The 72,089-nt window shown below is 39.7% G+C and overlaps 5 protein-coding genes and 1 pseudogene across 5 annotated transcripts; all 6 read left to right on the top strand.

The window, feature by feature from the left end:
• On the top strand, window positions 22,716-23,225 carry LOC110255449 (annotated as a pseudogene).
• IFN-ALPHA-1 (interferon-alpha-1) lies at window positions 24,435-24,980 on the top strand. The gene has a single exon (NM_001166311.1). The coding sequence runs from the start codon at window positions 24,435-24,437 to the stop codon at window positions 24,978-24,980; it is 546 nt and encodes a 181-aa protein (NP_001159783.1).
• On the top strand, window positions 36,817-37,320 carry IFN-DELTA-8 (interferon-delta-8). Its single transcript, NM_001164847.1, has one exon. The coding sequence runs from the start codon at window positions 36,817-36,819 to the stop codon at window positions 37,318-37,320; it is 504 nt and encodes a 167-aa protein (NP_001158319.1).
• On the top strand, window positions 42,004-42,549 carry LOC100153325 (interferon alpha-2). The gene has a single exon (NM_001130219.1). It carries the CDS (start codon window positions 42,004-42,006, stop codon window positions 42,547-42,549), a length of 546 nt encoding a protein of 181 aa, NP_001123691.1.
• LOC100737904 (interferon alpha-1-like) lies at window positions 52,968-54,101 on the top strand. The gene has a single exon (XM_021062981.1). The coding sequence runs from the start codon at window positions 52,968-52,970 to the stop codon at window positions 53,511-53,513; it is 546 nt and encodes a 181-aa protein (XP_020918640.1). The 3' UTR covers window positions 53,514-54,101.
• Window positions 68,507-69,046, top strand: LOC100155760 (interferon omega 1). The gene has a single exon (NM_001130238.1). It carries the CDS (start codon window positions 68,507-68,509, stop codon window positions 69,044-69,046), a length of 540 nt encoding a protein of 179 aa, NP_001123710.1.

Genomic DNA, 72,089 nt, shown 5'->3' with positions numbered 1-72,089 from the left:
AGCTTGCCCTGTGGAACCCTAGGCTCCCAGCCCAGCATGAGACTGAAGTGAGGGAGTCCCAGGGGGAACAGAATATGAAGGGAAGACTTGGGTTGAGGCATCTTCTGAAAAGGATGGTCTCTGTTTCTCAAAAACAGCAAAATTCATTCTTCATAAATTTATTTCTTCTCAAAAAAGAGGGTTTTCTTTTGTCTCTGCTGCATTTAGGTAAAGAATGGAGTATCCCAAGGAGTGGGCTTAGAGAAGAGAAGGTGCTCACCCAGCTCTGACTGAGAGCTGACTGTGATGTTGGAGCAGGAGGCAGGTTAGGGAGGGAGTCTGACAGTAGTATTGCATACCCACTACCCTCTCAACCTCCTTAATTATTGTCATGCTGAATACAGCCCTTCCAAAAGCTAATACAAAGGTCTAACAACTTGACAAATGTTGAGAGGTTTTAAAAATTGAGAAAATCCATCAGAGAACAGGCTCAGGATAGCACATCCCAATCCTTCCCCTGATCCATCATCACACAGATCTTAACCATGGGTTGGATGCTCAGGTGACACGGGTATAGAGAACCCCAAACATCTCAGTCAGGCTCTAGAAGCAGAAAGAGACAAGAAACTTCACATATGCCCCAAAGAGCACTGAACTTTGGCAGTCTTGAGGTCCCAAGTTCAGAAAAGAAAGGAACAATGCACATGACCTCAAATATGTGGCTAGATAAGACCTTTCATCTGATTCAGAGGCCCTCTTTCATGCTGATCCACACTGGATGGAGCAGCTCAGTTCCCCAAGTCTTCCTTTAGCCTTAATTAGAGTGTGCATTGACCACTTACCCCCATTATTTTCCTCTGGGGTCAGGCTTTGCAGCAGCAGGAATGCAGCACTCCTGGCCATGCGTATGGCTGACAGGCAGGGACAGGAGGAGGCCCAAGTGCAGCAGAGCAGGTATAAGGTCATAGAAAAGCTGAGAGGAGAAGAGCACAGCCTTAGGAGGCTTGGGAAATAAATCTCCATCAGCATTAGTAGCACTCAGCTCACCATCCAGCTACTGGAAGAGAGCTGAGTTCTCAGCTAAGTATATGAAAACTGACTAATATATTCTAAATAATCTAATGATGCTTATTACTCATTTCAATATAAATTCTTTGATAACTCAATAGAAGCTTCTGAACAGAGATCTGATGGGAAATCTCAGAATATTATTATTTCAAAGTTAAATTGTGGAAATCGGTCCTCAACTGCCTCTGACAGCTGGTATCTACTAGGCATCTCAAGTTTAGGTTATTCAAGATGAAATCCTTTTTTAAAAAAACCCCACAAAACCAAATAAAAACAACCAAAAAGAAGCTGTCCTTTCTCTCTGTTCCCTATTCAGTTAATGGCAACTCTGTATTTCCAGATTCTCAGGTTAAAGTACATGACATCATTCTCCACTCCTCTCTGTCACAGCCTGCATCCAGCCCGAAAATAATCGAAGTTTTACACCACTGAGGGTTCTCTTGCAAGAACTTGGTAAAGCCTTGCAATTTGCACACAACACTTCTATAATCTACTGAGTTATATTAAGAATAGTCATGCTGTACGTATCCTTGAATTACTGAGTAAATTCTATTCATATGATTTATTAATGATTAACATGCCTCTTGATATTTTACATTCTATGCATGCATAGTTTTTTTTAAAAAACCTGAACTTCTCTTCTTAAACGATTTAAGAGACCCACCTCAGTTCTAGGGGGACATATAAATTGAAAGTGAGAAAATAAAAAAAAAATATTCCATGCAAATGGAAATCAAAAGAAACCTGGAGTAGCAATACTCATATCAGACAAAATAGACCTTAAAATAAAGAATATTCTAAGAGAAAAAGAAGGATATTACATAATGATCAAAGATAAAGCCAAGAAAAAGATATAACAATTGTAAATATATGAACCCAACATAGGATCACCTCAATGTATAAGGCAATGGCTAACAACCTTAAAAGGAGAAATGGACAATAATACAATGACAGCAGGGAACTTACAGCAATGGGCAGATCATCCAGACAGAAAATCAACAAGTAAATACAGGCCTTAAATGACTCTTTAGACCAGATGGAGTTAATAGATATTTACATAATATTCCACCCCAAAGCAGCAGAATACACATTCTTCTCAAGTGCACATGGCACATTCTCGAGGATAGGTCACATTTGGGGCCACAAATCAGGCCTCAGTAAATTTAAGAAAATTGAAATCATATCAAGCCTCTTTTCTGACCACAATGCTATAAGACTACAAAGCAACAACAAGAAAACAAATGCAAAAATCCCAAACACATAGAGACTAAACAACCAATGGACCACAGGAGAAATTAAAGAGGAAACTGAACATTTACAAGCAAATGACAACAAAGACACTAAAATCCAAAACCCATGGACTGCAGCAAAAGAGGTTCTAAGAGGGAAGGCTATACCAATACAAGTTTATCTCAGGAAACAAGAAAATCTCAAATAAACAACCTAACTTTACACCTAAAGCAACTAGAGAGAGAAGAACAGACAAAACCCAAAGTTAGCAGAAGGAAAGAAATCATAAAGATTGGAACAGATATCAACAAAACAGAATAGAAGAAAACCATAAAAAGATCAAGGAAACTAAAACTGGTTCTTTGAAGACATCAAAAAAATTGATAAACCCTTAGCCAGACTCATCAAGAAAAAAAGAGAGAGAATTCAAATCAATACAATTAGAAATGAAAAAGGAGAAGTTACAACAGACACTTCAGAAATACAAAGGATCATAATAGACTACTACAAGCAATTATATGTTGATAAAATGGAAAACTTAGAAGAAATGGACAAATTCTTAGAAAAGTACAATCTTCCAAGACTAAGACAAAATGAAATAGAAAGGATGAACAGACCAATCATAAGTACTGAAATTGAAACTGATTTAAAAAATTCCAACAAAGAAAAGTCCGAGAACAGACAGTTTCACAGTTGAATTCTATAAAAAATTTAGAGAAGAGTTAACACCTATCCTTCTGAAACTATTCCAAAACATTTCAGAGGAAGGAACATTCCCAACCTCATTCTACAAAGCCACCATGACCCTGATACCAAAACCAAATATACCACACACATACACACACACAAAGAAAATTACAAGCCTATATCAATGATGAAAATAGTTGCAAAAATCCTCAACAAAATACTTTAAAAGTGAATCCAGCAATACATTAAAGGATCATACAGATGATGAAGTGGGACTTACCCCAGGGATGCAAGGATTTTTTAGCTTCTTCATCTTGCTTGTTGTTTCCTTTTTCCTGAGGGAGTTGTACTCTCCGTTATCAGGCAGTGTTTGCCTTGTCACTGCCATGGAATATTTCCTGAGGGCTGGCGTTGTTGGTCAATCTTTTTTGAGGCAGTGTGGCTTTTTTGGAGTGTTGATGGGGCTAACAGTGTTTCTTTGAAGCAAAGGAGGACTTCCTGAGGGCAGACAGGACTGGGAGGTCCACACCACGATGGTAGCAGATTTCACTTGGTCATGCAGAGCTTGCTCTGGTGTTTTTAGGCTGTGGGGTTCTTGCAGGGGTTTGGCGGTGTTGGGCAACTGTTCCTCAGGAGTGTAGCACCCCTTGGGGGCTGGAGAAGCTATCTGGGTCACTGAGAACCTAAGAGGCTCTTTCCTAGGGCAGCCCAACTCAGAAGGATGGCCTGCGAATGTAGGCGGATCTTTTCACAGTCTGGCCAAGCTTGTTGCAGCTTTTCTGGGCTGCAGGGGCTCTTCTAGGGGGCTGGTGGTGCTGAGCAGTTATTTCACGGGAGTGGGGCACCCCCTAGGGGCTTTGGAGGGTAGCAGGGCCACTGGAAACCCAAGAGGCTCCTCTCCAGGGCAGCCCAACTCAGAAGAACCGGCTGAGATATTTTCCTGACTCGGCCAGGCTTGTTGCAGCTTTTCTGGGCTGCAGGGGGTCCTGCCTGGAGCTGGCAGTCCTATGCAGCTGATCCACTAGGGCACCCCCTGGGGGCTTGGGCGGGTAGCAGGGTCGTTGGAAACCCAAGAGGCTCCTCCCCGGGGCAGCCCGACTCAGAAAAACCGTCCAAGAATTAGGCAGATCTATTCACTGCCTGGCTAGGCTTGTTCTAGCTTTTCTGGGCTGCAGGCCTTTTCTCGGGGGCTGGTGGTGTTTGGTGCTGCTCTGCAGAAGTGTAGCCCATCCAAAGGGCAAGCAGGCCTGTGCAGGGACAGCCCCTGTGGTGGTAGGCTTCAGGCAATTGTTGAGGCCAGCCCTCCTGGATGGCAGGCAGCCCCAGGTTCAGCGAGAGCGTAGGGGGTGGTGGGAGTGGGGGGAGGGGATGCATTGGGAAGCACTGCTTTCAGCTAGCTAGCGGGCCTGTAAGCTTGCTGTGGTGTGGGGGGTATTCTATGGGGACCCACCCCTTCTTCTCTCCCCACCCCAGCACGGGCGCAGACCAGGCTCTTCTCCCAGGTTCCCTCTGATGCGGCTTTCCACTTCCCAGCCCCTAGAGTATTGCTCCCTTCCTCTGGAACAGCTTTGTTTTCTAGTCTCCCAGGCAGTCTCCGCCCGTCAAATGGTTTCTAGACCTCCCAAGCAGTTTCCGCTCTGCCCCGCACCCCCAGCCCGGGGACTAACCTCTGGAGCCGAGGTCTCAGTGCCCAGCCCCCACCCAGGCGTCTCAATTTTTGGTGACTGTGCCCGTAGTTCAGACGGTCCGTTGGGTTCTTGATCGGCTTTTCCGTACTCCAACTTACTACTACACTCTTCTCTGCATCTGGAGATTGCTCCACTTCGTTTGATCTTTCCCCCGTGTAGGTGACTTTCCAAGGTGCGGGATCCCTTTCTCCTCCGCAGTTCCCTTTTGGGGGCACCCGTCCCGCTCGGATTCACCTTCTCTCACTCTCCCCTTTTCTCCCGTTCTGCCCAGTAATGTCACGAACTTCTTGCCGTTATTGGAGTTTAGGTTCTTCTGCCAGCAATTGGTTGCTGTTCTGTGCGAGTCATTTCTTCTGTAGATGTGCTTTTTTTGTTGTGTTTGTGGGAGAGGGCGAGCGTGTCCCCCTACTCCTCCACCATCTTGTCCTCTCTCCTCAGGATTTTTTAATATCCTCAAATCAATCTGTGTGATATACCACATTAACAAATCAAAGAATAAAAAGCATATGATCCTCTCAATAGATGCGGAAAAAGCCTTTGACAAAATCCAACACCCAATTCTGAGAAAAACCCTTCAGAAAGTGGGCATAGAGGAAACCTACCTCAACATAATAAAAGCCATATATGACAAACCCATAGCTAGTCATCATTCTCAATGGTGAGAAGCTGAAAAAATTTCCACTAAAATCAGGAATAAGTCAAGGATGTCCACTCTTGCCACTACTATTCAACACAGTGTTGGGAGTCCTAGCCACAGCAATCAGAGAAGAAAAAGAAGTAAAAGGAATCCAAATTGGAAAGGAAGAAGTAAATTTATCACTGTTTGCAGATGACATGATACTACACCTGGAAAATCCTAAAGATGTTACCAGAAAACAGTTAGAGCTCATCAATGAATTTGGTAAATTTGCAGGATACAAAATTAATACACAGAAATTGATTGCATTTCTATATACTAATAATGAAAGGTCAGAAGGAGAAATTAGGGAAACAATTCCATTTACCATCACATCAAAAAGCAAAAAATAAAAAAATAACTAGGAATAAATTTACCTAAAGAGATATAATCCCATACTCTGAAAACTATAACATGCCAATGAACGAAATCAAAGATGACACAAACAGATGGAGAGATACACCATGCTCTTGGATTAATCAATATTGTCAAAATGACTATACTACCCCAGGCAATCTACAGATTCAATGCAATCCCTATCAAAGTACCAATGGCATTTTTCACAGAACTAGAACAAAATATTTTAAAGTTTGTTTGGAAGCACAACAGATCCAGAATAGCCAAAGCCATCCTAAGAAAGAAAAATGGAGCTGGAGGAATCAGGATCCCTGACTTCAGACTATACTACAAAGCAACAGTCATCAAACAGTATGGTGCTGGCATAAAAACAGAAATACATATCAGTGGAACAGGCTAGAAAGCCCAGGATTAAATCCCTGCACCTACAGTCAACTAATCTATGACAAATGAGGCAAGAAAATATAATGGAGAAAACACAGTCCCTTCAATAAGTGATGCTAGGATTTCAGTCTGTCCTTTTTTCAGATTCCACATGTCAGTGAAAAGTTTGGGGAAGGGGGGATATGCTTGGGTTATGGGATGGAAATCCTGTGAAATTGGATTGTGATGATCATTATACAACTACAGATGTGATAAATTCATTTGAGTAATAAAAATAAAAGAAAAAAGAATGCTCTCAGATTGAGGGCTAAACTAGATACTTGCAGTTTTAAAAAAATAATAATGATGAATCATTGCTGCTCTTCTTCCGTGTGCAAATTTAGACATTAAAAGTCAGGTATGTTTTTAGAAGGAATTGTCATCTACAAAGACTAATTTATTAGGACTGGAATGATATTTACATGAAAAATGTGGAGGTCTTTATATTAAAATGTACCTGGAGATGTGAGTTAGAATGTATGTAATTCTCACATACTAAATTAAATAAAAGAAAATTTTTCCTAAAAAAAAAAAAATAAGTGATGCTAGGAAAACTGGACAGCTTACATGTAAAAGAATGAAAATACATCGTTCCCTTATACCATAAACAAAGTAAACACAAAATGGGTTAAACACCTAAACATAAGACAGAATACCATGAAACTCTTATAGGAAACATAGGCCAAACATTCTCTGACATAAACCACAATAATATCTTCTCAGATACACCTAGAGAAGACCCCTAGAGTAATGACAATAAAAACAAAAATAAACAAATGGGACCTAATTAAACTTAAAAGTTTTTGCACAGCAAAGGAAACCCTCAATAAAACAAAAAGACAACACACAGAATGGGACAAAATATTTGCAAATGAATTGAACGAAAAGGGATTCATCTTCAAAATATATAAAAACCTCTTGCCACTCAATACCAAAAAAACAAAAAGAAAAGAAATCCCATCAAAAAATGTGCAGAAGATCTAAACAGGCAATTCTCCAAAGAAGACATGCAGATGGCCAGAAAACACATGAAAAGATGTTCAACATCACTAATTATTGAGAAATGCAAATCAAAATTATTACAAGGTACCACCTTACTCCAGCCAGAATGGCCATCATCAAAAGTCTACAAACAGTAAATGCTGGAGAGGGTGTGGAGAAAAGGGAACCTTCTTAGACTATTGGTCGGAATTTAAATTGGTGCAACCACTATGGAAAACAGTATGGAGATTGCTCAAAAAAACTAAAAATAGCGTAACCACATGATCCAGCAATCCCAAGCCTGGGCTTCTACCCAGAGAGAACCATGAATCGAAAAGATACCATGTACCCCAATATTCATTGCAGCACTCTATACAATAGCCAAGATATAGAAGCAACCTAAATGTCCATCAACAGAGGCATGGAGAAAGAAGATGTGACACATATACATAATGAAATATTACTCAGCCATAAAAAGGAATGAAATAATGGTTTCTGCAGCAACATGGATAGGCCTAAAAACTATCATGCTAAGTAAGGTTAGACAGACACAAACATCATATACTAGCACTTATATCTGGAATCTAAAAAAAATGATACAATGAACTTATTTGCAGAATAGAAACTGACTCCCAGACTTTGAAATACTTGTGGTTACCAAAGGAGACAGAGTGGGGGGTGGGCTGGTGGTTTGGGAGAGAAATTTTGTAAAATTTTGGTGTGATGATAGTTTCAAAACTATAAATATAATAAAATTCATCAAATAAAAAAGAAAAGATGCTCACATTGCTAATTATTAGAGAAATGCAAATCAAAACTACTATGAGGTATAACCTCATACAAGTCAGAATGCCCATCATTAATAAGTTTACCAACAAAAAATGCTAGAGAGGGTGTGGAAAAAAAGGAACTCTCCTACATTGTTGATGAGAATTTAAATTGGTGCAACCATGATGGAAAACACTATGGAAGTTCCTTAAAAACTGAATATAGAACTGCCATAATATGATCCAGCAATACCACTCCTGGATATACATGACAAAAGCATCATTCAAAAAGATACATGTACCACAATGTTTATTGCAGCACTATTTACAACAGCCAAGAAATGGAAACAACCTAAATGTCCAGTGACAGAGGACTGAATAAAGAAGATGTAGTGCACATATTTGATGGACTATTACTCAGCAATAAAAAAGAATGAAATCATGCCATCTGCAGTAACATGGATAGACCTAAAGATTATCATACTAAGTGAAGTAAGTCAAAGACAAACATCATATGAAATCATTTACATGTGGAATCTTTAAAAAAGGATACAAATGAACTTATTTACAAAATAGAGACTCACAGACTTCAAAAACAAACTTATAGTTACCAAAGGGGACAGATGGGGGCAGGGAGGAAGGGATTGGGGTTTGGGATCGGCATGTGCCCACTACTGTATATGGAATGGATAGTCAGTGGTAACCTGGTCTATAGCACAGGGCACTCTACCCAATATTTCCTGATGTCCTATATAAGAAAAGAATCTGAAAAAAGAATGGAAATGTGTACATGTATAACTAAATCACTTTGCTGTACAGCAGAAATTATCACACACTGTAAATCAGCTATACTTCCAGAAAACCTGAAAACAAAAGATCCTTCCCTGAAAAATTTGCCTGTTTATTCTAAAAGCAACATGGTGAAAATCACCTTAAGAAAGAGTGGGAGGCCCTGTGAAAACTCTTTCTTCTACATGCATTTTCAGGTTATCTACATAAATTTTACCCTTAAATCCAGCCTGCGTTCCTCTGTTGCCTTTGCCTATCAGGATACTCATATGGATGACCCCCCAAAACTTTACAAATCAAACATAACAAATGAAATGTCAAAATGTGGATATAAGCCAAAACCCTGATATTTACCTTTTGAAATATGTGAAAGCATCTCATCTAATCCCAGAACATCATTTATTCATCACCATGGACTGAGGTTTCTCTGAGATGTGAACATGGGGTTAATAACCTTACAGTAATCAGAGAGGCTTAATTAATTAAAATTGAAGCCCCCCGCCAGCCAGTCCTACCAAGGCTTATACATCTCATTTAAGACATTTTAACTTTTATTATTCTAATAATTTCCTATGGTCCTACACTTTTCAAGGACAAGGTCTTGCCCTTTACTTTTGACCTCTCATTCCATCCTTCCCCACATGTACTCACCCAGGGCCTTATAACTGAGGTCCTTACAACTTAAAGGTCTGTGATTAATTGACTTCCCAGAGCAGGGAGATTTCTATACTTCTTACTCCCTCCCAGTATCCTGCACAATGTTAGGGGTATTACTGATCTTCAGGATTGTTAATAAAAATGATAAATGTAGTAAGTTTAAAATAGTTGTGCCAGGAAAACTGTTTGCAAACTACAGTCTGGCTGCATTTTCTCTTGTGAGTTATTCTTGTCTTCTCAGGTGACCAGTAAATTAAACTGGGCACCTCCTTAGTCTTTTCTCAACTGCCTGCATGATTTAGGGCGATTGTTTTCTTTTTCCTAAAGGGTGGTTTGGTCAGCTTTAAAACAGGGAAAACGAGAATTCTATATTCCATTCAATACACCATCTCCTGTGACATTCTCTGTATGAGATCATTCTTGAATAGATTATATAAAGCATAATGGACATATCAAGCCTAGCTATGACAGCTTTTACTGTGACAGGTATACACAAAGGTGTAAAAGCCATCGTTTCATATCTACCCAAAAGACCATGCCACATGTGTGCCTTGATCAGCTTGTGATTTTTCAATGGAAAAATTCTACCTCTGAGAATTAAAATAGAATAATATCTTTTATTATTGTACAAAGTATAAATACAAAATTTTTAAATTCTTCTAGCAGATGAAATATTTTCATGGCTATATCAAACACTACATTAAAAATACCTCTGGATATCTGGAGGGCATCAAAATAAAACGCAATCAGTGCACTGGCACCTAGGTTATTTACTAAGTAGAAAATGATATATTAAGTTTAAACCTACAATATGCAGAAAGTGAAAGCATCCAATGCAAACAAATTTTGAATCTTTGTGCATCTTATCCAGATGAGATGACATTCTGAATAAGTTAATAAAATTCTCCCATGAAAAACCTGAGTGTAAACACAGCTGAATGCTTCATAGAAGACCTCTGCTTAAAACAAATGAGAGGCACCATATCTATGTAATGCTGACAAATAATATTTTAATGCAGTATTTAAAAATGAAAATTCAAAAACATACATGATGAACAAAATATCAAAATTCTAAATAACTGACTGTGCCCTTGCAAGTCTCTGAGAATCTTACAAAGGGGCACTTCAAGTTGCTATGAAATTTGGGCAGACTCCATTTATTCTATGACATTTCTTACCAAATAAAATGAAAAGATCAGACTTGGTAAATGTCCTCAACCGCTTATACAAAACACAAACTCTTCTTTCTAACAATCTAGTCAAGGTGGGTCCTGTGAAAGGTATTTCAGTAACCTGAGTTGAGTAAGTTATTTAATACCATCACAGAGTCAGGAGAAATTATTAAACATAATTCTCTCAATTAAAAACAAATAAAGAAATAATTTGGAAAATAGTAATGAGTTTGATTCCATTAAAGCCAGGAATTAGGAGTTCTGGTCTGTCGTGGTGCAGTGGAAACGAATCCAACTAGGAACCATGAGTTTACGGGTTCGATTACTGGCCTCACTCAGTGGGTTAAGTTTCTGGCCTTGCCATGAGCTGTGATGTAGGTCGCAGATGAGGCTCAGATCTGGCATTGCTGTGACTGTGGTGCAGGCCAGCAGCAACAGCTCCGATTAGACCCCTAGTCTGGGAACCTCCATATGCTGAAGGTGTGGCTCTAAAAAGACCAAAAAAAAAAAAAAAAAAAAAAAAATTAAAAAAAGCCAGGAATTACATTACATTAAATTACATTACATAATGTTTTTAGTACACAGAAAGTAAAGTTTAAATAACGTCTGATAAAATACTGTCACTTCGTTAATATTTAAATTATTTTCAGAAAACGATTTTATTATTATTTTTGGCCCTGCCCCAGCATGTTCCCAGGCCAGGGATTGAACTAGTACCACAGAAGGGAACCCTGAACCTCAGCAGTGACAATGCTGGATCCTTAACCACTAGGCCACCAGGGAACTTGCCATAAAACTATTTTTCAAATACAAAAAAATTTTTAAATCCTTAATTTAAAATAAATAAGAATTAATTTTAAAAGAAATTACATTTTAATATATAAAAAATAAAATGCTGTTGAGTTTTTAAACATTCTTACTTTTTAGTTCTTCAGTATTTTCTCCTCCACTTTCGTGTCGTAGCCTTTGATGACGTCAGGGAAGTCACAGAGCAACATCTAGGGGCACAGCTTCCCCATCCTCTGGCCTCAACCATGGCTGCTCCCCTACTCACCCTCAGGGGTTCCCCATCAGGGCCCAGTCGTCCTGTCGCCCCCGCTTCCCCCTTTCTCTGAGCTGTTCTGGCAACTCGCCAGGAACAAGTGTGGATCTGTGAAACTGGCTACAACTAGCTCTGATTCCAAGCCTCACACCCTTCAGAAAACGAAATCTTTACTAAAAAGGTCCAGTTTCTGGGTGAAAATAACGCACAAAACACAAAGGAAAGCTCAGAAAACGCAAGGTTCCATTCTCCCTACCAGGAAAATATGTCGCTGAGGAGGCCGCCGAAAGGCTCCCTCCTCAGCATTCAGCACCGTGAAAAAGAAGCCTTCCCCTGCTCCGCGCACTATTCAATCACCACAAAATTGCTATATGATGTTCTCTCACTCTGCCAGAGGCGATGAAACTGCAAACTCAGAAGTCAGCGTTAACTCGATAAAAAGACATTCTACGCCCTCCTGGGGCCACTGGAGAGCTTTAATTTATTTAAAAAAAATTTTGTTTTACATTATAAAAAAGTTTAAAATATTTAATGTAAAATATATAAAAATTAGATTAAAATTAATTTTAATATATAAAAATAATTAAAAATATTAAAAGTAAAATGCTACGAGTTTTTAAACATTCCTACTTTTCAGTTCTTCAGTTCTTTCTGCTCCACTTTAATGTTGTAGCCTTGAAGGACACCATAAAGTCAGAGCAGCTAGGGGCACAGCTTCCCTGTCCTTGGCCCTAGTGGTAGCCACGCTCCAACTCACCCCCAAGGCGTTCTCCCCAAAAACGGAAAAGGTATATATATGAATGTATTTTTCCTTTCCACCTGGGCTTCTTTAAGTTCCAGAGATGTTCCTAAGCTTTCCCCCGGAGAGTCCCAATATCTAGTAGATTGGTGTCCAGATTTTAAATGCCTTTCCCTTTTCCCTGAATTTGACTTTCTCCCAGAAACAATCCTTAACCTGAAAACATATTACAACATGCTCTGATTGTGAGCTGTCAATCCCTGCATAAATGGGCACTGGTGTAAACTGGCCTGGCTAAAATCTCCCACCAGAAATGGAAGGATGAACTCAGGGGCAGGGGCAGAAAATTGAAAGGCTCTGTGAAAGCTGCAACTGAGCTCCCCAGGGGAGTCAGGCTGGAGAAAGTTTACTCACTGCTCACGCGGTCCCACACACTCCCTGGGCCACGGCAGCGCCTTGCCCGGGCCAGGGCTCCTGCTGACAGCGACGCCCAGGTGCTCCCCGTGGACGCTGAGCCAGAGTTGCCTGGAGGGGTACCATGAGGCCTGCCCTGCTGGGTGAGCGGCCCGCCAGCCCGTAGCGGCGAGTTCGTGCGCCCCCTTTCGGCTGCTGGGTGCAGTGACAAGAGCTTCGCGTGCATTGCTGAAGGGAAGGGGAGCCAAGTTTCTCAGATTGCCAGGTGAACTGGTCTGTCTGCTGATGGCAGTGGGTGTCCCACACATTTTACCCCTTAGTATATGTCATTTTATATTTTTCCAATCATTTCCCATATTCATGTAATTTGGTAGCATAAGTATTTGTTACCTTGAATCCACAAAAGCCATCAACTTGCTCTTTTCTACAGAGGACTCGCTAAAATGTTTGTGATTCAATCACTCTTTGATACAGGGGCTATAACTCTCAAGGGTCTTCTTTATTATGACTCTCATAACTTTGTAGGGAAAATTAATTGAGCAATCTATATGAACCATCTGGGATAATTAAATATGGTTATTTTATAATTATCGGGAGTATTAATTTTGTTGCTCATATTTAAGGCTCTCAGAAATAACTGCCAGTTGATAATTTTATATTTCTTATGATATACAATAATAAGAATACATTGATATTTGGTTAACAAACCAGGAAATAGATGATAATGAAAATACAGAAAATTTGTAACAGTGAGATATGTAAACACAAACAATAACCATCTGTTAGAAGTATAGGGTTTTCCAGAAATATTTGATTGTTCAACACATGTATTTGGCACAGGCATCTGATGTGGTGGACAGGGAGGCAGACTGTGGAATCAGACTTACTAGATTTTGAAACCTAGATTTGCCACTTACTTATTAGATTGGTTGAGGTGTATTAAATGAGTCCCTTAGAAAAGTCAAAGGAATTTATACTTCCTATCACCCTCATTTTTGATTAAGACTAGAATTTATCTGGTAGATGCTTGGTGATCTTGTTCCCAGTAGAACTGTAACATTTCATTAGTAATCAATTCAGGTTTAATGTGCCATTAAGAAAATGAAGCCAGCATCAATCAATGTGTTTTTTTGCCTCAAATAAATGTCAAGAATGAAATATATTCTAATGACCTCTTGCCATAAACACAAGACCTTGGGATCCTATCACCATATTATGGATGTAATGTGTGTGCCCCAAATCCATATATGGAAACCCTACCCCCAATGTGATGGATTAGGAGGTGGAGTGTTTGGGAGGTCACTGGGATTTGGTGAGTTTATGAGGGTGGAGCTCTCAGGGATGGGATTAGTGCCTTCATGAGGCTCACAAGACAGCTTGCTTCCTCTCTCTGCTCTCCAGCATGTAAGGATACAAAAAGAAAGCTGGCTCTCACCAGAACTCAACCATGCTGCCACAGATCTCAAGCTTCCAGCCCTCAGAACTGTGACAAATACATTTCTGCCATTTATAAGCATGTACCAGTGAGAGGCAGTGAAGTTCAGTATTTTGATAGTCAAAATATTTTTTTAAATTCCTGAGTTTTGAACTTAATAAAGATCTTCAACAATTCTAAGTTCTAAATTATTTTCATTTTATGTTCTTACTATCCTCAAAGAGGCTAGAATGAAGGTATGTTTTTATTCATTTTAATCTGCTCAGAGACAAATTCCTTAAGGCAGGAGGTCATTTTGCCTGGTTTCTAAGTAAATCTACATATACTTTATATAAAGGTAGGTGTGAGTAATATTTCTGTGATGGGGCTCATAAAAAAGGATTTGTTAATAAATCCAGACTTATTAAACATTCAACAATATTTATTTTATACTTTGCAATATTTTGATCTAAAGACCAGTTTATTAGCACATTATATTTCCGTATCTGTTTAAAATTACTAGAAATATTTAGCCATATGAAGATTTAATCAATATGTGCTTGTGAAAGGTATCAAAGAAAAAGTATCTTTCAACTTGTTGTCTGAGTTTATTATTTCATTGTGCTAATATTAAATTCTAGTAAAAAATTAGGCAAAATTTTGTTTTTTTTTCTTTTTCTTTTCTTTTTTTTTTTTTTTTTTTTTAATCTTTTTGCCTTTTCTAGGGCTGCTTCCCATGGCATATGGAGGTTCCCAGGTTAGGGGTCTAATCAAAGCTGTAGTCACACCAACGCCAGAGCCACAACAACATGGGATCCAAGCCGCATCTGCAACCTATACCACAGCTCACGGCAACGCCAGATCCTTAACCCACTGAGCAAGGCCAGGGATCAAACCTGCAGCCTCATGGTTCCTAGCTGGATTCGTTAACCACTGCACCATGATGGAAACTTCAGGCAAAATTTCTTGCTGACATGACTAGGAAAACTCCATTTTTCCTAAGTCAAAAATTGTATTTTAATTATTCAGCAATTCTGAAGAACAAAAACCAAGCAGGAGGCAGAACTCTCCCAGACTTCAGATAATATTACAGAGCCACAGTAATCAAGACAGTGTGGTACTGGTACCAAAACAAACATACAGACCAATGGAACGGAACAGAGAACCCAGAAATAAACCCAGCCACCTATGGTCAATTAATCTTTGACAAAGGAGACAAGAATATAAAATGGGAAAAAGAAAGTCTTTTCAGCAAGTATTGCTGGGAAACCTGGACAGCTACATGCAAATCAGTGAAACTGGAACACACCCTCACATCATGTACAAAAATAAACTCAAAATGCCTGAAAGGCTTAAATATAAGACAAGACACCATCAAACTCCTGGAAAAGAACATAGGCAAAACATTCACTGACATCAACCTTACAAATGTTTTCTTAGGTCAGTCTCCCAACGCAACAGAAATAAAAGCAAAAATAAACCAATGGGACCTACTCAAACTGACAACCTTTGCGCAGTAGAGGAAACCAAAAAGAAAACAAAAAGACAACTTACAGAATGGGAGAAAATACTTTCAAATGATGCAACTGACAAGGGCCTAATCTCTAAAATATGCAAACAACTTAATACAACTCAACAAAAAAGCCAACAACCCAATTGAAAAATGGGCAAAAGACCTGAATAGACATTTTTCCAAGGAAGATGTACAGATGGCCAACAAGCACTTGAAACAATGCTCAACATCCCTGATTATTAGAGAAATGCAAATCAAAACTACCATGAGACACCACCTCACACCAGTCAGAATGGCCATTATTAATAAGTCCACAAATAACAAATGCTGGAGGGGGTGATGGAGAAAAGGGAACTATCCTGCACTGTTGGCAGGAATGTAAGCTGGTACAACCACTATGGAGAACAGTATGGAGGTACCTTAGAAATCTACACATAGAACTATTATACAACCCAGCAATCCTACTCTTGGGCATATATCCAGACAAAACTCTCCTTAAAAAGACACATGCACCCGCATGTTCATTGCAGCACTATTCACAATAGCCAAGACATGGAAACAACCCAAATGTCCATCGACAAATGATTGGATTAGGAAGATGTGGTATATATATATACACGATGGGATACTACACAGGCATAAAAAAGAACAAAATTATGCCATTTGCAGCAACATGGATGGAACCAGAGACTCTCATCCTGAGTGAGGTAAGTGAGAAAGACAAATACCATATGATATCACTTATATCTGGAATCTAATATGTGGCACAAAGGAACCTTTCCACAGAAAAGAAAATCATGGACTTGCAGAATAGATTTGTGGTTGCCAAGGGGAAAGGGGAGGGCTTGGGAGGGACTGGGAGCTTGGGGTAAACAGATGCAGAAGGTGGCCTTTGGGATGGATTAGCAATAGGATCCTGCTGTTTAGCACTGGGAACTCTTCTAGTCACTTATGATGGAGCCTGATAATGTGAGAAAAAAGAATGTATACATGTAAGTGTAACTGGGACACCATGCTGTACAGTAGAATAATAAATAAATAAATAATTCAGAAGATAATCCATTTGTAATATTTTTTAAAAGTTCAAATTACTTAAATATTTCATTAAGCAGTTTTTTAAACATGGTCAACACTGATACATATGCTTGCATAGAACTGATATGCCTAAAAAGAGAGATGGACATTTGGCCATTCCCCATTCCCACCTCCATTCTCTCATTCAGACCTTTATATCATTTTATAAAAGAAATTCTCCCTTGCAAATCCCAAGACTCACCATGGCTGTTCCAGGGTGCAAATCCTCATGGAGTGTCAGTTTCAGAAGATGTAGCTTTGGGGAGAGATTCCCTTGCTACAAAGTAGAAAAGGCTTCAGAGAGATGCTTATGCTTTATCAGTCAGCTCCTCTCTCCGCTGTATCCACATCTTCCTTTGGACTGGCTAGTTTTGATCAACATTAAATGCACATAATTTCCATCTTCTACATCTGGAATATGACCATTTCTTACAACTACCCGTATGTATTCTCTTACTCTGTTCAGATCCAAACTTCTAGAATGTCTCTGCAATATGAGTCCTTATTTCTTGATATAAAGCTCATTTCTCCAATTGCTATAATCTGGTGCCCATCTCTCTGTTTTCTTGAAACTGCTCAGGCAAGGTGTATAACAAACTACATCTTACTGAGGCCACAGTTCACTGCCAGGCAGCCCCAGCTGACATTTTAGAAGCATCAAACACTTGTTCCCACATTGACCATTTTAAAGTTGGACCTTCAGCTGGTTTCTATGTCACCATCATACCCTGATTTTCTGCTCCTCCTCATCTGCTTTTGCTGACTCCTCCCTCTCATCTTAGGGACCTTCGGTTTTCCTCAAAATTCCACACTAGCATCACACTTCATCCTCTCTGCACAGAGTCTCAATCTCCCAAATGGTTCCAAATGTCATCTCTGAGATTACAACTTCCATATGCATGACTTTACCCAGAGCCACATCTCAAAACACTTGTTCCTCTCCAAACCCTTTATCTCCCTGCTACCCTACACGATCTCCACACAACATGTCCACCACTGGCCATCATGCAATTACCTGGCTAACCCTGCAGACCCTTGAGATGCCAGCTTACCAGCTGCTTCTTCCAGAAGCTTTCTCTGATCCGTGGGATCCCACATGCTCCCAGTGTCCTGCACTTTCCCTGTCACAGTATCAACATGCCTTTAGTTGAATGCTTGGCAAACCATATCCCCACCAGACTGGAGCTCTGTGACAATACCAAGGTGTCTGCTCTGGTCATTGTATCTGGCACCCAGCACAGTGGCAACAAATAGAAGGCATACTCACTACCTATTTGCTGAAGTTTAAATTCCATGATTCTAAAATGTATTTCACACAGCTTCTTGATCATGCAACTGCTGAAATAGAATCAACAACCACCAGACATGCTTTCTCAAGAATGTACAAATTAAAGGAACATCTCCAATAACTAACAAGGACTACTGTATAGCACAGGGAAATCTACTCGATGTTCTGTAATTACCCACCTGGGAAAAGAATCTGAGGAAGAATGGATATATGTACATGTATAACTGATTCACTTTGTTGTACACCTGAAACTGTACTCCATTGTAAGTCAACCACACTCTAATGTAATTAAAAAAAATAAATTTAAAAATTAAAAAAGGGAAGAGCTCCTGCTGCGATAACCTGTCCCAGTGCCTTATGTTTCTCCTTCCCGGTCCAACAAGAGTTCTCTCCTTATGACATTTTAAGCCCCATCCTCTCCAACAGAAAATCTTCGGAGGAAGCAGTATCTTTGTTTTATTTACCAATATATTCACAAACACAAGTAAACTACTGTAGCATAAAAATATGTTAAGAATCAATGAAATAAATAAAACTAATTATATTCCTTTTTGATTTTAAGTCAGATTTAAGGTTTAAGGACACTTTGATTCTTTACTGTGTCACAGTGGGAATGCCCCAACACTTTTGATTCTTTACAGTTTATAAGTAAAAGCTAACAGTTAAAATATACCTTGTATACCCCCAAAGAAAAACTGACCAAATCATAAGTACAAATTTTGTAAATGCAGCAATCATAATAGATAAATTCTAATTATTACAAATTTAAAAATATAGTTTCTCTGGATTCAAAAGTATTATTTCCAATTACGACTAAAATCAATGTGCTGAGATGACTCAGTGCATTTACAACTGAAGCAAAAATGGCTTTGAACTGAGGAAACATTGAACTTGTGGCACCTATAAATAGGCAAAACTCAATTGTGGATGACTGGCTTCAAGTCTCCTTGCCCACTTCTGGGTTTTCTCTGAGGTTGATGCTACAGGGAAAGCACAGCCTACTTTCACATCTTAACTTCCAGTCTGATGAAGTCCCACACACAGCAGCAATGTACTTTCTTTTCAGGTGTAGCCTGGTCCTTCAAAAGGACTTCTTCAAAGTCAGGTTGGAGTCTTCCTTTCCAGGAAGGTCTTTTCTTCCCCAGGCTCCTGCACCAAACTGGTCTCCAGATCCTCCTCCTGTTGATCAAGCCCAGTGAGGAATTTCAACTGTCTGTGCTGAAGAAGCTAAAGCTCGGCTGGATCATCTCATGGAGAAAGAGGTGGCATGAGGTTTTTGGGTTCAGCTTCTTGGGAACCCAAAAGCATTCCTGTCCTTCAGGCAGGAAAACAAGGAAGACTCTCCCCATTAGGTGCAGAATTGTGGGGGTCTCCTGCTTTGGCAGGCCATGGATCTGGGCCAGGTCACAGCTAAGTCTGCAGATGGGGCTAGAGACCATCATCCTCCATGTCACCAGTGAAGAGCCTGGCAGGTCCCCAGTGAGCTTGGTGATGCAGATGTCTGACCACAGGAGACGTTCTTCAGCTGCTCTGAACACCTGCCTGCAAAGGAGAGTCTTAAATAGGCCAGGATTGTCATTTCTCTACTTATCTCAATGTTGTTTCCATGTTTTTCTCAAGCTCTTCCAAATAACCTGATAACTCCAATGCTTCATTTGTTTACTACACTGGAAATTAAACACACTCATGGAACTTGACAGAGGATCAATCCAGTAGGATGTGTTCATATAAATGAGACCCAAGCTTGAAATAAAAATCTGAGTCTCAATCAATGTCTTCTTTAATTCTAATAAAATACTTACATATCTGAGATTTTACTCCATTGCCACACTTCGTAATACATCAAAATACAACAAGCCTGGTCTGTCTCCATGTGCTTTTTAAGTGGCTAAGACATTACATTTAAATTCTTCCACATGACTTTCAGGCAACATAGATCATATATCCGGATATAGCCTATGGACAATTGTGGCACAACCGTTAACATCAAGGGTTAATTCAGGAATTCCCGTTATGGCTCAGTGGAAACAAACCAGACTACTATTCCTGAGGATGTGGGTTGGATCCCTGGCCTCACTCAGAGGGTTAAGGATCCAGCATTGCTGCGAGCTGTGGTGTAGGCTGCAGATGCTGCTCAGATCCTCAGTTGCTCTGCCTGTCTTGTAGGCTGGCAGATGCAGCTCTGATTTGACTCCTGGCCTAGGAACTTTCCACTTTTAGGGCAGCTGTTCTTTCCCACCCCCCACCCCCAAAGCGGGGAGGGTTAATTCAAACCATTCTCTTCTTTTTCTCACCAAAATGTGTTGATTGCACACCTACATGACAATGTGTTTGGCAGTGTGGATTCCAGGGAAGTAAGGCAGGGATGGGGACTGCCCTTCAGGGAGCAGGGAAGACAGACATCAGAGGCAGGATTAGGAGGAAGGAAGCAGCACATGCTCAGTACAGATGAGGGCCAGTACTCAGCACTGATGAAGAGGAGGGACTGGGAGAAGCAGAAAGCTCCACTCTCACCAAATCTGTGGCCTCTGACCTCAACTGACATCAGATTTTCATTTCCTTTCTAAAAAACTGAAACAACTGAACTAGTGGTCACTCAGGGATTTGTAAAGCTGAAGTAAAATTAGAGTTGCAAAGTACAGGCTGAGAATCTCAACGCAGTGAATGACAGCAGCTTTTATATTAATATAACACATGGCAGAGTTCACACTCAGCCCAACCCAGAGAAGCTATGACTGCAGCTCCCTTACTTCTATAGAGAGGCCCCAAATGCAAAGTCTAGGAGAGGCATTGCCTATAGGACTGTGAGGGAGCAGAGCACAAGCTTCCACCCTTACAGCAGCGCCTGCGGCATTTTGGAGAGAAATTCTACAGCATTTGAAGGGTTTTGCAGAGAACCAACACTTAGGAAAGTTGTCTGAAAAAATATGGTTGTTCTGTGAATCATAGAAACGAGATGAATAGTCCTTCCCTCATCCTTAGTTAGTCTCAGACCACCTCTGGTGATATTAACACACAGATTTTTTAAAAAGTTGTACAGACCTGGACATGGGTAAAAAATACAAATTGGGGTGAGAGTGGTGGATAGAGGACATTCCTATATTTTCAGTTGTGGAAGATCACCACACTAATTCAAATGATTTCCTGGTGGAATACTAGGGTAAAGTAAGCAAATACTTTGCACAAACATGGATTATAAAGAGGCCCCAAATCTATGTAATCAAGATAAGGAATATTTTAATGCAATATTAAAAAAAAAGAAAGTTCTAAAACCTAAACATGATGAACAAAATATCAAAATTTTAAATAAAGACAATACTAGCCCTGCACTTAAAACTCCCTGAGAGTGTTTCAAAGGAAGCTTTAAGCTGTCAATGACATTTGGGCAAACTCCATCTACAAAATTCTTATCAAAAAAAGTTTTAAAACGGTCAGATCTTATAAATGTCCCAAAAAATTGTACAGGAAATGAACTCCTTTTTCAAACAATATAGTGAAGATGGAGTCCTGGAAATAGTGTTTCAGTAACCTGGCTTAAATATTAAAAACTGTCACAGAGCCAGGAGAACTTGTCAAACATGGAAATTCTCTCAATTAATAACAAGTAGAAAAAAGTAATGTTGAAAATATTAATAATAATTTAATGCTTCCATTAAAGACTGGAAGTTAAAATTATATTAAATGATGGTTTTAGTTTAAAATAAGTAAAGATTTGGAGTTCCAACGTGGCACAGCTGCTTAAGGATCCAGCATTGTTACAGCAGTGGCTGGGGTCACTGCTGTGGCAGGGATTCAATCGCTGGCCCTGGCCTGGGAACTTCCCCATACCACAGGCCTGGCCAAAAAAAGAGTAAAGTTTAAATAAAGTTTGATATAATGCTGTTTTAATATTCAAATATATTTTAATATTCTAAGTTTAATATTTTATATTTCAAAAATATTAAAATGTAAAAATAATGTAAAAGTATTTAATTTAAATTGCAGATATAAATTAAATTAGAAATAAATTTAATTAAATATAAAAAGTAAAATGCTACGAGTTTTTAAACATTTCTGTTTTTCAGTTCTTCAATACTTTCTCCTCCACTTTAACACTGTAGCCTTCAGACTCCAGGAAAGTCAGTGAATCAAGTGACACAGCTTCTCCATCCTTAGCACCACTGTGGAGAGGACCCAACTCACCCTCAAGGCGTCCCCCCAAACACTCCTATCTCCGCAGAGTCCCCCTTTCTCTGAGCTCTCCCAGCATCGCGCCAAAACCGAGCCCGAATCACTACAATCAGCTACAAGTCGCTCTTGTTCTGAGACTCATACCCCTCAGAAAACAGATTCTTCTGTAAAAACGGCCTCGCTAAAGTTTCTGTGCGAAAATAACGCAGAAAACTCAGCCGGAAGCCCAGAAAATGCAAGGTTTCCAGATCCCTACCAGACAATATGTCGCTGGTGAGGCCGGGACTAGCCTCGCTCTTCAGCAGTCAGGGACTCAGAAAGGAAGGTTTTTTTGCGCATTAAAGCAGCACAAACTTGCTCCGTGAAGATGATCAGCTTTTGTTCTCCCGCTGCCTGACCGGCTGCAACTACAAATTCTGAAAATCGGTGTTTCCAAAACAAACCCCATATAAGGACATTCTGCGCCCTCTTGCGGCCACCTAGAGAAGCACGCTGCCCTGGGTTCGGGGAAGGAATGTTCTTGCTTACAGTTTAGCGGTGCCCGCGCGCCCCCTGGCGGCCCTCTAATGAATCGGCTGAAATTCTCAATGACCCACATCCATTTGCTCCTGGCAGGGGTGATACTCTCCTCCACTGCTGCTGGCACTCTTGGCCAATTCTCTGGGATCCATAGGTTAGAGAACAGGGAAATCTTCATGCTTTTAAGACAGATGAAAAGGATCTCCTCTCAGGCATGCCTAAAGGACAGAACTGACTTCCAATTTCCTTGGAAAGGAGGGAAAACCACCAAAACCCAGACATCTCAAGGCACCTGTTTCCACCCTCTGATGCTCCAGCAGATCATCAACCTCTTCAACACAGAGACCAGCCGGGCTGCTTGGAACGACACCCTCCTCGATCAACTACTCTCTCGCCTTGATCACGGCCTGTAACAACTACAGCAGTTGAAAGAGGACAATCCAGCTTGTCCCTCTTTGGGAAGTGTTGTCCGGAAGTATTTCCAAAGAATCCATCACTATCTCAAAAAGAAGGAATATAGTTCCTGTGCCTGGGAGGTTGTCAGAGTAGAAATTGTAGTGTGTCTTTCCCTCATATAACCATCCTCAAAGAAGAGTCAAATAGAGAAAAAAGTCCCGCTTGTGACACATCTTAATCAGTAACATTATTGTTTGATTTGACCCCCAAAGCAATCTCACCTCACATTTCCACACATGCTGAAAAATATTTGAAATGGAAATCATGAAGTATCAAAAATATGTTTAGAGAGACTATGATTATTTCATTGAATAAATGTTTTTATAGAGTAATTTCTTAAATTTGATGAAGTTATTGGGGGCCATTTGCTGTTCCTATGTGGGAAGTTTATTTTTAATGGAAAGGTTTTTAGGATAGTCTGTTGTTGCACACTTTGGTCAGTTGACTTAATACCAGCTGCTGCAACAAGTAAATAGCAATCTGATCCTAAGAGAAATTTGTTTCCTTTGTGTTAGAATACAGTGCAGGCACTCCTGATCAGATGAATCATCTAATTGGCTCTGCTCCAAACATGATTCAATGACATGGGAACCTGCTATTATGTGGCTTTGGCATATTCTATGTATGACTTCAAATTTTCTGTAGTTCCTTTAGGTTTTTTCTAGCCAACAGGATAGGGAGTAAGTATGGGAATAGCATGGGATGGTTTCAAAGGACAGGTCAGTGCAGGGCAATATCTATACGTTGGTATTATTATAAATCTATCTACAAAAATATTACCTGAGTATGTAATTTAATAGATTTTTATTTATGTAAGTCTCTATATTATACTAAAAGTCACTCTGCCAACTTAGGTTGCAAGACTTAGTTATAAAGGTAAATTAAATTCAATAGCTTTTACATTTCATTTATAGCTGAAAACTTTTTGTCATTCACAACTGTGAACTGAATATAAAGAGTAAGCTTTGTACTTTCTTTTTCTAAGGATAGAGATATCCATGGATTACACAAATAGATGCACAGTATATCTGTGATGACAAAATTTTATGGGGCACAATCAGGGGAAAAAAATCTAAAAAGGCTCTGTAGAGAGAGGAAGGGAAGGCAATAATGAAAAAGAAATGGCTGAGAAATGTTGCCCTAACCCATTTGGAGAGTGCAAGGTGAAAAGCAGAAACAAAAGTGGAAAGTAAGAGGGAACATTCAGAAAATGGAAATGAATGTGTTCCTATTTAAGACACAGGCCTGAGGGAAGGTCTTCAGACATCCTAGAGAGCAGGGTCACAGAGTCACCCACCTCAGCCAGGACAGCAGCATCTGCAAGGTCCCCAATGGCCCCAACCTCAGCCTTCCTCACAGCCCTGGTGCTACTCAGCTGCAATGCCATCTACTCTCTGGGCTGTGACCTGCCTCAGACCCACAGCCTGGCTCACACCAGGGCCCTGAGGCTCCTGGCACAAATGAGGAGAATCTCCCCCTTCTCCTGCCTGGACCACAGAAGGGACTTTGGATTCCCCCAAGAGGCCTTGGGGGGCAACCAGGTCCAGAAGGCTCAAGCCATGGCTCTGGTGCATGAGATGCTCCAGCAGACCTTCCAGCTCTTCAGCACAGAGGGCTCGGCTGCTGCCTGGGATGAGAGCCTCCTGCACCAGTTCTGCACTGGACTGGATCAGCAGCTCAGGGACCTGGAAGCCTGTGTCATGCAGGAGGCGGGGCTGGAAGGGACCCCCCTGCTGGAGGAGGACTCCATCCTGGCTGTGAGGAAATACTTCCACAGACTCACCCTCTATCTGCAAGAGAAGAGCTACAGCCCCTGTGCCTGGGAGATCGTCAGGGCAGAAGTCATGAGAGCCTTCTCTTCCTCCAGAAACCTGTGAGACAGATTCAGGAAGAAGGAGTGACAGACACCTGGTTCATCATGGAAATGCTTCTCACTGACTAACAAGCCCACACTTCCTCCTGTGCTGCCAGATCATAGCCCCTCATTTCTGTTGTCATCCTGCCATGAATTGACTCAATTTTCAAAGTTTTTTTAGGATTATTAAGCAAAATCCTGTTCTACTCTATACTCACTGGTACCCTATGGATGGCCCTGACTGCTCTATTTATTTATCTATTTTAATATTTATTTATCTGTAAGATTTAAATTATTTTTTGTGCATTTAATATTATGTGTACTTTATAAACCACCTTCGTATTTGGTCTGTTATCTTTGTTTATTACAATTTTACTGTAGGAAACATCTTGTTTTTGTTTATTTTTTAAAAAAAGAAATACAAACCCTGAATGTGCAACCTGATTATATAATCCTTCATGCAATTCATTTCCCCATCATTATGACATTCAAGTTAGAAGAGAATACAAACTTCCTCAAAGACAGCTTGTATGATAGCCCCAGGATAGAGAGATGAACATAAGAAATCCAATTCTGCTTTCTAGCATCTTTGACTTGAGTAGGGAAAGTAACCTGAAAACAATAATCAGTTAATTGAAAATTAAATACCATTTATGTTTATAACCAATACTAACTAATGTTAGAATTTAACATCAGGTTGGTTTAATGCTATGAGGAAAAGAAGGGAGAAAAATGAAATTCTGTCAGCAGAAGGTGAACCAAGCCATGTAAGGCTTTAAAAGCAAAAGTAGAAGTTATTCTCTACATTGACTGGTAGGCATGTAACTGCCAATGTCCATTGGGTACTGGGGCTGGCGACTTCCAAGCAATTCCCTGAATTGTAAAGCATGGGAACAGAAATGATCCAATCAGAAGAGGGCATAGAATGAGAAAAGGAATCAAGTTGAGTCAATGACCTTAACCTTAAGAGGGAGGGAAGAGCTGCAGGGGAAACAAGGTGGAATGGCCATAGATTAATAGGATAAGAGAGAAGGGTGAGAAGACTGTGTGTAAAAGACTGAAACTTCTTAGAAGACTCAATGTGTTCATTTAAGCTGAAGATGGAAACTGCCCCTCCTTGAGAAAATAGATGGCACTGGCCACCTTAGTGAGAGCTGACTGAGTGGGATTCATCAGCAGAAACCATCCTGGAGAACCTGGAAGGGTGATGAGAGAAGAGAACTCCCCTTGTTTTTTTTTCACCTGGGGAGTCATTTTACAACTTTCACTCTCATCCTGGTCAGATTTGCTTTTGCTTTCCTTTGACCTCAGTGCATGCAAAGGCAATGAGAGTTTTCTAAGAATGTTGACGAAGAAAGAAAATAATGACATAATGAAAATTGTGGAAACTAATGGTATGGGCTGTCTATGTTTCCTTTTCTACTTCTCTATTTTGGCTTCTGTTTCAAGAAGAAAGAGGAAGATAATTCAGAAGCTGCAGGACAACTCTTGCCCAGAAAAATACTACTAAAAGGGAACATATATAAAGTTAAGACTCTGGAATCAGTAGCAAAAAGAAGGCTACTGTTTTCTAGCATCATGTGCCTTACATCTTCCCTGCCCTGCACCTTGATTGTGACGTGGAGGATCATGAATCAAGAGGCTCCGTAGAAATGTACTCAATGATCTTATGATTATTCATTACTTTAAATACAAGGTTCAGATAGGAGGTTAATAGAAGCTTCTGGTGTGAGGTTTGATGGAAAATCTAAGAATATCCTTCGTTAACCATAATTCTGACTAATCATTATAAACTCTGTGCTCATGATACAACAGTGAATAAGATATAGACCTTTCTCCTATATTGACTTCTTGAAAAAAAGGTCTACTAAAGATATTCTCAAGAAGGCCAAGGCAGAAGGATGAGGCAGCTTGGCTGACATGCTTCATCTGGCTTTCATAAAGAGGACAGAAATAGAGCCAATGACTAGAAGGAAACGAGGTCAAATTCTTAGCAAATCCTCACCCTAAAGACTGATTTAGGAGTTCCCGTCATGGCGCAGTGCTTAACGAATCCGACTAGGAACCATGAGGTTGAGGGTTTGGTCCCTGCCCTTGCTCAGTGGGTTGAAGATCTGGCGTTGCCGTGAGCTGTGGTGTAGGTTGCAGACATGGCTCGGATCCAGCGTTGCTGTGGCTCTGGCGTAGGCCGGTGGCTACAGCTCTGATTCAACCCCTGGCCTGGGAACCTCCATATGCCGTGGGAGCGGCCCAAGAAATAGCAACAACAACAACAAAAGACAAAAGATGAAAAAAAAAAAAAAAAAAAAAAAGACTGATTTACCTCAATCACTTTTACCCCATATACCATGTTCGGCTTTCAACAGAAACTTACCATACTGAAAGGTAAAAAACACAGTTTGAAGAGACAGAGCAAGTATTAGAGCTAGACCCAGACAGAGTATAGAGTTAGGAATTATCAGACCAGGAGATTAAAATAACCATGATTTATGTGCAAAGGGCTCTAAAGTACCCATCTATTTATTCATCCACTTCATCTCAGTCAGACCATGTATGCTATTTAAAATCCTTTTGTACATACAACATTATGTTCAACTTAATAATGTATTCAAATCTAACAAATAGGCTTACCTTTATCTTTTAGCAAATTATTTTCTTGGGGAGTTCCCGACTTGGCACAGTGGAAACAAATCTGACTAGGAACCATGAGGTTGCGGGTTCGATCCCTGGCCTCGCTCAGTGGGTTAAGAATCTGGCATTGCTGTGAGCTGTGTTGTAGGTTGCAGATGCGGCTCAGATCCCGCATTGCTGTGGTTCTGGCTTAGGCCAGCAGCAACAGCTCCAATTAGACCCCTAGCCTGGGACCCTCCATATGCTGTGGGTGTGGCCCTAAAAAGAAAAAAAAATACTTTCTTGGTTAATTTATGAAATTCTTCCCTAGAAGTCATTTTGGAGTTGTTTATTCTTACAAAAAGAAATAGCTTAAAATTGCAATCCACACTAAACATTGGATGATTGTATTCTACTCAATTCTTTCAGTTGATTATATTTTTTTAAAACTTTTTGATTATATCTTTAAAACTTCACATTCTTACATCAGACATGCGATACTTCCGAGAACACAGAGGTGAATAAAGCAAATATAAAATCTCCTCTTTTGGAGTTTCAGTTTGGCAGAGAAAGAGATATAAACCAATAATTATGATAATTATTTCAATTAAGTTGCCTGTTTCAATGAGAATGAGAGAGGCAAAGGGATTCTCTTGCCATACTCTCAAATGAGCCTTCTCAAGAAGGGGAGAAAGCAGATGTGCTCTAGAAAGTGCCCCCCCCCAAAAAAAAACAAGACAGATTTCCCATTGGTAGACAGGTATGTGGGTCTGGAATCTGCAACAATGAATATCCTGGAGATATTAATTTGCAACTTAAGTATGTTTAGAAATCAGGACATGGTAAGGAATATCCTTCCTTATCAGCAGACTGAAGAATGAAAAGATGACCTAAAGTTATGAGGACTTTGAACTTTTAAGCCTGACACAGAGAAGGAGACACTGCAAAGGGCACAGAGATGGAGGAGCCAGTGCAGTTAGGAGTCAGCCAGGGAAGAAGAACCTTCAGAAAGCACTGAAGAAGAAAACAAAGGGAAATTGCACAAGATGAAACTTTAATAATTATTTAATGGGCATAGTGGATTCTGTATTGAATCTAGATCCTGCCAGGAAACGTGTGATCCTGAGGGACTACTTTACTTCCCTGAGCCTCAGTTTCCTCAAATATAAAGTGAAACTTTCCTTGAGCCGTTGTGACGCATAGAAAATCTAAAACACTCAAGAGCACTTAGCAGCGTATCATCTACCGAATGAAGGCTAAGCAGATAGTGACTATTTTCTTGTTTTCACAAGAAATGGCAATAATGAATTCTCCAGCCCCTCTCTCTGTAATTGACTGCACAACACTGACAGTCTGCAAAACAGAATTGGGAAATAGCATCTCATCAATCATATAGAATCACACACACAATAATATAATACATATACATGTGGTACACATACATAAAACATAGACATCATAAAATAAACTACATAAAGTATACCACATATCTATCTGCTGATGCTCATTCCTCACTTTCTTCTTCCTCTCTGCTTTCCTGGATCCCATTCTTGCACTGCAACATCACAATACTTTCCTTCTTCCCAGTACAGAAATCCTCATTCACAGGCTGCATTAAGCTGTACTGCCCATTCACACAGCTGTTTCCTTTCTCATTAGGGCTTCAGGCTGTTAATTTCCCTTTAAGACAAGAAAGTCACCAAGTGCAAGCAGAAGTTGAGGGAAAGTTCTAGGTTTCACTAGTGCATGATTCCACCCTCTCTGCCTGCAGGTCCAGACTGTCCAGCTTCCAAGAAACACAGGAAATAGAGGGAACCCCGCCCAACACTGAACTTTAGGGGAACTCAGGAGCTCAGCTATGCCTATTGGGTGCTGGTGGAACCAGGAGGGGCTCCCCTGGCTCAGGACTCTCAGTGGCTCAAAATAGCCCAAAGCCCAGGAGACACGGAGGTGAAAGTCAGCAGCAGCTGGAGAACTTGGAACAGGAACAGAGATGTTTTAAGCTTTCACTGGAACAGCAGCAGATCCTTGGGACAAAAAAAAAACATGCATGAGCTGCACTGAGGCAACACTATCTCCAGAACATTCCTTTTCAAAGAATGAGAAGACTGAAGTGGATGCTGAGAGCACACAAATACATGGCCACTAGCAGTGTCCCCAGCATGGGGACACTGATATCACAGCAGCTTGCAGAGCATCAGAAGGGATGAGGGTTCCTCCAGTGCCAGCTGAAAACTTGTTTCCTCCTTAGCACCCAGCAAGTCATCACAGAGCAGAGAAGGGTATTCCAGGGGACAATGCCATCCAAGGAATTTCTTACTTTGCATCATGATACAGCCTCTTTGAAAGGTGAAAAGAATAAAGGTGAAAAGAATAAAGCCATGCTGAACAGAAGGCACACAGGCAGGGATTTTGATACATTAGCAACCAGTGGGGTAGAGCCTTCCCAGGAGGACATGCTGTGCTCAGCAATGTGCACAATGGAAGATGACAACTTCCCAAAGCCTCAAAGACCTTTCTGGAAACACATTTATGTAACTTAGGCAATTTGAAAAGTGGACAATAATGGATCAGTCTCTTTGCTTTGCATACTGCTCTGAGTAGGGACATTTAAAGCCAAAGGAACATTTCAAGTCTTTCAGAGGTTTGAAAACCTTCCTGCGAATTAGCATCCAAACAATAAGCAGACAAACAGTCCTAAATTACTGTAAAAAATATCATCTTATCAAGTAATGCTGTTTTAAAAAATATTTTATTTCAATCCTACAATATTATTTTGTGATGCTTTAATAGGTTGAGACTAGAAACATGAGGCAAGACAACTATTCTAAGAAGTTTTTCTGGCTGTTAAGTTCAAGCCAGACTCTCCCTGCTTAGCAGCCCCTTATTTTTCTTTTTTTCCTTTTGGGCTGCTCTGGGGTATATGGTGTTCCCCAGGCTAGGGATCAGATCCAAGCTGCCATTCCACCTAAGTTGCAGATGCAGGGCGGGGGATCAAACCTGTGTCCTGGCTGATCCAATTGCACCACAGCAGGAAGACCTAAGTACCCTTAAATCCTCCACTGGTTCTGTTTAGGAATCACACATGCTCTTCCACATTTGTCATTCAAAACCCTCATCAGGATCCACTCTTAAGTATTATTGGAACAATGAAGTGAAGAGACTCTTCATTGGGCTCTCAGTAGAAAACAGAAGGTCTGATCTGGGCTGGAGTAAGAGGCAGACTTGTTGTCTTTGGGAATGAGAACAGCAGGCTGACCTGAAGAGGACTCCTGGGAAAGCAGTGAGGTCCTTGGACAACATGAGAGCTGGGAGTCAGTTACTTGGGAGGATTTCCTGAGGACTATAGCCTGGAGGACAGCCTCTTAGACAGCTCTAAGGATCTGCTCCACGGAGTTAGGTGGGGAGAGGTCAGTATATATATATGTGATTTTGTCAAATGGGGTACTTGCCAACAAGGACACATCTTGGTAAAAAGTTGCTGCTCATCAGGAGAAGCAGATGTCTCTGTTCATGACTTTACTGCTTTTCTAGGTATGAGAAGAGGTAAGAAACTGGGTTCATAAAATTTTCTCCTGAAATGATCAACTACCTGAAGGTCTGATCTGTCAGTTTTCCCAGAGAGAGAGTGTCTCCTTCCTGATCTCCACCCTGACCTCCTTTCAGGGTGTATTAAAGTTCAGTGACTTCATTTCTGTAGAACCAGACGGAGAGGGACTTCTTAGTTGTCATTCTGAAGGAGGAACTTCAGAGCTCATATGGGCAAAAACTGTTAGGTGCTTTTTCTTTATTCTTAAAGCCATAAGAAATATCAAGTGTTAAGAAAGTAAATTTCAATTTATAAAACAGAAACAACCTCACGGATTTTAAAACCAATCCAATGTGCAAAATAGGTGAAACCACTGGTGGTAGGGAAGAACTGGGAGGCTGGGAATAACATATACACACTGCTGTATTTAATAATGATTTACAAGAACATACTGAATGGCACAGGAAAATCTGCTCAATAGTTTGTAATAAACTGTACGGGAAAAGAAAATGGATATATTTCTAAATATGACTGACTCACTTCTGCTGTACACTTGAAACTAATACAACTTTGTAAGTCATTTGTACGCTGCTAAAATTAAAAAATGTATAAATAAATAAATAAGTCGCAGACGTCTGCTGTTGGAGGGTTAATAAAATGGAATGGTAAAAAATTCATTCCAGGAGTTCCCGTCATGGCTCAGTGGTTAACCAATCTGACTAAGAACCATGAGGTTTCGGGTTTGATCCCTGGCCTCGCTCAGTGAGTTAAGGATCTGGCGTTGCTGTGAGCTGTGTTGTAGGTCGCAGATGTGGCTCGGATCACGTGTTGCTGTGGCTGTGGCATAGGCCAGCGGCTATAGCTCCCATTGGACCCCTAGCCTGGGAACCTCCACATGCCTAATGTGTGGCCCTAGAGAAAGGCAAAAAAAAAAAAAGACCAAAAAAAAAAAAAGCAATTTCATTTCAGGAGTTCCCATTGTGGTTTAGTGGGTTAAGAACCCAACTACTTTCCATGAAGATGCGGGTTCAATCCCTGGCATTTCTCAGTTGGTTAAGGATTGGTGTTGCAGTAAGCTGCAGCTTAGGTCACAGATGTGGCTTGGATCTGTTGGTGCTGTGGCTGGAGCATGGGCAGGCAGCTACTGCTCTGATTCAACGCCTAGCCTGGGAACTTCCATATGCTGCAGGCACGGAACTGAAAAGGCAAAAAAAAAAAAAAAAAAAAAAAAAATTGTTTTACTATATTGCAATGAAGATGTGACTCATGACGTCAGAGATTGCTTTTTTCTTGTATTTTCAAAAATCTACGCACTGCTAACTACTTAATAAAGATAATAGAGATTTTCAATATTTTTCATTAGAACTTAAAGTCATTTCTGTTGATTCAGATCATACTCCCTGTTGCCCTACAAAACATCAGACAGCAAAAATTTGGAAATTGAAGTGCAATTAACCATCTTTTGTCACCGCCCTTTCTTCTAATTACTTCCTTCATTCTTAAAGATAATGTTTTTTCCACCCTTCACCTTCTTTAATGGTCTCTTTCAGACAAATCACTGTAAAGCCCCTCACTCAGGTTTATCCTTATACATTTAGTACACTTGAAAGAGTTCATCCATCGAGATTTATATTTCTCTCCAGCTGTCAAAGCGAATGTGATCAAAAACAGGGCCAATGAGAGGACTGAGTTAACCTTTTAAAGCACTTACAAAATGGTTAGTCCAGAGTTCCCTTTGTGGCTCAGTGGTTGATGAACCCGACTAGTATCCATGAGGATGAGGGTTCAATCCTTGGCCTTGCTCAGTGGGTTAAGGATCTTACTGTGAGCTGTGGTGCAGGTTGCAGACACAGCTCAGATCCTGTGTTGCTGTGGCTGTGGTGTCGGCTGGCGCTCTGATTCAATCCCTAGCCTGGAACCTCCATATGTCATGAGCGTGGCCCTAAAAAGACAAAAGACAAAGAAAAAAGCGGTTAGTCCATGATAAATAAGATATAAAATTCAGTTATTACTTTTTAATATCATGATTACTATTATCCAGATTAAGATCACGATCTTCTGGAATCATCTAATTCCTTTCCTTGTAATTCTAGTTTTCTCTAAGCACTCTTTTCATTGCCTGAGTGGATCTTTCAATTAGACAGATGCTCAGCAAGGCTGATACCCAAGATCCTGCCAGAGAGGGTTAGCCTTCTACCAACTGGGGTTCTGGTTTCCAGCTTATTGTAAGCTGACTTCTTCCTTCTCTCTTCAACACTGATCGCATGAGGATTAAATTTTTAAAAATTCACGTGGCTCATTCTACAAGTCTGAAGGCAGTCACGTGACCCAAAAAGTGTGTCTTCTTTGAGCCTCTGGCAGAAGCAGCCACATGCCTGCCTTCCTGTTGTACATACTGGCCTCACCCTTCCCCCCTGCATAGCCTTGTCCCCATCTGTGCTGCACTGAAGTTTGCCAACTTAGAATATGTCATTGGGTCAGGGGAAAACCACTTCCCTTCTTTCATAGTCATGACGTTCAGACTTAATACTTGTTTTCTCTTTGCCCACAAAACAACACAGATTTTACTTTCTAGGAAAGGTGCAATGAGAAACAAAAAACCTAAAGTCTGGAAAATGAAAGAGACTGTAGTCCCTTTGCCTTTCTTTTACTTCCCTTTATTGCTCTTACCTCATCATGAATCCAAACTACTGTAGCAGCAGCAGGACTAATCTTGCCCAATCAGCCCCTCAGTGAACATACTTTATAAAAACTTTAAGTGAAGAGTCACACACACGTAAAGGAAAGAAGGCAACTTCTCCCAGACACAGAGGACGTGAGAAGCCCAGGGGATCCATTGACTGAACAACCGAAGGTCACTGGATTCTGTGCCATGAGCTTCTCAAGAGAGACAAGATCATCATTGAATCCCCTGCCTCAGCTTTAACACTCTGAGCTTAACAAGTGTTCAGTAGTCTAAGTAACAAACGGAACAATAAAACTTGTATTTGGCAAAATACAAATTATGTGTCTATTCAAGGTAAAGTGTTTGCAATTGGATAATTCCTCCACCTCCTTAGACACAACAAACATTTGCTCTCAGCATCTGAGGGCTGCTGACGCATTTGATACCTGAGAGAGGACACAGGTCAGGAGAGGAGGAGGTTACCACTGAGGACTAGGGGCCTTCAGGAAAACACTCTGGGGGCAAGGGGAGTGGGAGTCCTGGAGGATGAATTATATTCCCAACAAATAAACAATCCCCTCTGTAGAGAGATCTCAAATGCAAACTCTAGGAGAGGCATGGCCTACAGGACTGAAGGAGCAGAGCACAAGCTTCCACCCTTAGAGCGGTGCCTGGGGCATTTTGGAGAGCAATCCTATAGCACTTGAAGTGTTTTACAGAGAATCAGCATTTAGGAAGGTTGTCTGAAAAAATACGGTTGCTCTGTGAATCATAGAAATGAGATGTATAGTCTTTTCCTCATGGTTAGTCTTGGACCACCTCTGCTGATATTAGAGACAGATTTTTTTTTTCCCTTTTTAGGGCCACACCTGGGGCACATGGAGGTTCCCAGACTAGGGATCCAATCTGAGCTACAGCTGCTGGCCTACACCACAGCCAGAGCAATGACAGATCTGAGCCGCATCTGCAACTTACACCACAGCTCACAGCAATGCCAGTTCTTTAACCCACTGAGCAAGGCCAGGGATGGAACCCGCAACCTCATGGTTCCTAGTCGGATTCGTTTCTGCTGTGCCATGTTGGGAATTCCAAGAGACAGGTTTTTTTTAAGAAGTTGTACAGACCAGGACATGGGTTAAAAATACAGATGGGGGAAGGGTGATGAGATAGAGGACATTCCTATATTTTTTAGCTGTGGAAGATCATCACACTAATTCTAACTATTTCCTGGGGGAGTATTAGGGTAAAGTAAGCAAACACAAGAATGGATTTTTTTTTTTTTTTTTTTTTCTTTTTAGGGCCACATCTGCAGGATATGGCAGTTCCAGGCTAGGTGGAATTGGAGCTACAGCTGCTGGCCTACACCACAGCCATAGTAAGGCAAGATCTGAGCCACTTCTGTGACCTACACCAAAGCTCATGGCAACGCCAGATCCTCAATCCAGGGATTGGACCTGCATCCTCATGGATCCTAGTCAGGTTCATTAACTGCTGAGCCACGATGGGAACTCCCAAGTTAAAGAATATTTTAATGCAATATTAAAAAAAAAGAAAATTCTAAACCTACAGGATGAACAAAATATCAAAATTTTAAATAAAGACAACATTGACCCTGCACTTGCAACTCCGAGAGTGTTTCAAAGGGAGCTCTCAAGTTGTCAGTGACATTTGGGCAAATTCCATTGTCCATAAATTCTTACTAAAAAAGTTTTAAAACAGTCTGACCTACTAATGTCCCAACAGCTTGTACAGGAAATGAACTCTTTCAAACAGTGTAGTCAAGGCAGAGTCCTAGAAATGGTGTTTCAGTAAACTGACTTAAATATTATTAAAAACTGGCACAGAGCCAGGAGATCTTGTCAAATATGGAAATTCTCTCAATTAATAACAAGAAAGAAGTAATCTTTAAAATATTAATAATAATTTAATGCTTCCATTAAAGACTGGAAGGTAAAATTAAATTATATTAAATGATTGCTTTGGTTTAAAATAAGCAGTTTTGGAGTTCTTTTGTGGGGCAGCGCCTTAAGGATCCTGGCATTGTCACTGACACCGTGTGCATCACAGCTGTGGCTGAGGATCCATCCCTGGCCCTGGCCTGGGAACTTCCCCTTGCCATGCGTTGGCACACACACAAAAAAAAGTTTACATAAAGTTTGACATAATGTTGTATTTTAATATTCAAATATATTTTATTTTGTTTTTTATATTATAAAATATTTCAATAAAATGTTAAAATATAAAAAATTTAAAAGTATTAAATTAAACGGATATCAATTAAATTAAAACTAAATTTAATTTAAAAATATAAAAAGTAAAATGCTAGCAGTTTTTAAACATCCCACTTGTCAATTCGTCAATACTCTCTCCTCCACTTTAACGTTGTAGCCTTGAATGACACCAGGAAAGTCACGCAGAATCTAGAACAGCTTCCCTGTCCTCTGGCCTCAAGAGGACACGCTCCAAATCACCCTCAGGGCGTCTCCAACAACCCCCACCCCGCAACCCTCCAAACGCCCTAGCTTCCCCCTTTCTCTGAGCTGTCCCTTAATCACTCCTCAAAAACCTGAATATGTAAAACTGCCTAAAACTCGCTCTCATTCTAGGCCTCGCAGCTCTCAGAAAACAGATTCTTCCGTAAAAAATGGCCTCACTAAAGTTTCTGTACGAAAATAACGCAGAAAACTCAGCCAAAAGCCCAGAAAATGTAAGATTCCGAGATCCCTACCAGACAAAAATGTCGCTGGTGAGGCCGGGACTAGCCTCGCTCTTAGGCAGTCACGGACTCCGAAAGGAAGGTTTTTCGCGCACTATTAAAGCAGCACAAACCTGCTCCTTGAAGACGATCAGATCTTTCTCTCGCGCTGCCAGTCCCGCTGAAACTCTAAAAGTCGGTGTTTCCAAAACAAACCCGATAAAAGGACATCCTGCGCCCTCTTGCAGCCGCCTAGAGAAGCACGCTGCCCTGGGTTCGGGGAAGGAACATTCTTACTTACAGTTTAGCGGTACCCGCGCGCCCCCTGGCGGTTCTCTCGTGAATCACTGAAATTCTCAATGGCCCACATCTATAAGCTTCTGGCAGGAGTGATACTCTGCTCCATCCATGCTTGCTCTCTTGGCCAGAACTTGTCTGGCATAGAGAACAGGAAAACCTTCATGATTTTGAGACAGATGAAAAGGATTCACTCTCATTTATGCCTAAAGGACAGAACTGACTTCCAATTTCCTTGGAAAAGAGGGAATACCACCCAAAACAAGATGACTCAAGGCTCCTGTTACCACCCTCTGATGCTCCAGCAGATCATCAACCTCTTCAACACAGAGAACAGCCGTGCTGCTTGGAACAACGCCCTCCTCGATCAACTACTCTCTCGCCTTGATCACGGCCTGGAACAACTAGAGCAAATGGAAGATGACAATCTGGCTTGTGCCTATTTGGGAAGTGTTGTCCGGAAATATTTCCAAAGAATCCATCACTATCTCAAAAAGAAGGAATATAGTTCCTGTGCCTGGGAGGTTGTCAGAGTAGAAATTGTAGTGTGTCTTTCCCTTATATAACCATCCTCAAAGAAGAGTCAAATAGAGAAAAAAGTCCCGCTTGTGACACATCTTAATCAGTAACATTATTGTTTGATTTGACCCCCAAAGCAATCTCACCTCACATTTCCACACATGCTGAAAAATATTTGAAATGGAAATCATGAAGTATCAAAAATATGTTTAGAGAGACTATGATTATTTCATTGAATAAATGTTTTTATAGAGTAATTTCTTAAATTTGATGAAGTTATTGGGGGCCATTTGCTGTTCCTATGTGGGAAGTTTATTTTTAACGGAAAGGTTTTTAGGATAGTCTGTTGTTGCACACTTTGGTCAGCTAGCTGCTGCAACAAGTGAACAGCAAACTGTCAGCAATCTGATCCTAAGAGAAATTTAAGTTTCCTTTATATCAGAATACAATACAGGCACTCCTGATCAGATGAATCTTCTGATTGGCTCTCCTCTAAACAGTGATTCAGTGTCCTAAGTACCGGTTATTATCTGGCTTTGGCATTTTCAACATATGATTTCAAATTTCTCTGTAGTTGTTCAGTTTTTTTCTCGTCAACAGGAAATGGAGTAAGTATGGGGATAGCATGGGATGTTTTCTAAGGCCAGGTCAGTACAGGGCAATGTCACTTCTGCTCACATTAGTTGGCCTGAGTTGATGCTCATAGGAATCCAAGTGCAGAGAAGTTAGGAAATGACTCCGTGACTAGTGTTAGAAAAGTTCACTGAATGAGACCACCTTTTACTTTACACTAATTACAATAATGACATTCTGGGTGGGGAAAAAACAACCAACGTTCTTGTCTGCACACAGTTTTTAAGAAAACAATCTGAGGCAAATTATGATTCCATAATATCAACTTAGGTATATTGACTTAGCTGTCACTCATTAGAGTTCTAGCATCATTGATTCCGAGAGAAGGATTCAGGTTGATTCCCAAACACATAGGCTACTGAGGAAAATATCCCCACCTGTAGACCCATTACAACTGGTTTCCTTTTTCCCTGGGGAGACAAGAAAACTATGATCAGGCAGCTCCTTGCAAGTTCTTGAGGATCACTGAACTAAAAGTGAGAGTGAGTGAGTCTTCCATTTAAATCCTGGCCTGTGATTTTCATCCTAATCTTCTGAATACTAAAAATGCAAATTTGAAGAAAATACTCCTGCAAAAAATATCTCATACAACACTCCATTAGAAGTTCCCTTGTAGAACCATGAAGAGTTTGTAAAGTATCTTTAGATTATTGTCCTCTCACATCACATGTAATAATGTATGTTGGTATTTAATGTATGTTGGTATTATTTATCTTCCTATTATACCATGATTGTTCCCTTCATGAATACTGACTGGGCTCCTGAAATGATAGGGGCTGGACTAGATGTCTAGGAATTAAGACAGACATCTTGATTTGATGACAGGCATCAGAGAGTTTCTCTCCCTTTAGGTATTTTACAGATTCCTGGGAAATATTCTGAGGAGAAAAGAGTTCAGGTCATGTCTTAGTCTACTCCCACTTCTTCTACAGTATAGCAAAGACTGGGTAGTTTGTAAAGAGTAGAACTATATTTCTCACAGTACTGCAGTCAGGAAATCCAAGATCAGGGTGTCAGTGTGGTCGGGTTCTGGCAAGATCCTGCTTCAGGTCTCACACTGCAGAGTCTCCTGTAACCTGACAGGGCAGAACAGTGAGGGGTTTATCTCAGACATCTTTTATTAGGGCCCTAATTCCACCTGTGAGGCCTCCATCCTCCCTAATCAGCTCCCAAGGACCCACCATATAATAGCATCACTTTGGGGTTTAGGACTGCATAATTCGAATTTTGTAGATCCTCAAACATTCAAAACCTAAAGGTCTTTAAAGCTGCAAGCCTGGCATCTGGAATTAAGAGTAGAGTGTTGGTGAGTAAAAAAGAAGAATGAGCAGGGTGGCAGGAAAAAGGGAAGACCAAGGACTCAGAATCCAAACTCTTGATTTTTGACCTGAACTAATGCTCTAATAATTATATGACAGATTTTGTGTATCAGCCTGAAATGGAGTCCACCATCCCATGGAAGAGGATGAAAATATAGGAGGCAAATGATTTTTCATCTTTTTTGTGAGGAGTCTCCAAAGAATTTCAGGATAAAGGTAGTAACAGCCTCATCTATAGAACCACCAAGAGTAACTGGGTAAACGTCTGGTTGCTGTGAGCTGTGTGAATCATGGCAAGTCTGAGTTTAGATACATGGCTCTGTATCTGACACCAAGCTATTTCTTGTCTATTATGACATAGTAGAGGGCAAACTAGAGATGAGGCCATCCATGGGAATTTATTATGGTCCCAGGGAAAGGTGAAAAATGTGCTGCATTTGCAACTTGAACCACTAAGAGCCCTTAAAGGAAAGAGAATCCTGGTGATTTGAGCAACAAACTCAGTAGAAGTAAAATGGAAATATTAGCCATTTTCTATTGTAATCCCAGCAAATATGGCCATGATGAAGCAAAAATACTTTGGTGATTCATACATGCCTTCCAAAAGGACAAGAAAAATCTGAGATACTGCTTTAGTAAAAAATATCTGATGGATGATTACACTGGGCCTGGTGCTGAGGATGCCACAGAGAGTAAGACAGAATCCAGTTACAACACAGCTGATTTGCCAAAGATGGTCACATACCTACTGTTTAAAGTTTGGAAGTTTGAGGGCTGAGGCAACTTAAAATCCACTGCAAAATCAAAAGAATTCTAGAATAAAGTTGAAAGTTATTCCATTCCACAATAGTTATCAATATTCAGTTCTCAATTACCTGCAATGATGGCTTCCTTTTGCTTATAAAGAATAGACTTGGGGAGTTCCTGACATGTCTCAGTGGTCACGAACGGGACTAGTATCCTTGAGAATGTGGGTCGATCCATGGCCTCACTCAGTAGATTAAGGATCTGGCATTGCCATGAGCTGTGATGCAGGTCGCAGATGAGGCTCAGATCCCCACATTGCTGTGGCTGTGTTGTAGGCTTGCAGCTGTAGCTCCAATTCGACCCCTAGCCTGGGAACCTCCATATGCTGCAGATGCGGCCAGAAAAAGCAAAACAATACAAACCAAAAAATTAGACTTGGATTGGAACATCTCTCTGAAAGTCTTAGAGATATCTGATATTTCACAAAAATAAAGACTCAAATTGATGATTATTTCTAAATCATGCCTTTTCTTTGCTCCCATGGATACAAACATTAGCTTTTAGGGCTACAAAAAAAATCATGCTACTACAATGATGTGTAGCATTCCAAAATTCAACCCTATCCAACAAAATCTTAGTCCTTGGTATTCATTTTCTCTTTGGGTTTTCTTCTTTGTTACAAGAGCAGTACAGACATTGGGTTCACTGAAAATCAACAAACTGTATACACAATCAGTACTACAACCTATGGTGACATGACAGCTCTTTGGAAGAAGTCTCCTCCATCATTTGCTTGATCTCAAAGGCATATTGTGAGGGGTGGCTTTTACTTACTTATGAGCTGCAATTGGCTGTCTTGTGGATGTTGCTTATATTTGAACCTCAGTGTCATTCAGACTATGGGAGTTAAATACAAACACAGATTTCTTTTGTACATTAAATACAAAGATGGTTACATTTTATTATTTAATTCCTCTAAAGTTGTTCAATACATCAAAAATTATGTCAAGTGCTAAACAGAAAAAAATTGAAAATATCTATATATTGGAGTTCCCATTATTGTGCAGCAGAAACGAATCTGACTAGGAACTGTGAGGTTGCAGGTTCAATCCCTGGCCTCAGGCAGTGGGTTAGGGATCTGGTGTTGTGAGCTATGGTGCAGGTCACAGACGCGGCTCAGATCTAGCACTGCTGTGACTCTGGCATAGGCCAGCAGCAACAGCTCCGATTAGACCCGTAGCCTGAGAACCTCCACACGCTGCAGGTGTGGCCCTAAGAAGACAAAAGACAAAAAAAAAAAAAAATCTGTATATTAGCCAGTGAAGTTAAAAAGTATTTTCTAATATGAAGTAAATTTAAAAGTACCAAAAATAAATATTAAGAAAATAATTTGTCTTTCAATGATTGTGACCAGTTTTGAATGATTTTTAATTTATCCATATTTTGTTAATATTATAAAGTATTTATATAAATTTTATTTGAAAATGTAATTTAATAATTCTTACTATGTAAGTCAATATATTATACTAAAAGTCACTCTGCCAACTTAGGTTGCAAGACTTAGTTATAAAGGTAAATTAAAATTCAATAGCTTTTACATTTCATTTATAGCTTAAAACTTTTTGTCATTTTTACTGTGACTGAACATAAAGAGTAAGCTTTGTACTTTCTTTTTCTATGGATAAAATAGAGATATCCATGGATTACACAAATAGATGCACAGTGTATCTGTGATGACAAAATTTTATGGGGCACAATCAGGGGAAAAAAATCTAAAAAGGCTCTGTAGAGAGAGGAAGGGAAGGCAATAATGAAAAAGAAATGGCTGAGAAATGTTGCCCTAACCCATTTGGAGAGTGCAAGGTGAAAAGCAGAAACAAAAGTGGAAAGTAAGAGGGAACATTCAGAAAATGGAAACGAATGTGTTCCTATTTAAGACACAGGTCTGAGGGAAGGTCTTCAGACATCCTAGAGAGCAGGGTCACAGAGTCATCCACCTCAGCCAGGACAGCAGCATCTGCAAGGTCCCCAATGGCCCCAACCTCAGCCTTCCTCACAGCCCTGGTGCTACTCAGCTGCAATGCCATCTGCTGTCTGGGCTGCGACCTGCCTCAGACCCACAGCCTGGCTCACACCAGGGCCCTGAGGCTCCTGGCACAAATGAGGAGAATCTCCCCCTTCTCCTGCCTGGACCACAGAAGGGACTTTGGATTCCCCCAAGAGGCCTTGGGGGGCAACCAGGTCCAGAAGGCTCAAGCCATGGCTCTGGTGCATGAGATGCTCCAGCAGACCTTCCAGCTCTTCAGCACAGAGGGCTCGGCTGCTGCCTGGGATGAGAGCCTCCTGCACCAGTTCTGCACTGGACTGGATCAGCAGCTCAGGGACCTGGAAGCCTGTGTCATGCAGGAGGCGGGGCTGGAAGGGACCCCCCTGCTGGAGGAGGACTCCATCCTGGCTGTGAGGAAATACTTCCACAGACTCACCCTCTATCTGCAAGAGAAGAGCTACAGCCCCTGTGCCTGGGAGATCGTCAGGGCAGAAGTCATGAGAGCCTTCTCTTCCTCCAGAAACCTGTGAGACAGATTCAGGAAGAAGGAGTGACAGACACCTGGTTCATCGTGGAAATGCTTCTCACTGACTAACAAGCCCACACTTCGTTCTGTGCTGCCATGTCACAGCCCCTCATTTGTGCTGTTGTCCTGCCATGAACTTAATCAATCTGTCAAAGGTTTTCAGAAATATTAAGCAAAATCCTGTTCTACTCTTTAGGCACTGGTTCCTTACAGATGCCCCTGATGATCTATGTATTTATCTATTTATATATTTAAATATTTATTTATTTAACTATATAGATTTAAATATTTTTTATACTATGTTCACCTTTACACTGTGAAAGTTTAAAAATACATTCTTTGTATTTAGTCAATTATTTTCTTTGTTCATTACATTTTTATTATAGAAAAATTCTTGTATATATTTATTATTTTAGAAAACACATCTATACACACACATAATGGTATACTAGTCATCCATAAAAAAGAAGGAAATAGTGCCATTTGTACAAACTTGGATGGACCAAGAGATTATCATACCCAGTGAAGTTAAGTCAGAGAGAGAAAGACAAATACCATATGATATCACTTACATGTGGGATTTAAAATATGACACAAATGAACTTATTTACAATACTGAACCAGATTCACAGACATAGAGAACAAATTTATGGTTACCAAAGGCAAAACCTGAGTGAGGGAGATAAATTAGGAGTTTGGGATTAGCAGATACAAACTACTGTATATAAAATACATAAAGAACAAATTCCTGCCTATAGCACAGGGAAATGTACTCAATATCTTATAATGAACCGTAATGAAATAGAACATGAAAAAGAATATATATATGAATTCATATATATAAATGAATCACTTAGCTATAACCAGAGACCAACACATTGTAAATCAGTTATACTTCAATAAAAAATAAAATATCAAACAAGCAATTAGTCAAAATGTTTACTTTCCTGAAAAACCATTCCACCACATCTGATTGTAACCTGAAAAAAGTATGGATAGTACAGAAAACTACTCATTACTGTGTTATCCAAGTTATAAGTAAAAAGCGACTTCCTCTAAGTCAGGTTTTATGCTGCCCTCAGGAAACAGAGGTGAATGTAAGAAGTTCAACTGTACTTTCTTTTATTTTTGATTTTTGTAGAGAAACCAACCTAAAACAATAAACATAATTAATATTAGTTACATAAGTGTTATACTAAGAAGAAGTAAAAAAAAAATTTCTCAGCAGAAGCTAGAGTAAGACATGTCAGGAAATAAAATCAAAAGCAGTAGTCTCCACATTTAAGTGGCCAACATTCAAGTGCAAATATCCTTTGGAAAATAGATTTTTGAGTTTGCAATTTACAAGCATTTCCATTAACTGAAAGCCATGGAACAAAAGTAGTCATGTGTAAAGAGTGACTAAAATGAGACAGGACTTAACATTGACTCATGGAATCTTCAACGAGTAAAGGGAGGAAAGACCCACCAAGGAAACAGAGGTAGAATGGGCATAAGTTAACAGGATAAAGGGGAATGGCAATAAGAGCCAATTTAAAAGACTAAAACTGCTCTCAAGAATTGCTTCATTCCAAATGTGGATTGAAACTGTCCAGTATATCAGGAAAATAGATGTCATTGGTGATCTTTGTGAGAGCTGGTTTGATGGAATTAATTGCCAGAAACAACATTGGAGGAAGGGTGAATAAATGTTTGACATTATATATAGAAAATATTGAAAGATGTGAAAGATTTGCCTTGTGAAATGCAGAAGAGAAATGGAGTGGGAACTAGAAAGAATTATGGACTTTTTTCTGCATAGTTTTCTCCTTTTAAAATAATTTATCTCTGGGTGGATTTCATGTATTGGCAAATAATATTAATAAGTATTATATTTATTTAAAATCATGATATATTTATAATGATCATTTATCATCCTTTAGATTAATAGGATGTTGAATGCCAGTAAGCTTCTCTGTGTACTGAAGCCATCCACTACTTAGAACTGACCTTAGTGAAAGCTGATTTGATGGAATTAATCAGCAGAAACCATACTGGAATAGGTGAAAAGGTGCTAAGAGTACTCCAATTATCATTTTTTTCACCTGTGCAGTCACTTTACTTCTTTCACCATCATCATAGTCAGATTTATATTTGTTTTCCTTTTACTTCAGTACATCCAACTATAAGGACAGCTTTCTAAGAAAGCTGAATGGAGAAAGAGAAAAAGGTGTATTGAAAATTATGGAAAATAATGATACAGACCCTTTATATTTCCATTTTTACTTCCCTATTTTGTTAACTAAGAGATAAAGGTCAAATAGAAGCTAATTCAGAATAACAAGACAACCCTGGCCCAGAAAAATACTAGGTTAAAAATGAACATATAAAGTTTTAAAGACTCTGAAACTAGTCAAGCAAAGATGGAAAAGTTTTCTAGTATTATACACTGGATTTACTGCCCTACATTTTCAGTGTGAAGCTGAGAATCATGAGTCAAATAGGCTCAGTAGAATTGTACTGACTGAATCTAGGGACAGCTATTAATTACTTCAATATAAGTTTCTAATGTCAAGTAAATCATCACTGAATCTCGGTGGCCAGCTCACAAACTAAACAACATAGTAAGTATTCAACACTTTAATGAATTGAGCTCAGTATCAAAATCAACACAATAAAATAAAATCCCTTTAAGCTAAAAATGAAAAAAAGCTACTTTACACAAACATGTGCTTCCTGTGCACATATATGCATCACACACACACAACACATGATGCATAATGTTGGCTTGTGTCATCTGGAAGCTATGGAAATATTTGACACCTGAGCATCCAATGAAAAGAAGAGAGGTTGTTCACAGAAACACTCTTGGGTCTGGGGCAGTTGATTTTTTGGGGGGACAAAAGCAATTACCCCTCATGAAAGTTTTGCTAAAAGTTGAAAGTGGGATAAGCTGACTCTGGGAGCACATTAAAGAGTGAGAGAGTTAAAGTTCAACTGGAAGATGTGTAGCTATGTGTGCTACACATCATGTGAGATGAAACATGAGCTGATGGGTGAGGGGAGATGGAGTGGTAAAGGATAAATATGTTGTAGATCTTGGGATAAGAACTGAAACACACTTGTGAAGAAATCAGCCAGGGATCTGGGGACTAGCCTGAAAAGCCATTAGTAGGAAAATGTAGAAAGAGTGAAAAATGCCAGTTGCATTTCTGGTTCTGAGGCTCCAGTGAAGCACTGCCACCTGGTCATACTTTTTGTACACAAAATCTGAGAATATTATTCACTAATAATTCTGTCCTGGAGTTACTGTTGTGTATCAGCAGGTTAAGAATCTGACTAGTATCCATGAGGATGCAGATTCCATTCCTGGCCTTGCTCAGTGGGTTAAGGATCCAGTGTTGCCACAAGTTACGATGTAGATCTCAGTCACAGCTGGGATCCTGTGCTGCTATGGCTGTTGTGTAGGCTGGCAGCTGCAGCTCTGATTCGCCCCCTAGCCAGGGAACATCCATATGCCACAGGTGCAGCCCTAAAAAGCATAATAATGATGATGATGATAATAATAATAATAATAATAATGTTTTGAGCAATTAATATGACTCCTATATAATGATACGATTGTGAACAAAACATAGACCGTTTTCCTAAGGTCTGGTAAATCTTTTCTTAAGAGGACAAGTTCAGAGGAATGAGGTTGATTGGCTAACAAACAAAATAAAGAGGTCAAAACCAGAGCCCAGGAACAGAGGCAAAATTTTGTTCTTAGCAAGGAGAACTATTTGCATACTTTTAACTCCAACCAAGAGACTTTTCTCATTTGAAAGCTTTGAATTCATTTACATTGAAACACCTGAAGTTTTTTTGGCAAATTAAAGTTAAATTGAAAAAGCAAAAATAATAATTAAATGGTTTATGTATTCTAATCTATTTAGAGCATACATAATAGAAAGCAAAAAAAAAAAAAAAAGAATAAAGAGTATACAAGAACACCCAGAAAATGAAAAATTACAATGTTTTATATTTAAGAGACATTTACAGAAAGGACTTCAGAGAAAGTAAGGGCCAAGACTCACACAGACACACACCTCATTCAGGCTACCAGCATTGCCAAGATCCTCAATGCCCATCCTGTCTGATAGCCCACGTGGTGGGTAGCTGTAGTATCATCTGTTCCCTGGGCAGTAACCTGCCTCTGGGCCATGGACAATTTCATAGGAATACCCTGATGCCTCTGAGACAACTGAGGAGGATCTCCCTAATCTCCTGAGTGAAGGACAGCTCTGGGAGGTGGTGGATGGCGGCCAGCTGCAGAAGGCCCACGAGATGCTCCAGCAGACCTTCCTCCTCCTCCACACAGAGCACTCCTCTGCTGCCTGGGACTCCACCTTCCTGGACAAGCTTTGCTCTGGACTCCATCAGCTGCTGGAAGACCTGGACTCCTGCTTGGTGCAGGTGATGGGAGAGGAAGAATCTGTCCTGGGAATATCAGGCCCTATATTGGCCATGAGGAAGTACTTCTGGGGAATCCATTGCTACTTGAAAGAGAAGAAACAGAATGACTGTTCCTAGGGAAACTATCAGAGTGGAAATCAGGAGACTCTTCTCTTCATATTCAAATTTGTAGGGAAGATTAAGAAATAAAGTAAGGGATCTGGAAATGGCACTCTTTAACTATCACACAAAGTCATACTCCCACATGTTCAGTCATTTTAAAAAACTCTCATTTCTGCTTACTCTTAGAATGCATTGGGTTAAATCATTCAAAGTTGTGTTTAAATGTTGCTCTTAAGTGTTTATCTCTAAGGGCATCATTTCTTTAGAGATAACCTATAGTGATGTTATGTATGTTTTAATGTATTGGGGGAATTTCTGGTTTCCCATTCAACAGGTAACAAGCTTGGAAGTAGTCTTTCCCAACTTCATATCAACAACAACAAAAATGCAGAACAAAGTGAAAAACAACTCTTCTTAGATCCATCAGAGAATCGAGGTCACAGTGCAAGCTGCTGCCCTTATAACTGTGGAGAGAGGGGGATGCAGAGATCACGGCTTAGCTGGAGCAGAAGTACAGGACAGAAATCACAACTGAAGCTAGTATTGGTAAGAACATTTAAACTTTACCTGAAGAACTGTTGGAGATCCATATGGATGTTTGAGATTTAAAAACTGACTGCAAGATGTTCAGTCTTCAGGAGCCCCATACATTTGTGAATCTTACCTGCAGGACCTCACCAGGTTCTCACTGTGGAGATCAAAGAAAAACCTCCTGGGGCTTTCAGCATAGGAAGGAAAAAGAAAATCATTTTGAACTACTCTCACAATGTTCTTTTCCCTTTAACAAAGGCTGCCCTTAAGAGAAGCTATTTTACCAGAACCTAACCCACCTGGGGGAAGGGAAATACACAACTCTAACCCCTCTAACTTTCCTGTCTCACCTAATAGGATGATTTAAAAAATCCGAGAAGTATTTGTGAAGGTCATAGCCCATGAGCACAGATTCAATAAAAGATGGAGACATTATCATAGGATTATAGAACATTTTCCTTCTTCTATACGTAACTATTATGTCAACTGGGTTCCTATAATACAGGAAATGCAAATGTCAGACTTTATTTAAGAAGGAGTCTCCAGGGCAATCCAAGGACATAAGATGAGACAAAAGCATAGGCATGAGAGGAAATTTTAGCCTCTGACACCTATAGCTACAGCAAACAGTAAACATAGCCCAACTCCTAGCAAGATAAAAGTAAATCCCAACTCTAAATATCAGTTTTCCTCAGTTCCTTTTACCCAGTATATCATGTACAGCTTTCAACAAAAACTTACAAAGCATATTGAAAGGCAAAAGACACAGTTTGAAGAGAAAGAGCAAGCATCAGAAGTAGACTCGGATTTGGCAGATATTTTGGAATTATCAGACCTGAAATTTAACAGAACTATAATTAATACATTGAGGGCTCCAATGTATTCATATACTTGTTCATTAATTCATTCATCTACTTTATCTGTGTCATACTATATACGGTGGTTAAAATAGTTTTGTTCAGATAATACCATGTTAACATTTATAATATCTTAAATGTGACAAAATGTCCATTTTTTAGTCAAATTATTTTCTTGTTTAACTTATGAAATTCTTTCTCAGAAAACTTCTTGTAATTGTTTATTTTGGAAAAAAGAAATAGCCTAAATTTGCAACCCATATTGAAGAATGGATGATAAATTAAAATTACTTATTTTTTCCAGTTGGTTATATTTTAAAATAGCATATTTCTATGCCAGATTATGTGACTATTCTGGGGATACAGAGGCAAACAAAGCAACTGTGGACACCTATTCTCTTGGTACTTTCACATTTGGAAAGAAAAAGACATAAAATAGTAACATGCTTAATGAATTTCAATATTGTTTCATCTTACAATGAGAGATAAACACAAGGATTCTTTCACCAGAATCTTGAATGAAGGCTATCAAGAATGAGGCAAAAGCAGATGTGCCCTATAAAGTGTCTGAGAAAAATCCAAAGGCAGACATCCCATTGGTAGATGCATCTGCTGATATGGAACCTTCAACAATGTATATCTGGAGATATTAATTTGCAATTGGGGCAGATTTGCAAATAAAGACATGATAATTGAAGTGTTTATTTTTGAGCAGAGTTTAGAATGAGAAGACAATCTAAAGCTTATGAAGAAGTTTAAATTTTAGGGCTAAAAGACAAGGAAAGACTAAAAAGGTAAAAGAGATGGCATAGCCAGTCCAATCAGGAGACAACCATGGAAAAAAGATCTTCAGAAAGTAATGAATAAGAAAACACAGGGCTTAAAAATTGAGCAGTACCTTCAGGGAAGGGTAGGGCTAAACTATCCAGAGGATTTGAAAACACAGATGCCTTTAGTGACTTTAGTAAGATCTGGTTTGGCAGAAGAGTAGAGCAGAAACTAGACTGCAGACTGAAGGATGAATAATAGTAGTGTGATATAAGTTGTTTCCTTTATCTTTTTATCTAGGTCAGTCTTGCTAGAGTTCGCTAGAGTTCTATATATTTAATAAACTTTTTTTTAAACAAGTTCTTGGTCTTTGTAATTTTTTATATTCTATTTTCCTTAATTTTCTACTATCCTTATTGCTTCCTTCTATTTATGTTTAATTGGTGCTTCTATTAATAGCTTGTTAAATTATAAGTGAAGAATGTTGATTCTGGACTTTTCTTCTCCTATAGCATAAGTAACTAAAGTCACACATTATACTTTAATTCTGCTCTAGTAGCTTATTACAAATTTTGATATGTTGTATTTTCATTTACTTGAAAATAGCTTCATTTTTCCTTTGGGATTTCTTCTTTGCCCCATGAGTTATTTAAAAGTGTGTTATTTAATTTCCAAATACTTGGGGATATTTAAATATCTTTTGTATTTATTTATTTATTTTGCTTTTTAGAGCTGCACCCATGGCATATGGAAGTTCCCAGGCTAGGGTTCGAATCAGAGCTGTAGCTGCTGCCCTTTGCCACAGCCACAGCAATGTGGGATCTGAGCCGCATCTGCAACCTACACCACAGCTCACAACAACACCAGATCCTTAACCCACTGAGTGAGGCCAGGGATTGAACCTGTATCTTCATGGATCCCTGGTTGGGTTTGTCAATTGCTGAGCCACGAAAGGAACTCCCCTTATTTTTTATTGCAGTTAAAGGACATACTCTGTCATTTCAGCTCTTTTAATTCTATAGAAATTTGCTTATGATCCAGAATATGATCTATATTTACAAGTGTCCTGAAGAAAGCTGAAAAAGATATACACAAACACACACACACACGTAGACACATATAGTTTGCTTTTGTTTTTTTAGATGGAGTTTTCTACAAATGTCATTTAGTTTAGGCTGGCTTCTACTGCTTTTCAAGTAGTTTCATTTTTATTCTATCCATTAGGTCATTTACTGCAAAGAAGTGTTGATATCTTCAACTGTAATTGTGGATTTGTGTATTTATGCTTTCAGTTTTGTTAGTTTTTGCTCCATATACTTTTATTCTCTGTTGTTGGATATGTACAAATTTAGAACAGTTATATCTTTATGATATGCTAGTCATTTCATAGAAATTTAGAATAGTTATATCCTTAAGATAAGTTAACCATTTTTTTTCTTTTCTTTTTTTTTTTTTTTTTCTGTCTTTTTGCCATTTTCTTGGGCCGCTCCCGCGGCATATGGAGTTTTCCAGGCTAGGGGTCGAATCCGAGTTGTAGCCGTGGGCCTATGCCAGAGCCACAGCAATGTGGGATCCCAGCTGCGTCTGCGACCTACACCACAGCTCATGGCAATGGCAGATCCTTAACCCACTGAGCAAGGCCAGGGATCGAACCCGAAACCTCATGGTTCCTAGTCGGATTCGTTAACCCCTGAGCCACGACGGGAACTCCTCTTTTTTTATGTCCAGCAATTATTTTTTTCAAGTCTAAAAATGGCTAATATTGGAGTTCCTGCTGTGGCTCAGTGGGTTAAGGACCTGATGTAGTCTCTGTGAGGATGCATTTCAATCTCTGGCCTTGCTCTGTGGGTTAAAGATTTGGTGTTGCTGCAAGCTGCAGCACAGGTCACAGACGTGGCTTGGATCTGGTGTTGCTGTGCCTGTGTAGGCCCACCTGCAGCTCTGATTTGACTCCTAGCCTGGGAAGTTCCATATGCCACAGGTGAAGTCTAAAAAAAAAAAAAAAAAGTCTAATATCAATACAATTATGTCAGCTTTCTAACAAGTCCATGGTATAATTATTCCATCTTTTAATTTTAACTTATTATTATGTTTTTATATTTAAAGTGGGTTTCTTACAGATGGGGGAAACTGGGTATGTTTTGTATATTTATTTGTATGCCCTAAATCTGAATTCTTTATATTGCATAGGAAGTTATGTTGCCTTAGCCCTCTACACTCTGATCTTTAAATAACAGGTATGTGACCTTTGACAAGTCAGCTCTGTAGTAACTGGACCCTAGCTTATCCTCTGTGGTATCCTCGGCACCAGGCCCAGCATAATCACTCAACACATAATTTTTACTAAAGCAGTTTCTCAGAAGTTCTTCTACTGGAAAGCATTTATGAATGACCAGGTTATTTTGCTTTTCACGGCCATATTTACTGGGATTATAAAAGACATTGGCTAAAATTCCCACTCTGCTGGTGTCAACAATACCTACCAAGTTTATTGTTCAAACCACCAGGATTCTCTTTCCTTTAAGGAAGTATATACCTATCTGCTGCTTCTGATACCTCCCACTTCCTCTCTGCTTTCCAGTATCCCATTCTTCAACCCCCATGTCATAATCATTTCCTTCCTCAGTGAAGAAATGTCCCGTGTGCTCTCCTAACTCACTCTGCATTAACCTGTAACACCCATACATACAGCTGTTTCCTATTGCCTTGTGGTTTCTTACTGTCAATTTTACTTCAGTACAAAACTACCAAGTGAAAAGCAAAAGTTGTGTGAAAGTTCTAGGTTTCTGGGAAACTCTCATATGAGAGACCATACTCTCCTGGTGAATATTTTTGGAAATGAGTGAATGTCCCTGTTATAATGATGTAACACTAGCTATAGCAAAAAGGAAATAGAAAGCAGCATCCATTTTACTATGTGGACTCTTAAATATTTATGATGGAAGAGTGCCACCTGTTGTTGGTCAAGGTGAACAGTGACCGTTGCCAATCTGGAGATCAGGATTCTGTTCTATGCATGTTTTGTCCCCTAGCAGATTTTCCTTTAGAGCTAAAAAAGGCTTTTTCTTGGAAAGAACTCCTTTTAATAGTCTAAGAAGCCCACTTTCTTAGCTTTTAAAATATTTTAAAAAGTATACTTTTTAAAAAAGAGCAGTTAGGGTCACAGCAAATTTAAGCAGAGTTATAGAGATTTCCCATATACTCCCTGCTCCTATATATGCATAGTCACCCCAAATATCAACATCCCCCACAAGATGGAACATTTGTTACAATTGTAACATTTGTTACTCCTGCGTCAACAACTTTTAAATTTAACTTGTAGCTTAACATTTTTAGTTATCATTAACCCTGCATTGAATAAAAGTAAACTGTGCACTTTCCTTTTCTTTATATAGAGATATCCATCAATTCCAGAAAGATACACAATATATTTCTGTTATCAAAATTCATGGGGGGCAATTAGGAAAAAAAAATCTAAAAAGGCTCTGTAGGCAAGGAAAGAGGCAATAATGGGAAAAAATGGTTAAGAAACCCTGCCCTAACCCATTTGGAGAGTGCAAAGTGAAAAGCAGAAACAGAATTAGAAAGTAAGAGGGAACATTTCAGAAAATGGAAACGAATTCATCCCCATTTAAGACACAGTCCTGAGGGAAGGTCTTCAGACATCCTAGAGAGCAGGGTCACAGAGTCACCCACCTCAGCCAGGACAGCAGCATCTGCAAGGTCCCCAATGGCCCCAACCTCAGCCTTCCTCACGGCCCTGGTGCTACTCAGCTGCAATGCCATCTGCTGTCTGGGCTGCGACCTGCCTCAGACCCACAGCCTGGCTCACACCAGGGCCCTGAGGCTCCTGGCACAAATGAGGAGAATCTCCCCCTTCTCCTGCCTGGACCACAGAAGGGACTTTGGATTCCCCCAAGAGGCCTTGGGGGGCAACCAGGTCCAGAAGGCTCAAGCCATGGCTCTGGTGCATGAGATGCTCCAGCAGACCTTCCAGCTCTTCAGCACAGAGGGCTCGGCTGCTGCCTGGGATGAGAGCCTCCTGCACCAGTTCTGCACTGGACTGGATCAGCAGCTCAGGGACCTGGAAGCCTGTGTCATGCAGGAGGTGGGGCTGGAAGGGACCCCCCTGCTGGAGGAGGACTCCATCCTGGCTGTGAGGAAATACTTCCACAGACTCACCCTCTATCTGCAAGAGAAGAGCTACAGCCCCTGTGCCTGGGAGATCGTCAGGGCAGAAGTCATGAGATCCTTCTCTTCCTCCACAAACCTGTGAGACAGATTCAGGAAGAAGGCGTGACAGACACCTGGTTCATCGTGGAAATGCTTCTCACTGACTAACAAGCCCACACTTCCTCCTGTGCTGCCAGGTCACAGACCCTCATTTCTGTTGTCATCCTGCTATGAACTGAGTCAATTTGTCAAAGGTTTTCAGGAGTACTAAGCAATGTCATGTTCAACTCTATAGGCACAAGTTTCTTACAGAGCCCATGATGATCTATTTATTTATATATTTAAATATTTATTTATTTAAATATTTATAACATTTAAATTATCTTTGTTTATATAAAATTTTGTATACCTTTACTTTGTGGTAATAAAATAAAATGTGTCTTTACAGGTTAATTTATTATTGTGTTCTATTTATTAAATTTTTATTATAGAAAACTTCCTGTATTTCTTTATTGTTTAAAAAGAAATACCTAGCTTGACCATGCAACTGGGTTCAAGAATGGATGACACAAGGGAGTTCCTACTGTAGCACAGTGGAAATGAATCCGACTAGTATCCATGAGGATGCAGGTTCAATTGCTGGCCTTGCTCAGTGGGTTAAGGATCCGACGTTGCTGTGAGCTGTGATGTAGGTTGCAGACGTGGCTCGGATCCTGTGTTGCTGTGGCTGTGGTGTAGGCTGGCAGCCGCAGCTCTGATTTGACCCCTAGCCTGGGAACTTCCATACGCTGTGGGTGTGGCCCTAAATTTAAAAAAAAAAAAAAAAAAAGGATGGCACAATTCATTTACCCATCACACTATATTTAAATTACAAGTAATAACTGATTTTTAAAGCTAGATTGGGTGTTGCCCTCACAATATGGAGGTAATCACAACAAATATAGTTCCTGCTCTCTTGTAGCTTTGATTTTTGTAGGGAAAGAAATCTAAGAACAATAATCACACTTAATGCTATTTAATGCTATAATGAGAAGAAAAAATAAATGATTTCTCTCAGCAGAAGCTAGAGTGAAGAATGTTGGGAAATAAAAATAAAAGCCATAGATATCCTCTCCAGTTGACTGGTAGCTATCTAGATGCAAACATTATCTGTAAGTTGGATATGTGAGTTTGTAATGTAAAAGGAATGCTATGGCTAGAGGTCCTTATCTGGCAACTGAAAGCCAGAACAGAAATGGTCGTGTGGGGAGACAATGCATGGTGAGAAAAAAGCTTAAACTTGTTTCTGAGGATCTTCCACTTTTAAAGGGAAGTGAGAGAAGAGACAAAGGATACAAGGTGGAATGCCATATACTACAAGAACCATACCAGAGAATGATATTAAGTGTATTTAAGAAAATAAATGTGCTTAGAAGAAATCTGTGGAGTCATGGAAGATGTGGATTGATTTCTACCTACTACATCAGGAATAGAGATGACACCGGTAATCTTAATGAGAGTTGGGTTGGTGGAATTAATAAGCAGAAACCACAATGGAACAGACAGAAATTAAAAAAAAAAAAGGTTAGTGACTCTGGAGTGGAGAAGGAAATAGTGTGTGGTGTAGGATCTGGGAAATAAGGTGGGTTAGTTTTTCTGTGCATAGTTTTGCATTTTATGAAGAATTATTTTTTTCTAAATGATTTCATGGAATTGATGTACTGGCAAATTATATTAATGTGTTTAATATTGTATTTATTGTAAATCATGATTTAGTTACAATGATAATTTATCATGTCTAAGTTAATACTACTTTGTATATCAGTAAGCTGCTCACCATTTTTTTAAATTATGCAGGAATAGACAACTAATTCAATCCTTCATTAAAATATCTTTACCACTGATAATATAATGTTTCCTGGAGTTACTGGCTTTGTAAATTACATTACTTTCATCATTGTGACACTGGTTACTACAGCAGCTTTACAGCATATTAATTTTCTACTAGAGCTAGATATGATAATAATTCTTTTTTATTACTGCTTGGTAATTTTTAACAATCTGGTGAATATCACAATCTTCTATGGATTCCAAAATAACAAAAATAATCTTGAATATACAGACTGACAGACTTTCTTTAAAAAGGAAAGTAGGAAACTGGATTAGGCAACCTCTTTCTCAATACTTAAGGTAAAGGAAAAAAAAAATGGTCAAAACCAGCTGAAAGTGTTATATAAACAATGAAAATCCACAGAGCAAGAAAGCATTGTGTGTAATTCAGGAGTAAAAACAGATTTAGCAATTATAACAGAAATTCAGAATATCAAGCTCACAAAATCACCTATAACTCACAATGAAGAACTTTTCATTGAAATTCCACTCTCTTTGGACACATGTGTGATGGTGACAAACCCCCTTAATCTAAGCCTTAGTTTTTCCATAAATAAAATTGGTTCAAAATATTTATATAGTTTTTGTGAATATGAAATGAACTCATGCATTTTAAGGCATTTAGCATCATATAGACAACTATATATGAGAACTTTATTAGCCTATTTCTAAAAATACTCAGGAACTGATTTCCAAATAAGGCAACCTAAAAAGCCAGAATTCTGTCATGAATTCTACAGAAGACTTAAAAATTGTCATTTTTTCTCTCTCATTTCAAAAATGCATCTTATTTACATTCAACGATGAAATGTTAGTTTGTATTAATATCTGAGTAGAATAAATACCTAAGTAAAGGGCAGAGGAACATGCTATCTAGTGATGCTGGCACCTGGCACATCCCTCCCTCTCAGCATTCCAGGATACATCCTCATATGACAGTATTTCACTCCCTTCCAAAGCAGAAAGCCCCATGACATCTTTCTCATTCACTCTCTTTACCTCTCAGCTGTTCACACCACCTCTTTCTGCTCTGTTTTGGTTTCAGTTTAAAGGTTTCCCCTAAAAAGCAGAACAACACAAGTAGAAAACAAAAGTTAGATAAAATTTCTACGTTTTGCTGAAACATCTGTAAGAGAGGCTTTCCTTAATTTCCGTTAAGTATGACGCAATAGTAGCTGTAGCTAAAAGGAAACAGCAGGATCTGGTTTCTGGGTGGGGAGATGAAACTCGTCTCAGGGTAGATAGCCCTCTGGCGGCCAAGTGCAACAAGAACAGCAGCCAAGATTGGAGACAGGCTTCTGATCTACTCAGAAATCCTACTTCTTTGGGATGTCCTGTCATGCTACAAAAAGACTATTTCTTGGCACCAACAGATTCTACTGCAGTCATAAGCTTGTTCCTTTACTCTTTTTCTATTATAAAGAGAATCTGTTACAAAGCGAGTCTCCGGAGTCTCTGGGTTAGACAGGGCATGGATGCTTTGGGATTGGACAGTTAAAGGGACAGAGAAAGATGTGCCCCCAGCCCACAACCTACCATGCAGATCAAAGCCTCCCTATGAATCACTCCTTCCACATACTACAAGTCAGGCAGTGCTGCCAATCTGGATATGGAGTTCAATGATAACCAGAAAAACTTCATGTTTAATAGTGCATTAAACAACTCTCAACAGTAAAATGTTAGTTTTACAGATTTATTTCAGACATAAGATTTCAACTATTATTATTTAAAATAGCCTTGTCATTCTGAATAATGATCTTGACATCTCTTTTACTCATAGGTAAAAATTCTGCCTAGGTAGCCAAAGAGAGAAGTGTGATACACCCTAAGAAATGTGAATGAATAGTATTATTGTTACCTGAGAGAATAGTTATTTTTTTTATTCAAATGTATCAATTTTGGCATACACTGAAAGGAATTTCTGTGATCAATATTTTCATTGAGGTATTTCACCGGGAAGTGTGTGTGAACTGTTAAGGTAGCAGGGAAGGCCTGCAACTGTTGGGATGGGGGATGTTCTCTAATCTTTTCTTTTGTTTACTCACTCAATGTTTGGATTTGTTGCTCTCCAACTTGGGAGTGGCCAGGGCCTTAGTTAAATTTCCACAGATTTTTGTCCTTTGCTGTCTTGTTCTCTCTTGAGGGAGGATGGAAACATTTAGCAGAAGGACAAGGCCTGGAAACATTTGGCTTCCCAGCCGGTATTAGGGCTTTCCAGAAAAAGAACAATACATATATGTATATATGTAGATAACACACACACACACAGAGGGAGAGACAGACAGAGAGAGGGAGATTTTAAGGACTTGACTTAGGTGACTATAGAGTCCTGGCAAGTCCAAAGTCTGCAGGGTAGGCTGCAGGCTGGAAGTCCAGGGAAGAGTAGCTGCTTGAGTCCAAAGGCACTATCTGGCAAAATTCCTTCTTATTCCTGGGAGGGTCAGTCTTTTTCCATTAAGGCCTTCAACTGATTGGATAAGGCCCACACATAATATATGGAGGGTAATCCGCTTTACTCAAAGTCTACTGATTTTTTTTTTTTTTTTTTATTAAATTTTATTTTCCCACTGTACAGCAAGGGGGTCAGGTTATCCTTACATGTATACATTACAATTACAGTTTTTCCCCCACCATTTCTTCTGTTGCAACATGAGTATCTAGACATAGTTCTCAATGCTATTCAGCGGGATCTCCTTGTAAATCTATTCTACGTTGTGACTGATAAGCCCAAGCTCCCGATTCCTCCCACTCCCTCCCCCTCCCATCAGGCAACCACAAGTCTCTTCTCCAAGTCCATGATTGATTTTCTTTTCTGAGGAGATGTTCATTTGTGCTGGATATTAGATTCCAGTTATAAGTGATGTCATATGGTATTTGTCTTTGTCTTTCTGGCTCATTTCACTCAGTATGAGATTCTCTAGTTCCATCCATGTTGCTGCAAATGGCATGATGTCATCCTTTTTTATGGCTGAGTAGTATTCCATCGTGTATATATACCACATCTTCCGAATCCAATCCTCTGTCGATGGACATTTGGATTGTTTCCATGTCCTGGCTATTGTGAATAGTGCTGCAATGAACATGCGGGTGCATGTGTCTCTTTTAAGTAGAGCTTTGTCCGGATAGATGCCCAAGAGTGGGATTGCAGGGTCATATGGAAGTTCTATGTATAGATTTCTAAGGTATCTCCAAACTGTTCTCCATAGTGGCTGTACCAGTTTACATTCCCACCAACAGTGCAGGAGGGTTCCCTTTTCTCCACAGCCCCTCCAGCACTTGTTATTTGTGGATTTATTAATGATGGCCATTCTGACTGGTGTGAGGTGGTATCTCATGGTAGTTTTGATTTGCATTTCTCTTATAATCAGCGATGTTGAGCATTTTTTCATGTGTTTGTTGGCCATCTGTATATCTTCCTTGGAGAAATGTCTATTCAGGTCTTTTGCCCATTTTTCCATTGATTGATTGGTTGTTTTGCTGTTGAGTTGTATAAGTTGCTTGTATATTCTAGAGATTAAGCCCTTGTCAGTTGCATCATTTGAAACTATTTTCTCCCATTCTGTAAGTTGTCTTTTTGTTTTCTTTTGGGTTTCCTTTGCTGTGCAAAAGCTTTTCAGTTTGATGAGGTCCCATGGGTTTATTTTTGCTCTAGTTTCTATTGCTTTGGGAGACTGACCTGAGAAAATATTCATGATGTTGATGTCAGAGAGTGTTTTGCCTATGTTTTCTTCTAGGAGTTTGATGGTGTCCTGTCGTATATTTAAGTCTTTCAGCCATTTGGAGTTTATTTTTGTAAAGTCTACTGATTTAAATGTCAAATTCTCAGGAGTTCCCATTGTGGCTTAGCGGCAATGAACCTGGTATGCATGAGGATGTGGATTCGATCCCTGGCCTCACTCAGTGGGTTAAGGATCTAGCGTTGTGGTGAGCTGTAATGTGTGTCACAGACATGGCTTGGATCTGGTGTTGCTGTGGCTGTAGTGTAGGCCAGTGGCTACAGCTCCAATTTGACCCCTAGCTTGGGAACTTCCATATGCTGCGGGTGTGGCCCTAAAAAAAAACCAAAAAAAGAAAAAAAAAAGAGTCAAATTCCCATAATCTCATGTCAGACTTAGCTTCATAGAAACATCTAGAATAATGTTTGACCAAATATCTAATACCATGGCCTAGCCAAGTTGACACATAAAATTAACTATTACACTATTTTACACTATTCCTCCTTAATTGATGTCCTAAACACTCTTCAAATATCATTCCTCTTCGTTTTTTGCAGGGGGAGGGTCTACACCTGGGACATATGGAGGTTCCCAGGCCAGAGGTCAAATAGGAGCTGTGGCTGCTGGCCTACACCACAGCCACAGCAATGAGGAATCCAAGCTGCATCTCTGACCTACACAACGGCTCATGGCATTGCCAGATTCTAAACCCACTGAGCAAGGCCAGAGATCGAACCCACATCCTCATGGATACTAATCTGTTTTGTAGCCTTCTAAGCCACAACGGGAATGCCCTCTTCTTCCATTTTTTGACAGCTGTTTATGTATTTTGTATATTTTACTTAATTTTCCTTATTTTGTTGGTTTCTGGGTGAGGAAATTCTGAGATCAGGCTTTGTTCAGTCATCTTGCAGGAAAGTCTCTGTAGCCATGTCCTGTTCCATATAAAATTAAAAATTTCGGAGTTCCCGTCGTGGCGCAGTGGTTAACGAATCCGACTAGGAACCATGAGGTTGCGGGTTCGGTCCCTGCCCTTGCTCAGTGGGTTAATGATCCGGGATTGCCGTGAGCTGTGGTGTAGGTTGCAGACGCGGCTCGGATCCCGAGTTGCTGTGGCTCTGGCGTAGGCCGGAGAATACAGCTCCGATTAGACCCCTAGCCTGGGAACCTCCATATGCTGCAGGAGCGGCCCAAGAAATACCAAAAAAAAAAAAAAAAATTTGTATACATTTTTAAAAACCAACTTTTTTTTCTAGGTTAGTTATTTCTCATGAGGTTATGCTGGGTTTCTGTCCTCCTTTTTAAACATAATCTTATGGTCAGTTTTCCATTCCATCAGGTTTTATTATCATATTTGTTATGAGATGAGATTTTGAAATGCTTTCTTCCTAGATTGCTAACTAATTATCCTAGAACCATTCAATGACAACTTTTTCCCATCATATTAACACCTGATATTTCTTTTATGTTGAATATAATTAATACTGATAATTCAATTTCAGAATTGAAATTAATAATCTGTTTACCTAATTTCTCCCTTTAGTACACTGCTTTTGGTATTATTAATATAATCTCACTCCATTTCTTAGAAAAGATAGATGTGCCAAGAGTTCTTCTAATTTTTAACATTATTTTCATTCTTTCTGATTAAATTTATATTTTATCTTCAATGTGGAGCATGAAAATCACACGTTCCTGGGAATGCACAGATAACCAAACTGCAGTGAATATAATTGTCTGGGACAGTTCCTTCATAAGCTGGAAGAATGAAACTGGATCAAGGAAGTTCTCTTAAGGTAAAGAATAGGTAAAAAAAACAGTAAAAAAAAAAAAAAAAAAGAGAGAGAGAGAGAGAGAGAAGTATGCACCAATAAAAAGAAGACAAGGGAGCAAGACAATCGTTTAATTTGGGGGTCAAAGCATATTTTAAAATTTAATAGAATTCTAAAACAGGAAACTTTTTCAAATGCCTGTAGTGTGGAATATAGGAATCTGTATTGAATCTTGATTCTGCAAGCGATTATGTGTGGTTCTAGAAATTCACCTAACTTCTCTGAGCCTCAGTTTTCTCAAATGTACAAATGAGGTAGAAATATTCTTTAAATTATTATTATTTTTTCTTTTTATAGCCACACCTGCAGCATATAGACGTTCCCAGGCTAGGGGCTGAATTGGAGCTGCAGCTGAGGCCTATGCCACAGCCACAGCAACACTGCATCTGAGCCACATCTGTGACCTACACTAGAGCATGTGGCAATGCCAGATCTTTGATCCACTGAGCCAGGCCAAGGATTAAACCTGTATCCTCACAGACACTATGCTCAGTTCTCAACCCTCTGAGCCATAATGGGAACACCTATTCTTAGAATTATCATACTAAACTAACATATCTAAAAACATTTAGTAGGCTATTTTCCACAGAGTTAGGGCTACAAGGTGACTATTTTCTTAATTTTTTCATACAGCTATTTATCAGAATAGTGAAGTCTCCCACCTCTAAGTACCTACAAAGACATGACAGTCTGAAAAATAGATATCTGTTAAGTGTTCTGAAGAAGACTGAAATAAAGTCACTCTTTACATCAAAGGTAAGTCTGATTATTATTATCACATCAAAGATAAGTCTGATTATTTATTAAGAAGTGGAAATTTGCATAAATATCTGGAAGCTTAATTAGTTTTCTAAACTGAAGTAAAATATATATAGCATTAATTTGCTGACTCCAATACTTGGCTCAATTTACCCTCCTCTGCTTGCTTTTCTGAATCACATTCTTTTATTTCCATAACACAATTACTTACAAGCATACCTCAGAGATGTTGTGGGTTTGGTTACAGATCACTGCAATACAATGAATCATAGGAATTTTTCAGTTCCCCTGCACAAATAAAAGTTATGTTTAAGTTATGTTTAAGTTATTAAAAGTGTGAAATTACATTGTGTCTAAATAAACATTACATATACACCTTAATTTAAAATACACTTCATTGCTAAAAAATATTAACAATTATCTGGGCCTTCAGCAAGTCATAATTTTTCTGCTGGTGAAGGTTTGAAATATCTTGAGAATTACCACAATGTGACATAGAGACATAGAACGAGCAAAAGCTGTTGGAAAATGGCACCAAAAGACTTGTAGAGTTGTCAAAAAACCTTCACTTTATAAAAAACACAATTATCTGTGAGGTGGGATAAAGCAAAATGTGCCTTTACTTCCTCTTCAATATAGAAATTCTCAGTATGTTTTCTTCATTCACTATTCATTTACCTGCACCAGCCATTCATACAGCTGTTTCCTGTTCTTTTGTGGTTCTGGCCACCAACTTCCCCTTAACAGTACAAAGCCACCAATTAAAACCAAAATTTGAGTGATAATTCTGGGCTTTTCAGAAATTCCTAAACAAGAGGCTAATTTTTCTTAAGTTTTATTGAGGTATAGTTAATTTACAAGGGCGTGATAATCTCTGTTGTACAACAAAGTGACCTAGTCAAGGAGTTTCTTGGTGGCTCAGTGGGTTAGGGCTCCAGTGTTGTCACTGCTGTGGCTCTGATCACTGCTGTGGCGTGAGTTTGATCCCTGACTGGGGAACTTCCGCATGACTCAGGCATGGCCAAAAAACAAATAAGGCTATTTTTTTTCTTCTGATTAACATTTTTGAGAGTGAGAGGATGTCCTTATTACAATATTGTAACAGTAGCTGTAACAAAAAGAAACTAGAAAGCAAGATCTATTTTACTCTGCAGGCTATTAAAACAGAAGAAGAGTGCCACCTACTGGCCAAGATGGAGTAGGACACTGAACAAGTCTGCAGAGCTGGCTTCTTTCTGTTCTGGGCAGAAGTCTGTTGTTGCTCTCCATGGAAACAACCTAAATGTCCACTGACAGAGGAGTGGATAAAGAAGATGTGGTACATATCAATGGAATATTACTCAGCCATTAAAAGTAGAGAAAAAACAGCATTTTCAGAAACATGGATGGACCTAGAAATTATCATGCTAAGTGACATCAGTCAGTAAATGAGACACCAACATCAAATGCTATTACTTACATATGGAATCTAAAAAAAGGACACAATGAACTTCTTTGCAGAACATATACAGACTCACAGACTTTGAAAAACTCATGCTTTCCAAATGAGACAGGTTGGGGGGTGGGGGGATACATTGAAAGTTTGGGATGGAAATGCTATAAACTATGGTTGTGATGATTGTTGTACAACTATAAATGTAATAAAAGTCATTGAGTAATTAAAACAAACAAACAAAAAACAAAATAAAAAAAGAAGTCTGTTGTCTTCTTCCACTAACATTTTCTTCAGAGCTAAAAAGCTCTTTCCTGGAAAGAACTGACACCAATAACTTGACTAAGCCTGCTTCCTTAGCTTTTGCATCTTAGAGAGGGAAAATACTCTCAGCTTCAGGCCAGATGTGTCTTTGGGCAATGGCAGCTGAGTGGAACAAAAGGGTCAGAATGGTGTTCCTTGCCTCCAGGCTGCTCAGCTGGCCAAGCCTCCTGAATCATCCTTCCCTTTACTTACTATAGGACTCCTGGAGGCTTAGAGCCTACCACTCTGGGTGTGGAAATGCAAGGGAAGTCAGAGGAAATAGCTCCTGTTTGAAGGTGGATTAATTCTTTTTTAAGAGTATGTTGTCAATTTTTCAAATCCACTCCTAATATGAGATTATGTTGCTTGACTTTTATAATTAGGAGAAAAGTCTCAATGTTCCTTTGAATAATGATTGCACTTGCATCCCTTCCATCTTGATTCAGTAGTAAGAGAGAGTACAGACAGACTGGAATTTCAGAGAATACAATTATTGCCAACTGACAGCTTGGGGCATATCTATTTGGGTAGAATTGAGGACTATGAAAATAATCCAATGTTGTAACTGACGAAGTTAACCAGGGAGTGTGTTTGTGTGTGTGTGTGAATTGCGCAGGTAGGGGAATGGCTATAGTTTATTTAGCTCAGATCCCTCAAATCTCTGTCTAACATTACAGACTTGTCTTTAGATTGCTTCTCTCCTATTGATTGATGAGAATGCTCCATAATTTACATGTTAAATAATTTTTGTCCTTTTTCTTTCTTCCTTCAATCACTTTGGGGGACCATTTCAGGGCAAGAGATGGACTATTTTTTTGGGGGGGGGAATTCACCTGGCTTTGTCTTTGTTATTGCTTAACCTCTTTCAAATATTATTCCTTCTATTCTTTGGTTGATGCTTTTCTAAATTTAAAAAAATTTTTTTATTTTTTTTTATTTTGGGGACCACACCTGTGGCATATGGAGGTTCCCAGTCTAGGGGTCGAGTTGGAGCTGCAGCTGCCAGCCCACACCACAGCCAAAGCAACTCAGGATCCAAGCCATGTGTGTGACCTACACCTGAGTTCACCACAATGCCCAATCCTTAACCCACCTAGCAAGGCCAGGTGTCAAACCTGTGTCCTCATGGATACTAGTTGGGTTTGTTACCACTGAGCCACAATGGGAACTCCATTTTTTTTAAAGTAACTTTTTGAAGGAGTTTTTCATTGTATTTTCAGGGTGCAAAAATTCTGTGATTTGTTTTCATACTGTCACCTTGACCTAAAAATCTTTATAGTCATACCCTGTTTAATATTCTGGAGTTTTTAACTTGTTAAATATTTTAAAGTATTGGAGGATAGAGCAGCAAGGATGGAAGATCCATTAGGGGTAGTGAGCACTGCATGTCAGCCCACCCCTCCAGCATCTCAAGGCAAGCCTTATTTATACCCCAAGGCACATATGGTCAACTTGAGAAGGTGCAGAGAAGCAGGGATCGATGTTCAGTGCAGGTGGATGGGCTGCGAGAGATCATTGTGCAGGACCAGCTGGAAGCAGTTAAGGTTTCCAATGTCAGCTGCTACTATGTGAACCTGGCCAGCCTCTGCCCTCCCTGTTGGCTGATTCCCACTCCGCAGCACTTGAGGCTCCCAAGAAGTCCAGTCCCACACAGAAATGCAGTATATATGGGGAGTCCTGATCATGTCTACTCCCAGTGAGCTGGTAAAGTACCAGGAGCTCATCTGTGCCTCTCTTAAGGCAGTTCCACACTCAGATTCCACCAAGAAGAGGCTGTGCCAGGCACAGGACTCTTCATTTGCTCAAAAAGACCAAAGCATGACACATCTGTAAATGTGAAGGGGCTAAAAGTCAGCAGGAGCTTGAGAACTTGGAAGGAGAACACACATGTTTACAGCTTTCACTGAAACAGCAGCTGGTCCTCAGCAAATGGAACAATACAATGGGCAGCATTGAGTCAACTGTTTCCGAGATCATTCCCATTCAGTGGGCAAGAAGGCTGAAGTGGACAGAGTTCTCTTACAGTTACCACTGACATAGTCAATAGCAGTGTCCCCAGCACAGATGACACCGCTACTACAGTGGCCTGCAGAGTACCAGAAGGGACGAGGGTTACTACAGTACCAGCTGCAAACTTCTGCTTCAACTGGCAGAAAAACCTACTCCCTTATATTTCAAAGGAGTTTTACTTTGTCTTAGAACTTAGTGCAGTTGACTCATGCCACATGCCTTGATGTCTACAAAACAGCCCTTTGGCATCTGAAATGGAACTAGGAATGGGTTATCACCTTGTTGCAGGATTCTCATACAGAGACAGGACACCGAGGCTGTTTGCCAGGAAGCAGCGTTTATTTGTCCTGGCAATGGCTCAGAGGATTCATATCCAAAAGGCTGAGCCCCAAATGCAATGGGACACTGTCTTATATACCCTCCGTTATTTTCCCTTTTACATTTTGGCCCCTTTGTCCCCCTTATAACATAATTCTGTAAATGCTGGTTGGATGGTCTATGTTACAAAGTTGCACATGGATACTGTTTATGTCTTGCTGCCACAGAGTTATGCATATGCACACAGATGCTGGTTATGCCACTTGCCTTCCCTTTGTTCTGGGAGGCCCTTACCACAATCTTACCCTCCCAGCTCCATTGACTTCATGTTGTGCCTACTCCTTGGTTAGGTTATTAAATCCCATGTCCCATTCTATCTTTCACTTTTTTTTAACAGACAAGCCATTTTCCAAGTCTTAACATTCTGACCTTGGTTCTTTGATACCTTTAGAATAATTTTTCTCCAGATTTTCTCTCCAAACACTTGCATAAGAGTGTAATCCAAATAGGGTTATCAAGAAGATTGAATTAATCATGTCAGACATCTTAGAACAGTAGCTGGTTCATGGTTGGCATACAGCCAATTTTGGTGTTATCATTTAAAAATACCATCATTATTATCCTCCAGATGAAGAGGAAAATCTTTTAAGACCATCCAATTCCCTTTCTCTTAATTCTAGATTTCTCAAGGCAATCTTTTTATTGCCTGAGTGGATTTATCAATTAGATAGATCTCAGGTAAGGGTTAATTTCCATGATCCTGCCAGAGAGCAGTTAGTGTTCCAGCAACTGGGGTTCTGGTTGCCAGTCTCCTGAGAGTTGGTTTTTGTGATTCGTCCCTTCTATCATAAGAGCTGATGACATGAGGATTAAATGAAAGAAAAATGAAGTGGTTCATCTTGAAAAGCTGAAGGCAGGCCATTGACCCATTAGGCACCCTTCTTTGAACCTCTGGCAGAAACAGTCATTTCTTGATTTTGTGTAATTCACTGTTGGCTTTCATCCTTCCCCACTTCCATAGCCCCAGTCCTCAATTTTGCTGTATTGAATTTTGCTAACTTAACACTTTGCCATTTTATCAGCAAAGTCATTTCTTGTTTTTCACTTTCATGACATTGAGAATCACGTTTTATTTTTGGTCATAACCAATCATCAAGTTTTGCTTTCTAGGAAAGCTGAAATGTGAAACAAAAAAAAACTCAAGTCTTGAAAATCATAAAAAATAAGGTGAAGCACCTTTGCCATTCTTTTACTTCCCTTCATAATGACCTCAGGATGAAACAGAAAGTAATGCAGGAGGAATGAGATAATCTTTGCCCAGAAACCACTATGTAAAAAATAAGTTCTTAAAATTTTTAAATAGTTATTTAAATTTAAAATGAAACATCATGAATAAATAAAGGAAACAAGGCAACTTCCCCGTGACATAATAGCCTGGGCCTCACTGCCTTGCATTATGAGCATGAAACAGAGATGGACAAACAAACAAGCCCAACAGAAACACACAGACTGAATGAACAACTGAAGGTCCCGTAGTTTCTGTAATGTAAGCTTCTAATCAGAGGCAGCATCAACACTGAATTCCCTACAACCAGCTCAGAAATTTTGAGCATAGCAACTGTTCAATGGTTTAACTAAAAGGGTTGACAATAAAAGCTGTATGGGCAAAATAAAAATTATCTACTAAAGGTGACATGTTTGCACTTGGATAATTCCTTCACCTACTTAGACAAAACAAACTTTTGCTCTTGGCATCTGAGGGCTACTGACATATTTGATACCAGGGGACACAGGTCAGGAGAGGAGGAGGTCACCACTGAGGACCAGGGTCCTTCAGGCAAACACTCCAGGGGCAAACGTGGGGATCTTGGAAGACGAATATTTTGCCAATAAAGAACCATGCCCCTCCACAGTAGGAGAATTCTGAATGTGGTGATGTGGCGAGCCTGCCCTCAGGGAGGGAGTCCCAGAGAGTTTGGGTTGAGGACACTCTGTCACTCCAGGGGGAAAGTGCTCCTAAAGGTGATAACTACCTCATGAGTAATATGTTACTTGGAAAATACAAGTAATTATCTTGGGATTAGAGTCTTCACACCTACATGCATCAGAAAAGAACCAGGATTCCTACCAAGTGTACTGGGACAACCTGAGGAGTACTAGAGGTCTGGTAAGAAAATGATGGAAAGAAAGGGTGGTGTCTAGTTTATTAGTCCTGACCTTGTGGCTCAGATGAAGCATAACCTCAGAAACCTGAATGAAAGTATCCTAGAAAGAAGAGAAACACTTGAGAAGCTCATTCATTTATAATCAAAAGCCTCTGCTCTGAATAAAACAGTAAAAAAAAACAGTCTTTGGTTCTGTATAGTTTATACACCATGCATGGTCTGGTAATTACCTAATAAAATACAGAAACTTAATAGGGCTGAGGAACCCTGACTTCCTATGTATGAGGTAAGAATGGTGAGAAACATAGTCCAGAATCAAGGACTAATTGTGCTCCTAACACAGAGAAGAGCAATATTTATATATATAAGTACATAAGTATGTGTAAGTCTATGAATCTTTACATACTTCAGCCTTTAATTCTCATTTAATTGATATCCATTTGGACTGACACATCCAAAGTTAATGGGGAAAATTAAACTTTTATTGTAAAAATCAGGAGTTTAGAGTGATTACATATTCTCAGGTCAAACAGAAAATATCTAAATGAAAAACAAAGTGGAAGTGAAAGTACAGAGAAATTTTCAGAAAATGGAAACTGTGTTCCTTATTTAAAAGCCATGCTTAGGGAGAATGTCATCAGAGAACCTACCTGCAAGGTCTCAGCCAGGCCAGTTGCACCCTCATTTTCCCCATGGCCTTCGTGCTCTCTCTATTGACGGCCCTGGTGGTGTTCAGCTATGGCCCTGGGGCATCTCTGGGCTGTGACCTGTTTCAGAACCACGTGCATGTCAGCAGGAAGAACCTGGTGCTTCTGCGTCAGATGAGGAGACTCTCCCCTTCCTTCTGTCTGAAGGATAGAAAAGACTTCGGGTTCCCCCAGGAGATGGTGGAAGGCAGCCAGCTGCAGAAGACCCAGGCCATCTCTGTCCTCCATGAGATGCTCCAGCAGACCTTCCTCCTCCTCCACACAGAGCGCTCCTCTGCTGCCTGGGACTCCACCCTCCTGGACAAGCTCTGCTCTGGACTCCATCAGCATCTGGAAGACCTGGAGTCCTGCTTGGTGCAGGTGAGGGGAGAGCAGGCATCTGCCCTGGAAATGGCCGTGAAGAGGTATTTTGAGGGAATCCATCTTTACCTGAAAGAGAAGAAATACAGTGACTGTGCGTGGGAGATTGTCAGAGTGGAAATCATGAGACGCTTGTCTTTATCCATGAATTTTCAAGAAAGGTGAAGAATTACGGATGCAGACCTGGTGTCACCATGAAATAATTCTCTGTGACTAAGATGCCATCTCACCCTTGCACAATTCATCTTTGGTCATTTCAAAAGACTCTTATTTCTGCTTTAGTTACAAAACTTATTGAATTAATTCACAAATATTTTGTCAGTAGTATTATGAAAAGTTATGTTAAACAGTTCAGCTCCAGGGTCATCAGTACCTAAGAGATGATTGCCTTATTTATTTATTTATTTATTTATTTATTTACTTATTTATTCATTCCTTCTTATACCTACCACATTTATAATATTTGGAAATTATTAATAAAAATTACATTTCATCTTTACTTTTTATTAAAATTTACAAAATATGTTTACCAGTTCATGTTATTAAATATGCATTTTGTGGAGTTCCCATTGTGGTTCAGTGTAATGCACCCAACTAATATCCATGAGGATGAGGGTTCAGTGGGTTAAGGATCAGGTGCTGTGGTGAGCTGTGATGTAGGTTGCAGATGTGGCTCAGATCCTGCATTGCTCTGGTTGTGGTATAGGCCAGCAGCTGTAGCTCTGATTCAGTTCCTGGCCTGGGAACTTCCATATGAGGCAGGTGTGGCCCTGAAAACAAAAAAGCAAAAAAAAAAAAAAAAAAAAAAAAAGCATTTTTCTTTATTTATTAAATTCCTATCAAAGGAAACTTGAGTTTGTTTATTCTAAAGTCAAAATCCAAGCCCTCATTTTGTAAATGATATTGAAGAATGGATGGGAACATTCTATTTACTCTTTCATTCTATTCAGATTATACATATAAACTGAATATCTAAATGACAGGTTATACAATTGCCACCAAGCAATACAGTTGAATAAAGCAAATGCAGTTCCTACTGTGCTAAAGCTCAGTCCTAAGGGAAATGACATAAAAACAGGACTAATGTTTATTTTATTTCAATTATATTAAATACTGCAAAGAGAAGTAAAGGAAAATGATGTTCTCACCCTGGAAGTTTTAGGTACAAATGATGCCAGAAAGGAAAAATAACATTATATATCCTTTCTAAGATGACTGGAAGACAGACATATAAGTGCAGAGTTTTACTGACAGTTGGAAATATAGGTCTTGAATTTTAGAAAATGCCGGGGTGGGGGTATTAATCTGGGATTCTTTCCTGTGTATTTACTAATGAGGGTATGCAGAATGATGTGGTCACTTAGAAACAGAAAGGACAATAAAAAGAGGACCTAAACATAGTCCTTCAGACCTTCAGCACTGAAGTCTGCAGTAGGCACCAAGGCCAAGTGGCAGTGCAGTTAGTAGGACACAGGGATGAACAGGGCAGAGACTACTGAAGGGAAGGAATGTCTTTAAAAGACAGAGTGGTGCTTACAGGGCAGGTGAGGACTGAATTGTTCCAGCAGACCTGTAAACAGATACCATTGGTGACCTTAGCAGGATCTGGTTTGGTAGAATTAATTGGGCAGAAACCAGATGGGGGTAGGTTGAAAAGGAAACACAAGAACAAGAATTAGGGGCACTGTGTTTAGAAATTATCTTCATAATTTTGTTTGTGAAGTGGAGGAGTGAAATAAGATGGTAAGTGGAGGAGATGGTGGGTTAACATGCCCATGCACACTATTTTTTCATGTTTTCTGAGAATCATTTTTCAAAGAATGGATGAATTTCTACACAACTTAAGAACATTTTTCATATTTGACTTATTTGAGTTAAACAATTGATTATTTAGATGTCTGATTTAATATACTGCTTATTTTGTCTAAAATTAATTTATCATTGATATAATATGACTTTGTAGTGGATTTCAATGGTAACCTATTTGCTTGCTAATTTCAATTCTTTTTTTAGAGTGGCTCATGGGAAATGAACCTGACTAGTATTCATGAGGATGCAGGTTCAATCCCTGGCCTCGCTCAGTGGGTTAAGGATCCGGTGTTGCCATGAACCGTGGTGTGGATTGCAGATACAGCCTGGATCTGGCGTTGTAGCTGTGGCACAGGCCAGCAGCTGTAGCTCTGATTCAACTCCTAGCCAGGAACATTCATATGCCACAGGAGTGGCCCTAAAAAGAAAAAAAAAAAGAAGAAGAAGAAGAAAGAAAAAAAATATTTTTTCAACCAAGTTGTACAATCAAATTTCATTTTCTTTTATCTGTTACTTCAGTTTTATATTATCACTTTATAATCTCTAATCACAAATATTTTCTTTTTTTCCTTTTTAATGGACTCACCTGTGGCATACTGAAGTTCCCAGGCTAGAGTTCGAATTAGAGGTGCAGCTGCTGGGCTACACCACAGCCACAGCAATCGGGGATCCGAGCTGTGTGAGGCCTACACCACAACTCATGGCAATGCCGGATCCTTAACCCACTGAGTGAGGCCAGGGATCAAACCCACATCCTCATGGATACTAGCTGGGTGCATAAGCTACTGAGCCACAATGATAATTCCTGTCATAAATATTTTCTATAAATTATAGCCATATTCTTTTGAGAGACACTTATTTGAATTTCCTGTATGTACAAAGAGCTGGACAGTTCTTTGCACATTTCTCCAAGGGCTGTTTAGGACACAGAACCAAGCCTCTCCCTTGTCACGTTCATTCCTCTTTTGAGTTTACATATATTCAGGGCTCTTTCTTGTTCATCTGTCTTTTCTTTCTTTCTTTTTTTTTTTTTTTTGGCAGCACCCATAGCACATAGAAGTTCCCAGGCCAAGGACTGAATCTGAGCTGCAGTTGTGACCTATGATAAAGCTGCAGCAACACTAAATCTTTTAACCCACTGTGCCAGGCCAGGAATTAAACCCATGCCTCCATAGCAACCCAAGCTGCTGAAGCTGGATTCTTAACTCACTGTGCCACAGTGGGAGCTCCTAATATGACTATTTTTGAGAATTTTTTGCCTTATTTTCCTTTCTTTCTTTTTTTCTTTCTTTCTTTCTTATGGCCACACCTGCAGCACGTGGAAGTTCCCAGGCCAGAGATCAAACAGGCAACACATTAGTGACAATGCAGGATCCTTAGCACACTGTGCCACAAAGGA

This window comes from Sus scrofa, chromosome 1 (assembly GCF_000003025.6).
Source record: "Sus scrofa isolate TJ Tabasco breed Duroc chromosome 1, Sscrofa11.1, whole genome shotgun sequence".
NCBI lineage: Eukaryota > Metazoa > Chordata > Mammalia > Artiodactyla > Suidae > Sus > Sus scrofa.
The sequence above is the reverse complement of the archived record's forward strand: the minus strand, read 5'-3'. Positions and strand labels throughout refer to the sequence as shown.

Bases quoted from the DNA above. Each gene is read 5' to 3' on its own strand.
- IFN-ALPHA-1 (NM_001166311.1), top strand. From the start codon at position 24,435: ATGGCCCCAACCTCAGCCTTCCTCACAGCCCTGGTGCTACTCAGCTGC.
- IFN-DELTA-8 (NM_001164847.1), top strand. From the start codon at position 36,817: ATGGCCCACATCTATAAGCTTCTGGCAGGAGTGATACTCTGCTCCATC.
- LOC100153325 (NM_001130219.1), top strand. From the start codon at position 42,004: ATGGCCCCAACCTCAGCCTTCCTCACAGCCCTGGTGCTACTCAGCTGC.
- LOC100737904 (XM_021062981.1), top strand. From the start codon at position 52,968: ATGGCCCCAACCTCAGCCTTCCTCACGGCCCTGGTGCTACTCAGCTGC.
- LOC100155760 (NM_001130238.1), top strand. From the start codon at position 68,507: ATGGCCTTCGTGCTCTCTCTATTGACGGCCCTGGTGGTGTTCAGCTAT.